Source organism: Phaethon aethereus (assembly GCF_964289735.1).
Source record: "Phaethon aethereus genome assembly, chromosome: Z".
Classification (NCBI taxonomy): Eukaryota; Metazoa; Chordata; class Aves; order Phaethontiformes; family Phaethontidae; genus Phaethon; species Phaethon aethereus.
Window position 1 is genome coordinate 17,077,865 of NC_138577.1, and position 72,089 is coordinate 17,149,953.

The window sequence follows — 72,089 nt, forward strand, 5'->3', positions numbered from 1 at the left end:
TCAGTCTTTGCTTTTCTTCTGAATTCTTCAGTACAAGGGATACCATGCTTTTACCTAAATGCTAAATAATCCAACCTAAAACTTTCTTTAACTGTTATGCTGTGATATTTCAGGAAATAACATCAGCAGACTCATATAAATAATTAAATACTTACTGTAGATTTTAAAAATGTATATTCAAGAAGTAGACCATGTAAGTCTGAAACACAATTACAGCAACCATTTTCCACCAGAGGGAACATACATTCAATTCAGTCTTCATCCTCAAGTTCCCTGTAATGGTATGTCAACTATTCCACCTGTTTAATAAAAGCCTCCCACTGTGAATTTAGCCTCTAATCTATGTGAAAGCTTTTTTTTTTTTAAGAGTAAGATGTGCCTGAAAGTGATGTACCCTGACAGCACCATACTACCATAATTCCCCAAACTGTACAGAGTGTGCTAAAGTAAAAAACCTTTATGCTGCTACTTATACATGGGTTAAACTTTTGTATTGTTTTCTAACTGACAGATAAAGGAAAACTCAATCTCTAAAATCAACTTAAAATACTAAAAGCACCAAAAATAACCTGCTGCTCAAAATAAATATGCAGCAGTTCTTATCTCCCTTCCCTAAACCACATATACAACAGGTTATTTGCTGCTGTTCAAGAAATTTATGGCACTTTACATAATACACAAAAACAATCAATCAAAAAAGAACACCAAAATCCACAGAGAAAAGATATAAAACATCCAAAACAAAATACAAGGCAGGCAAAGGTGGTAAAAAGGAAGACAGAAATAAAAATCAATCTCTTCAGTATACATAAGTACAGTAAATATTAGTGATTACCAATATAGAATGAAAACATTTAGAAATATTTGTTTTCTCAAGCTTACAAACACAATCTCTACATCCTGAAAAGGACAGAATAGACTTAACTTTCTGTAGATCACAGTATGATTTATTTCCAGTGTTAAAAACAATTATGTTAATAGACTTTCAGTTCGAGTATTCTGTGTTTTCAGCTATTAGTATTGAGGTAACTGATTTATGCAGCTACTGCATGAAAGGTATTGATTAATACAATGGTAGCATGCTTAAAACTCTTTTAGCTCAATTTGGTTTAAATCTGAAGTCAATTTTAAAAGGCTTCAAAATTTTATTGAGTAATTACAGAGCTCAGGAACATGAAAGGGTGTACGTAAGTGAATCACTGCCCCCCAAGCAGTCTCAACATCGAACAAGTGAACAGTAAAAAGAGGAAACTGTATTTAAATATTTGAATAGAAGCCTTTTCTCAAAGACATTTTATTTATTATTTTTTACATCAGACCAGACCACACAGCGTGTTTATTCTCTTATATAAATTTGGCTGCTTTAAACTTCTAAGATGTTGTCTCTTCCATATTACCGAGAGAACCCCTTTCTAGGATGAAGCTTCTTAACACAAAAAGTTTAACAGCACAGGAGCACATCCTGACTTATTATGGCATTGTTTCTACCAGGAAAATAATGTTATCTCTGATCTGGGACAATGAATAAAGTGGAGATGCTCATACAAGTAAAGCCAGGATACAAATTCAGATGTCAAGCACTCTGAAGATTTAAGGGGACTATTCTTGGAACTGTTTTTTACCCCCCGCTAAAGACGATCTAGCCAAACTATGCAGTTAATATGTAATTTATAGTTCCTCTTTCCCTCTTCTAACCCTCCCCTACTCCACAGGTACTTTCTGCTTGAAGCATACTTGGACAATGGAATCATCTCTGCAATATCCTGCTGCCAAAGTCTCAAGAGTCAGTACTGCTATCAGAAGATGTTCAGAGCAGCTACCTGAACCTGACCTTCCAAAAGCATTACACAGATTAACTGTTCATTAGCTGCTTTGCAGTATTTGCCTAGGCATTATGCACATGCAAATAAGCTTACTCTTAATAACACAAGAGACACTTTTACAAGAGAAGAGAAAGCTACCAGAGTAGCTGCAGTATTACTTACAGTGTGGCTTATCTTATTTACCCTTTAAACTTTCAGATCCAACCAGTTTCTCACCTCCCTCCTTCTATCATTTCTTTGTTACGTGAACACACAAAAATGAGATGGAATACAGACTTCATTTCACAGTTGCAAACACCATCGAAGGAAACAACTTGTTTAGTGCCAGAGAGTAAAGGTAGCATGAAAGAAGTTATCACCTTTTCAAGTGCGAACGCAGCTGCTAGCAAGTTACCTAGTATATAGAGAAGTGATTAAAATATCATTCAGCACTTACTGAGTAAGAATGAAAAAGAGTAAGATAACATTAGTACCTCCTATTTTCAGCCAAATTTGCACCTTCATCCTTCAGCTGCTTACTTTTCTTTACACAGTCTTCTAAGAGAATTTCCTTTCTTCTCTTAGTTGCATGCAACCAGTTAGCATCATCATCATCAGCCAGATCCTTGTCATCCGCAGCTTCTGCTTCAAATTGCTGAGAAGTAGCTTTTGAAACTTTCTCACCAATCTTTCTTTTCCACCCAAAAGAAGCCATTTGGAACTAGAGAAAAACATCTTTTCAGTAGTTAGGTAACTTAACTTTTAAGTACATAGGAGAAACAATACACTTCACCCATCTCGATTCTAAACCAGAAACATGTAACATACTGCCGCTCCTCCCCACAAATTCTGCCCATCAACTTCACCCGAAATTTCAGTCATGCAACGACAACTTTGAGCCCAGATGAAAGATGTTCTCTGGCAGCATAAAAAAAAAAGGGGGGGGGGGCCCCCGAGAAAAAAAAAAAAAAAAGAAAAAAAACCCAAACCAACCATCAGCCAGAACTCTGACATACCCAAAAGCCTTAAAACGTTTAAGACAACACACTAGAACCCAGACAAAAGCAGAAAGGAAACGACCTGGTCCAAGGTGAGCGGCGCATCACAGGCACGGCCACTACCGCGGACCGCTATGAGCTGCGCCGGCCATGCAGGCGCCCGCTGCACAGCCCTACCGGCCGTCGGCCCGGCCGCCTGTGGGGAAGCTTCCCGGCACGGCCGGTCCTCAGCCTGCGAGGCAGCCCCTGGACGGGCGCCTCCGGCGGGACACGGCCCACCGCTCAGCGCGGCCGGGAGCGCGGCCCAGCACAACCTACTGGCAGGCGGCAGGATCCGAGCAGCCCAGCGGAACACCGGGGTCTGCGTCGGCTCCGACCCGCCCCAGCCCCTCCGCGGAGGAGGCCCCACCACCGCCACGCATCCACCCGTGGTTCGAGCCCCGGGCGGGGCCCCGCGACAGGACACCGTTACCTGCCGCTCTCCTCCGCGCACTTCTCTTCCGTCTGGCAGCCCCGCGCAGCCCTTGACCCCCCAGCCGACAGGAAGCGGAAGAACAGGGCGGCAACAGCGGGAAGAGCGCTGGCAAGTGAGCGGCGTCTCTCGCGGCACCAGGGACAGGAAGGGCCGTCGGCCTCGCGGGGCATGCCGGGAGCTGTAGTCCCGGAGCCCTGCTGGGCACGGCGGGAGCTGTAGTTCCCACAGGAACGGCTGCCGGCCCGGAGGCCGCGGCGCGGGCCTGCAGGGCGGTGGTGTGCCTGGGAGCGCCGGTGCCCTGTTCCCCGCTGCAGGGTGGGAGGTGCAGGGCGGGCAATGCGGCTTTCAGGTTTTTAGTACGGTCAGCGCTGAGTGCGTCAAGTAGTTAAGTGCAGAAGTACTGCTTGTGTGAGTGCGAAGGGTGACAATGTGCAGCTCCCTGGCTAGCAGCTGCTAGTGATGATGAGTACTAGAGAAGGACAGGTGAAGGAAGGCGGGAATGGCACCAGTGTCACCCACAGCTCGACAGTACCAGCTGCCCCTTGCCAGAGCAGTCGCCTTTCCACGGGGCAGGCAGTTCCGAGCAGGGAACACTACAAGCTAAAATCAGAATCATAGAAGAGTTTAGTTTGGAAAGGACCTGTAAAAGTCACCTAGTCCAAACCCTTGCAATCAGCAGGGACATCCCCAGATAGATCAGGTTGCTCAGAGCCTCGTCCAGCCTGTCCTCCAATGTTGCCAGGGATGGGGCATCTACCACCCCTCAGGGCAACCTGAGCCAGTGCTTCACCACCCTCACTGTGAAAAACTTCTTAGACCTAGTCTAAATCTGCCCTCTTTTAGTTTAAAACCATTACCTCTTATCCTACCACAACAGGCCCTGCTAAAAAGTCTGTCCCCATCTCCCTTACAAGCACCCTTTAAGTACTGGAAGGCTGCAAGAAGGTCTCCCCAGAGCCTTCTCTTCTCCAGGCTTAACCACCCCAACTCTTTCAGCCTGTCCTCACAGCAGAGGTGTTCCATCCCTCTGATCATTTTGGTGGTCTCCTCTGGACGTGATCAAAAAGGTCCATGTCTTTCCTGTGCTGAGGGCTCCAGAGCTGGACACCGGACTCCAGGTGGAGTCTCACCACACTGGAATAGAGGGGCAGAATCACCTCCCTCGCCCTGCTGGCCACGCTGCTTTGGATGCAGCCCAGAATATGGTTGGCCTTCTGGGCTGTGAGCGCACATTGCTGGCTCATGTCCAGCTTTTCATGTACCAGCACCCCAAGTCCTTCTGGGCAGGGCTGCTCTTGATCCCTTCATTCCCCAGGCTGTATTGATAGCAGGGTTTGCCCCAACCCAGGTGCAGGACCCTGCCCAAGACTGAAAATGAGGGAACTTTTTCCTGATAGGAAGAAAATACAACACACGCTACAGGGTTTCAAATTCCTCCATAGTTGCAGGGGCAAATACCAAGAAAATAGAGCCACCCACAGTGCATAAAAAGAGCAGAGTAGAAGATGCAAGATAAGGCAAGTCACAGAATCACAGAATCACTAAGGTTGGAAAGGACCTTCAAGATCATCAAGTCCAACCATTAATCCAGCACCACCATGTCCCCTAAACCATGTCCTGAAGCGCCACATCCACACGTTTTTTGAACACTTCCAGAGATGGTGACTCCGCCACCTCCCTGGGCAGCCTGTTCCAATGCTTGACCACCCTCTCGGTGAAGAAATTTTTCCTAATATCCAATCTAAACGTCCCCTGGCATAACTTTAAGCCATTTCCTCTCGTCCTATCACTTGTTACTTGGGAGAAGAGGCCAACACCCACCTCACCACAACCCTCTTTCAAGTAGTTGTAGAGAGCGATAAGGTTTCCCCTCAGCCTCCTCCAGACTAAACAACCCCAGTTCCCTCAGCTGCTCCTCATAAGACTTGTGCTCCAGCCCCCTCACCAGCTTCGTTGCCCTTCTCTGGACACGCTCCAGCACCTCAACATCCTTCTTGTAATGAGGGGCCCAAAAGTGAACACAGGATTCAAGGTGCAGCCTCACCAGTGCCGAGTACAGGGGCACAATCACTTCCCTACTCCTGCTGGCCACACTATTCCTGATACAGGCCAGGATGCTGTTGGCCTTCTTGGCCACCTGGGCACACTGCCAGCTCATGTTCAGCCAGCTGTCAACCAGCACCCCCAGATCCTTTTCTGCCAGGCAGCTCTCCAGCCACTCAAGCCTGTAGCGTTGCATGGGGTTGTTGTGGCCGAAGTGCAGGACCTGGTACATGGCCTTATTAAACCTCATACAGTTGACCTCTGCCCATCGATCAGCCTGTGCAGATCCCTCTGCAGAGCCCTCCTACCCTCCAGCAGATCAACACTCCCACCCAACTTGCTGTCATCTGCAAACTTACTGAGGGAGCACTCAATTCCCTCATCCAGATCATCAATAAAGATATTGAACAAGACCAGCCCCAGAACTGAGCCCTGGGGAACACCGCTTGTGACCGGCTGCCAGCCAGATTTAACACCATTCACCACAACTCTCTGGGCTCGGCCATCCAGCCAGTTCCTCACCCAGCGAAGAGTAAACCCGTCCAAGCCACGAGCCACCAGTTTCTCCAGGAAAATGCTGTGGGAGACGCTGTCAAAGGCTTTACTAAAGTCCAGGTAGACAACATCCACAGCTTTTCCCTCATCCACTAGGTGGGTCACCTGGTCATAGAAGGAGATCAGGTTGGTCAAGCAGGACCTGCCTTTCATGAACCCATGCTGGTTGGGCCTGATCCATTGGTTGTCCTGCACATGCTCTATGAGCACTCTCAAGACAAAGCGCTCCATGATCTTCCCCGGCATGGAGGTCAGGCTGACAGGCCTGTAGTTCCCAGGATCCTCCTTCCAGCCTTTCTTGTAGATGTGTGTCACATTGGCAAGCCTCCAGTCTTCTGGGACCTTCCCTGTTAACCAGGACTGCTGATAAATGATGGAGAGTGGCTTGGCAAGCTCCTCCGCCAGCTCTCTCAGTACTCTCGGGTGGATCCCATCAGGTTCCATAGACTCATGGGTGTCCAGGTGGTTTAACATGTCCTTAACTGCTTCCTCCTGGATTATGGGTGGGTTATTGTGCTCCCCATCCCCATCTTCCAGCTCAGGGGGCTGAATACCCTGCGGATACCTGGACTGGCTATTAAAGACTGAGGCAAAGAAGGCATTAAGTACCTCAGCCTTGTCCTCGTCCTTGGTGACAATGTTCCCCACCATATCCAGTAAGGGATGGAGATTCTCCTTGCCTCTCTTTTTGTTGTTAATATATTTGTAGAAGCATTTTTTATTATCCTTTACAACTGTGGCCAGACTGAGCTCTAGCTGGGCTTTTGCCTTTCTAATTTTGCCCCTGCTTGACCTAACGAGATCCTTGTACTCTTCTTGAGTTGCCTGCCCCTTCTTCCAGGGATGATAAACTCTCCTCTTTTCCTTGAGTCCCAGCAAAATATCCCTGTTCAGCCAGGCCGGCCGCCTTCCCTGCCAGCTCTTCTTACAGCACATGGGGACCATCTGCTCCTGTGCCTTTAAGATTTCCTACTTGAAGACTGTCCAGCCTTCCTGGACCCCTTTGTCCTTCAGGACTGTCTCCCAAGGGACTCTCTCAACCAGTGACCTGAACAGGCTGAAGTCTGCACTCCGCAAGTCCATGGTAGCAGTTTTGCTGATCCCTCTCCTTACTTTTCTCACAACTGAGAATTCTATCATGTCGTGGTCACTAAAGCCAAGACAGCCTCCAACTACCACATCTCTCACCAGTCCTTCTCTGTTTGTAAACAGCAGGTCCAGCAAGGCACCTCCCCTGGTGGGCTCACTCACCAGCTGTGTCAGGAAGTTATCCTCCACACACTCCAGGAAACCTCCCAGATTGTTTCCTCTCTGCTGTGTTACACTTCCAGCAGATGCCCGGTAGACTGAAGTCCCCCACAAGAATAAGAGCCAGCAAATGCAAGACTTCTGCCAGTCGCTTATAGAATGTCTCATCTGCCTGGTTGGGTGGTCTGTAACAGACTCCCAGCAAGGTATCTGCCTCATTGCCCTTCCCCCTCATCCTTACCCAGAAGCACTCGATCTTCACAATCATTGATTTCTATGGAATCAAAACACTCCCTAACATACAGAGCCACCCCACCACCTCTCCTTCCTTGCCTATCCCTTTGGAAGAGCGTGTAGCCATCCATTGCAGCACTGCAGTCATAAGAAGTATCCCACCATGTTTCTGTGATGGCAACTACGTCATAGCTGTCCTGCTGCACAATGGCTTCCAGCTCCTCCTGTTTGCTGCCCATGCTGCGTGCATTGGTGTAGATGCACTTGAGCTGGGCTATCAATTTCAACTCTGGCACACCACACCTCTGCTCAACTCTAGTGAGCCTGGTTTTATCCCCTCCCCCCTTCAAATCTAGTTTAAAGCCCTCTTGATGAGGCCTGCCAGCTCATAAGCAAGTCACTACAGGGCAAGACAAAAGGGGACTTTTACACAAGTATTCAGTGTTCCTTCTACTTCACATTCCATTTTGCAGCAAGAGGGTTTACATGAGCTAGGGGAAAATGGTCAGTCAGTGCCCAGGCTGGTACAGTTGGTGGCCCAGCCTTCTAGCTGGGAATTACGCAGTAATTTGTTTAGTGGCCATATTGCTGTTTATTCTAAAGACATACGTGCTGTTGTTTTTAAAACAAGTTTAACACTTGTTGTCTGTTCTTTTATAGTATACAAAAAACTAGAAGACAGGATGCAGAGTTTCAAACAAGATATTTCAGTACTTCATGTTTACTTAAAGTTTAAAATTTAAAAAGTTACACAGTTATAAACAAGCATTTTTGCCATTCAGCTTTGTCAAAAGAAATGAACATAGGAAGTAGGCACATCTTTGTTAAACAACAGGACTTTGTATCTTACAATGATAATCAGCTGGTAAAATACATTTTTTTTCTGAAGTTTGTATTAAACATATCAAGACAAACATTAAAGTTTTTTTTTTTTAGTATTGCACCACCAAGATGTATTTTTATCCATTAGCAAGTGAATTATATTGCACATGGACAATCAGGCTCATCCATGTTTTTGAAAAAATTACAATACAAAGGCAAGATAATTACACGTACTCCAACAGGAATAAGCATGGGAATAGAGTGTAACATACTTGACCAATTTGTGTATTTGCGTAAGCTGCCTCCTTAAACCCTGGCAGCCTTCTTGGTGAAGTTTTGTTTCACAGCCTATTGGCAGATACTAGTGCGATGCTAAAAAAGGGTCTGCAAGATCAGTAGGAACACGTGAAGAAAGCTGTTTAAACAGCAAGATCTACAAAGCATAGGAAAGTCACACAACAGACAACTGTTTTGGGTTCAGCTAGGTTGCCAGTCCCCCTTTCTCCCTCTCCCACCCCATATAAAAATCTCTGTTCAATCAGAAAACTTTTAGCCATCAAAACTGATTTATCATACCAATAAAATTTACTTTATTTAAAACTACACATACAGTACACTTCTGCCAGAACTTTAACCTCCAGATACCAAGACAAAGGAAAAAACCCATGGTTGTCTTAATGCACAAGAGGGCCAAAATTGTATACAAAAATTAAAAGCTATTTGCACCTCGACACCTTGTACTTGTGGTCAGCATTACAAGTTTGCAAACCAGGAGATGCAATTTATAAATATTTAGTTTAACATGTGCAAGACTGATCCCAAACCAATTCCAGATGAGAAAATACTACAATTAAAAAACCTGTGCGTTTTGTCATATTTGTACAAGTGCAATATTTAACAAATTCAAAATAAAAAGGTAGCAAAAATGAATACACTGACTTATTCAGTATATCAGAACCAATTCTTACAAGACTAAAAATGGGGCTTAAAAGCAGGATTTGCAGCTGGTCCCTTGTGTTGAAATCTCAACCTCATGAGTTTAAACCCAAAGCTTTATCTAACGAAAATCTTCCACTCCGAGATACAGTGATATAACCTTGCATTACAAGGACCATGTGTGACACTTGAGGACTAAAGTTGTAACTTGTACCTACGTACTGGATAGACCAGGCAATTGCCCAGTTCAGAATGCAGTTACAACAGTTCCACAGCTTAAAGCAGCTGTATGTCTCTTCAAATTCTGCGCATATGAATTGCTGTACTGAAGCCAGTCAGCCTAGATTAAACTGTTCTATCTCTAGTTAGCAGTTTTCCATGGATGAAATCTCAGACTCACTGGTCATTGGCAAGAATCCCCATCTGTTTTAACAGTCCATGTTTCACTGTTCATAGTAATGCCTTGATTTCCAGTCTCTCCCTGGGAGAGCAACCTTTGAAACAGAGTACATCATGAAGCTTACTTTGAAGAGAACACTAATTCTTGAATGCAAAACTTGACATAGAGTTTACTATTTATGTCTTAGTGCTAGAGGAAAATGGAACTGTGGCTAATTACATCCAATTTACAAGAGACTAAAATGTTTTTGTGCAAATACTAGCTGTGATTTTAACATGTAAGGTCCAATTTTCTTCCTGAAACATTGCAAAAACTATAAATGCAGAAGGATTTATGTTACTGGAAATTGCAATCTACTGTTGACAGCTTTTTCTGTATTAGCACTCAAGTTGTCATGATCAATTTTCAATACTCAGCTGAAAAGCTGGACTATTTAACATGAATCTTATTTTCATCTCACAATTAATAGTGAAGTTTGGCCTGGGAAAACCTAACCTATGTATGTAGTTTCAACTGCAAAGTGAATTCTATATAGTATATGCTAAGCTAACATGTGATAAACAGCTGTATGAAAGTATTAACATATTTTTTAAAAAATGACAATTTCAGATTCTGGAATAGCATGCAACAGCCCTTTGGCTGTGCTCTTAACTAACTGCACATTTTTTTAAGGAAAAGGATTATCAGCCTGCAGCAGCAGTGGGGAGCTGCTCTGGTACTACCACATCAACATATATGCACAGATCAGGAGCTTGCTGACAGTTCTCCTTCACAGAGCAACGTTTTGTTTTAGCCCACACAGTGCCAAGTCTTCTCAGCATTCTGTCTCTCACCACTGTTGTGAACTCAATTGTTCTACCCAGACCCCACAGAATTTCAAACTTAGTCCATTACAGAACACCTACATCCATTTCCAGCTGGTTGGATTTGCATGCCTTTAACCAAATTTATCAGTTATTAAAAGAAGGATATAGTAATGCATTAAACTATTCCTTACCATTTATTGTCAAATAAGGGGGAAGAAACAGCAGTTTTAATACCTTACTGTTAGAAGATGTTGATAGTTCTGACCAACTGAGGCACAATTGTAGATGGTGACCAGTAAGTCACACTTAGGTCACTGAACTAGTAAGTGTACGTTTAGTTACAGTGCATCAGATGTATGTATTACCAGTCAAAAAAACAAGAAAGTCCATCTAACATAAATGTTATATGCAGCATGTGCACTCAATCTAAAATGTTATGAACACTGCCCCAAGGGCATGTGAATTCCTGTACCTGTTTATGCTATCGGACAGCAGACAATCAGAATTCACTCCAGCTTCAAAATAGTATACACTAACTGCCCATAATCATTTCAATCCCTGTGCAAATTGCATTCTGTGGCTAGCTTTTTCAGCGCCTTAGTTAATTCAACTTGATTATAACTGGAAGCATCTGACTATGATTTAGGCATGCTTATTGCTATAAAAGAAATAAGCCCATCTTCAAAATTATTGTGCAAGTATTTTAATAAGATTTGCACACATCTCAAAAAATTCTATTGTATGACTCCCTGGTCTCGGAGTTAAATCAGTCGTAGAAGAGTCAAGTGAAGAGTTCACTGATGAGGTAAGGGATGCATCTGCAGATTTACCTTGCACATCAGCATCTGAATCTTTCTGACAGGATCTATAGTTGCTCACAGATCCTGACCTCTGTGGAGTTGCAGTCCCAGACTTTGCTTCAGTAATTTCATCTGGGGGACAAAGGGAGAGAGGAGGAAAGTTAGGTATCAGTATCAAATCAGTTACAGGAACAGCAAATATCTTCCCTTTCTCACACTTCTGAAACTTTCTTTTTAAGTCTTGATTAATACATAAACAGCTTCTGCAAATTGTATACATTTGATACAAATTAAAAGTTTATACAGAAGCAAGTGTCATTATGCAAATTATTCCTGTACTCTGAACTGTGCTCCAGAACCATTTACATCTAGTTTAGACTCGCCATATTTTTCATGAACTAACTTCAGCAGCTAGTAGTTCAATTTAGGTTATTTAAAATAAAAACAGGATAGCATCACAAGTTTAAGTCCAATAACGGTTCAAACAATTTGTAGATTATTTTTGCTAAGACCTACTTTGTTATTCTATATTTGTTTATTTTATATTTGGTTATTTATACTTTGTAATTTGTATTTATTATAATTCATTGGTACATTAATTGCAGTTTAAGGTTACCTTCAGTAGGAGGAGGAAATACTTTCTTCTTAGAAGTAATATTCTGCTGAAGGATTAAACTGTCTTGAGACACAGCCTTAGCCACTGTATACTGTAATCCAGCCACACTAGTAAATCCTTCTTCCATACCACATGGTCTTCCTAGGCATGTCATCTACACCACTGGCTGCAGGTAATTCTGCTTTAGTCTACTATGCCCATGAACAAGCATTTTTGGCCAGTCTCTATTAGCCCCTCCATTCACTTTCAGGAAGGTATCCAGCCAGCATTTGTATGCTGTGTTACTGACACTCTATAAGATTGATCTTTCTACAGGTTAGACCAACTGCTTTCAAGACTTCAGTTATTTCAAGCATACAACCCCTACCTGAAATCTACTACTAGCACTGGTGGGTTGAGTCTGCCTGGCAGGCAATACCTCAGTGCAATGGGAAAGAAAATTGGAAGGGCGGAAGTGAGAAAATTCATGATTAAAAATAAACATAGTCCAGTAAGAAAAAAGAAAAATGGAAAAAAAAGTGATGCAAAGGCAACCGCTCATCACTTCTCCAAAGCAGACTGATGCCCAGCTACCTTCCCCAAGCCCTCATCCCCTCAGGTTCTTTGCCAAGCTTAACATTATGTGGCATGGAATATCCCTTTGATCTATCTGGCTCAGCTCTCCAGGCTGTGACCCGTCCCAACTTCTTGCTCATCCCTGGCCTACTCACTGGGTGCAGAGTGGGGAAAAAGACTAGATACAATGCAAGTACTGCTTGGCAGCAGCCAGAACACTGGTATGATATCAACACCGTTCTAGTCACAGATCCAAAACACAGCACCATGTCCGCTGCTGTGAAGAAAACAAACTCGTCTCAGCCAGACCCAGTACAGCAATGTACAGTCCAAGTCAAATTTAAATGCCAAGCTTTAGTTTCACTAGGAAGCGTTATTCACATGCTTACTTCAGATCTAGATTAACATTTACATTTGGGGGTGAAGTTCCAAAGGCAGCTTAGGTACATCCAAGTGTCACCTCTCAGCCCTGTCCCCTTTTGCACTAGTGGTATTAGCACTGGTGCAGACACAAAATGGAGCAGTCCAGGAATTGATACAGCTGAAAAACTATTATTTAAGGCATGAAGCAGCTAACCATCTAATCACAGGAACACTAGAACAGGAAGGAATAAAAAAACAGCAATACAGATGTAGATTGGCTTAAACTAGTAAAGAACAACACTTACTTCACTTGTAAACGAGTAAATTAAGACATGTTTGCATTTAGAATGATTTACCATACAAGTCCATTAACTTATGTAAGTCTTCACATACCATCAATGCTACGGAAGTCCAGTAAGTATGTCCTGCTGTCCACCTGATATAACTGTAGACTCATTTTGGAATATGCACTTGTTACTGGATTCTTCCTTCGAACACGTAAATAGTAAGGATTCACAACCTAATACAAGAGATTTGAGTTATCAGAACTGCTTGAAAAGTAGTGAATATTGTTTTTGTGATTTCAACTCACTGGTATTATCAAGTGATTTCAGGCTTACCTGTTGAAGTTGTGGGTTTGTTTTTTTTTTTTAGCCAACAAAAAAAAAATTTCTACAGCCCCGGTAGAAGAGTTAGACATGTTAGCAAGATTTTTTTCCTGTCAGCATGAACAACCTTCCCCATACCCTTCCTGCACAGCAAGTACCAGCAGTCAGCACAGGCACATGAGATTACTTTCCAGCACAGGAGTACATAATTTCAGACTTCTAGGCTATGTAAGTACAGGGCTCAAACAGAAATTCACTGTTCTCTGCTGTAAAGATCCTTGATTCTCTTACCTTCCATTCATAATCCAGTTGCTTAATTGCTCGACAAACTTCAGCCATGATATCATTTGGTCGACTCTGACTCCGTATTCCCAAGTGCCACTTGGCTCTTCTTACACCTTGGTGTTTTGACTTCTGTGGATTCAGCTCATCCAGAGTATGGCGAGGACGTGGTGCTTCAGCTACTAAAAATGGCACTCTTTCAGGATGAGGACGAGACAGGTGGTGATCATCAAGAAAAGAATCCGGTGGGCTTGTAGCCAAGTAGAAGTCTTTGGCCTCATTCATTATTCTTCTATTATCTATAATGAGGTGATAAGCAACTGCTAAAGGGTCCTGATGATTTCGGCTGTATAGACAACTTAGCACTTCCTCTTCGGTGCATTCAAACTTCTCACACACTTCTTTTAAGGCTTCATCATCAATCATGGTAGAGCTATATGAAGGGTCTTCAGGAAACAAGTATTTTGGAAGGTCCTGCCTAAACCATTCATGTTCTCTAGATTTAAAAATAAAAGAAGTGTGAGTATATGTATGTAAAGCAAACACGTTTGATACTAAATTCTTGAAAAAATAAAATTATTTTGTCTGTTCAGAAAGAATCACAGTTTTCAATCCAAGTCCCCTTCGGTGCAGCAGACAATAAAACAGTACATAAAGGAATCGCCACCATCACAATATTTTGCAAGAAATTTTGCAGGAGACTGAAAAAGTCCCCTCTCTAAGTTTTTCAACCACCTGAGCTCCAAAAATATCTTTGTATAACTCAACCAGCTTTTTATGTAAATGGTGTATTTTTTTACTGCCACTATCTTAGTTTTGAAACAAAGATCTAAAACAACTATAAGGTTTTAGCATGTGTAACTAATCAACTGTAAGTTTTGCAAATTCTTAATATATGTACCTTCTGGAAGGTTATTGATTACATGATTAGTTTAACTTCAGTATAGAATTCTTTAGCCTTAGTTTAACTTCAGTATAGAATTCTTTAGCCTAATAACTGTGTGATTATGTTTAACAGTGTACTCCCATAGTCCTTAGGCTATATTGGCCTCAATGCTAACATTTTAACTATGTGTGAACAGTTAATCTCAGGGAAAGCAAGCCTCATGAAAATTAAAACAAGAGTTAAGAGCAAGACCTGAGAGATTAATGAGTACAGAGAAGATATCTTAACCTTGAGCATAGAGACGGACTGGCAGGAATGCTCAAACAAGGATGATAAAAAGGAACCGCCTGGCTGTACAACAGAAGGGGCAAACATCCAAGGAGAAGAAATTATCCTCAAGAGACCCATGACCATAAAATGGAAAAAGGAATAGGGGACTAACTTCCCAGACGACCACCGACGACCACCCAAGACCCCCGAGCATGCATAGTGTAGTTTTGTAACACCAGCATTATGAAAATGTAATAGATAAGCAAGGAGGCGGAGGTTTCTTGGAAAATGTGTGAATATTCATGTCTTTAAGGTATATAAAGGATGAACTTCTGTTTCAATGCACACGTTAGGAGATATTCCCCATGCGTCCAGTGCTGCAATAAAGATGTCTGCTTAATAACACTTTGATGTTATTGAGTTTAAATTTCTTTAACTTTTTTGAATCACTACCCACTTAGTCATCCCTATCCAAGTACACATATAACAAAACATAAAATGAAAAAATGTTGATGATGCACAACTTTTTGGTAGATGTTTGGACATGGATTTTTGAACATTGAAGTAACATGGTCTCAACCCCAAAGAAGCTGCCTATCTTTTTTTCCACTCAGAACACCCCCAGCTGCCTATTCAAAACGTAAAAGGGTTGAGAGAAGCTATGGAAGGGTAAATCTGTACCTCTTTACTACAGTACCTATGGGTATTCATAAGAGGGAAAAGGAAAGATGCAGAAAGAACCAAATACTTATATTGCCCAATCATACATAAAAAATAAGATTGTTTTGTGCCTAGAGTAAGCTGCTTAACTAGCCAAAGGGTATGGCATTACACTAATTTTGAATGTATTCTAGCCTATAGCATAAAGACTTGCTACAGGTTTAAGAGCAGTTATACGGATGCCATGGTTTAAGCCCGGCTGGCTACTAAGCACCACACAGCCACTTGCTCACTCCCCCATGGTGGGATGGCGGGGAGAATCAGAAGGGTGAAAGTGAGAAAGAAACTTCTGGGTTTCTCCACAGCTAAGACATAGACCTGTATGGAAGAAACGAGATTGCCTTTGAATTCTGAAAGTTGCCTTGCCAATCTGTCCACAGTTGGTGCCTCCATGTCTGTCCAGTTCATTATCACCAAGGTTTTGACATATGACATCGATGCACTTTGTACAAAGTTTTGCCACATGGACTGTGCACACCAGATTTCATCCAGGTCTTTAGCAACCTGGTGAACAAGCAGGTATCTGTAGATCATCTCCACCACAGCTAAATCCCTCAGATACCAGGATACTTCCCTCAGTGGTGGTCCACTTGCAAAGTGAATTTGCAAGCTCTTCCTTGAAGGGATACCCATCCTTCACACTTGACAGGAGTCACCTCCAAAGACTTCGGCCCCTTTTACAATCCCTTTGTCAACGGCCTTATCCCTAGCAAGGGATCCCAGCTGCCAGCCTTCCTTACCCTGTAATTCCTGACTATTGGCCCCAATATCCCAGCATTGGCATGAGCAGCTGAGAATTTCCTCACCTGGTTGACAGCTGAAATCTTATTGCATATCTTGCAGCTCACTTAGGGATAGGGATTGAGCGGTTTCTATATTATTTACGATTTCAGTCCCTTCTTCCTCCTGTTCTTGTGACTGCTCTGCTGCAGAACAGGCTGCTGCTTCTGATTCTCTCTCCTGCTCCCTCTTAGGAGAAGCTTCTTCATCCCTTAAACAAGTTGACTTCTGCTTCGATTGCTTATTTTTGATTATAGGAGCAACTGATACAGTTGAATACAGTTGAAGGCTGGGTCTCTGGCTTAGCCACAGTGTCTGTTCATATGTTTTAAGATCCAGAGACCCTCTCTTCTCACTGAGGGTGCTGAATAGTATTGAGCAGTGTTCAGTGGGTGTAGGACAGACCCTAGCACGGTGCAGTAAGTTGTGCCACTTTGTTTAGAGAAAAAAAAAAAGATGCCCTGGCTATTCCATTCTATCACTTCAGGAGGATCCCACACTTGTTTGGAAGTGAAGTCCCAGACCAGAGGTGACAAGCTTTCTAGATACCAGGCCATATTCTCTTACATGCCTTGCCACCCATAACCACACTGCTGTGGGGCCTGTGTGACATTCCTAAATAGCTTGTTAACCTTAGAAAAAGCTGAAACAATATTCCTAAGAAATACCAGTATAAGTATTTTGATTACCCAAGGATGCTCAAGATACTGACAAGTTATTGTAACAAGGGAGAAAACATAGGTGGCTGTGAAGGTGCCATTCTGTATTTCCTCCACAAAAAAAACCCACCTCTCAGATGAGGAACTGTAATTATTAATTGTCTCCACAAGATGGTACCCAAAGTACAGTAAGAGCTTCAGTACAGAGCCTAAATACCAGATTAAGCTCAAGGCCGACGTTTTAATAATAAATCTGCCAGGGAAAACATTGCTAAGCACTACAGAACACAGCAAACTGCAAAAGCCAAAACCAGCCTCTAACATGTACAGCAAAAAAGCAAACATGGCACAGATCAAATAAATGATTATTGATACAGATAAATCAGTATCATGACCAGCAACTGTTAACAGATATAATAATTACAGATTCTGCCTAATAGGCTCTCGTCAAATCTGTTACCTCAGACCCCTCGAACACCAAGTTGGGTGCCAAAAAGGACTGTTGCATTTTAACCCCAGCTGGCAACTAAGCACCACATAGCCACTCGTTCACTCCCTGCCAGTGGGATGAGGGATTGAATCGAAAGAGTAAAAGGAAGAAAGAAACTTGTGGTTAAAAAAAACGTTTAATAATTAGAAAGAATTTTTTTTTTAATTGTAAGGAAAATAAACAACAAAACAGGGAGAGAGGAAAATAAAACCTAAGAGAGACAAGCAATGTAAATGAAAACAATTGCTCATCACCAAGTGACTGATGCCACCTAGTCCCCTAGTCCCCACCCACCAACCTCCCTCACAGTTCTATTACCAAGCATGACATCATATGGTATGGAATACCCCCTTGGTGAGTTGGGGTCAGCTGTCCCAGCTGTGTCCACTCACAGCTTTTTGTGTGCCTCCAACCTACTCACTGGCAGGGCAGCATGAGGAGCAGGAAAGGCCTTGACACCATGTAAGCACTATTCAGCACTAAAACACCTGTGTGTTATCAACACTATTTTCAGTGCAAATCCAAAACACACCCCCTATACAAGGCAACTATGAAGAAATTTAACTCTACCCCAGCCAAAGCCAAGTACAATGGACCAAGCTCTAACCACTGTGATCCCTAGAACATGCCTCAGCACAAATGTGTTGAGCAAAATATGCTTTCATCAAAAGCAACCAGTTAATTTGGAAGCAGAAAAAGCTTTTCCTATACCACTACAAAACACAGCCCTAGCTGGATGACTGAACCCAGAGGAGTATTTGTTACTCTTCATTGCAGTGGGCCTCTCCCCTTCCCATGCCACCCCCCTAACCCCAAAGAATGAAGGTATTTGGTTAAAGTCAAGTTTGTTCTTTAAACTGTGAGATGGTATGTCTTATATCTAACAGGACAGAACTGTTTAGGATTCAAAATCCATCCGTATCCCATAACCAACATTGTTCAACATCTTTTTCACACCACTTTTCTTGCAGACTTATTTAACATGACTGAGATAAGCTAAGTTCTCATCTACTCAAGTTTTACAGGGCTTAGCTGTCACAGTGCTTTGACTTCTGCAAGAAAGTACCTCCTATTGTAATAAAGTACCAAGGGATAAGCACACCACATTTTTTGTTCTACTGAAAGAACATGAATATTGCCAATTTCCTGACTTCCAACACTAAAAGAAGCAGCATTTTCACTAAGATAGTATATCAGGGCACTCTCCTTAGGTTTTTCTGTTTCATTTGTAAGAAGCTCTAAGTTGCTGCATGAAGTACAGCACGAAGTCTCAGCTATCAGTCTGGTGGCTTTGGGTTTTTTTTGTTTGGTTGGGTTTTTTTGTTGCGTGTTTTTTTTATTTAGTTGACTCATTGCACACTTGTCAAAGCAGTCACCTCCTCCAGAATTTCTTTTTAGAATCAGGAGCCCATGACAGCTACCTGTACCTACAAGCTTTAACTTATCAGTATTCAATGCAGTAGTTATCACCCATACACAAATTCATGCCAGGGTTTTGAAGCTAGAAAGTGATATCTTGCATTGTGGAATATGCACTGTCTTAACAGATTATTTTTCAGAGTCTGAAGAAATATGAATAAAAGCAGTAGTTATCAGGTTAAAGAGCCATAACTTCCTCTCAGACATTTACAGGACAGAATAGTACAAAGACTTTTTTTGCCCAGAGAAGATAATGCAGTGTAGTTTATGCAAACCATTCTGCAGGTAAACAGCTTTGGTGTAGTAATCTTAAACAGAGTTTCTCAGAATCTCTATATGTAATGTATATAATTTGTTTTACTATGACCTCCAATAAATACTTCATTGGCCACTGGATCTCAGAACCATCAGCACTAAAGCCAAACTATCAGAAGTTGAATTTTTCATCTCAGTCTAGAAGACAAGGACAAGCTGTATGAATGATTTCTTTGTTCTGTGTATTTGCACTGAGATTATCATTCCAGCATCCTTGTGATCAAACATCAGTTAGTGTTTTACCTGATGTCTCTGATTGTTGCTCTCTTCATTGGATCCACTTGCAGCATGTGCTTCAAAAGACTAATTACAGATGGATTCAGGTACTGAGGGGTATAAAAGATACCATCACATATCTTCTTAAAAAGGGTTGGCACATGGTCATCATCAAATGGAAGCGTTCCACACAGCAAAGCATAGAGAATAACCCCACTGCTCCAAATATCTACTTCTGGACCTGCGTATAATCTGGGAAAAAGTTATCTATTAGTGACTTGTGTTTTATACATTTAAATAGACTTTTTTTCTCTACTTACTTACATTGTATCACAGTAATTAAAAGTGTATGAACCTGGGAGAACTAATCTGCAAGTACTATACCATTTCAGTTCTGTGCCACGCCTCCCTTGAACTATAGTGTCCTTCCCCTTCAAATATATAGCAGGGCACAAGTACAGTTTTCCTCTCTACTGTACAACAATAATCTACAAATGCAATTTAAGATAATGCTAAACTGAAATTTGCACCTACTGCTAAGAAAGCCCATGTTATAAACTGTTATCACTGTTTCACCAGAATCTGTGTGAAGTCATCTATCCCCCATAGCTGTGAGGCTGAAAAGTTTAAGACAAATCCATACAGCAGAACCTATCACATATTCTGTGCTACTGCCTGAATAAAACAGACTTTGGTCTCCAATCAGCAAGAGGCAATATTAGGGTGGGTAGCTGAAAGCAGCAGAGTTGACAGCCATCTAGCCCAAAAAAAACAGGGAAGTTACCTTCAGACTATCTACTCCATTTCACAGCAGACTTTGCCTGTAACTCTATCCATACCTCTACTTCCAAGATCTGAGCTGTGAGATTTTTAAACCGAGGCACACTGTACACAATGCATTTGCAGCATTAATCATCACCTCCACATTACTAGTGAAAGCTAGTTCACAGAGGCCTTATACTCATGAAAAATTATCTAGACAATTAGAAGTTCTGCCCACAGTTCCTCAGCACCAAGCCTGCCAATTGAACTAGTTTTGTAGCATTTAGAATGAAGCAGCAAAATGACTGAAATATATGCACACATGTATCCAATACAAAAAAAAACTACCTTCCTGAAATTACTTCTGGTGCAGCATAGTTAGGGGAACCACAGCTTGTTCTTAAAAATTCTCCATCTGACATCATATTTGATAGACCTGAAAGTGTATAAGAGTAACTACTAAAAATTAAGAGAGCAAAATGATTTCATACTGCATATACAAGCTAGAACAAATCAGCAGTCATTCAAATTAGAAAATTAACAAATTTATCTCAGCAAAGTAGTAACATTGATTGGAATTACTGAAATTTTTATATGAATATGGCACATAGTCCTCCATTTAGTTTACCGGAAATTTGAGTAACATCAATCCATTATTGCACACAATCGAGAAATATTTGAGAATAGGCACGATAGACAACAGAAGTTGCTTTAAGGGAGATAGAGCAACATAGAAAGATAGAATTTCAGTCATTAACAAGAGTCTTAAAAACCACATTTGCTTGTAAATGCCAAAGTGGAAGATGGTACCACAGGATTGCCTGAAATTCTGTAAGAGGTTCTATAGAATAAGAGAACTGAGGAGTATATATGCCTTTAGACAATTTAGACACCTACACTGCTCAGCTGGTTCCTGAATCACTGCAGTTCAGTAGTTTGGTTTTAGATACTCTGTTAGTAATTAAAGTGTACTTAAGAACTAGGCCATTTTCGTTCACCAGCCCTCAGTATAATATCAGTAAATAACTACCACTTCTAGAATAGCTTTGGAAAATTTCTAATCTCCTCAGTGGAAGCTGCATGTTCAAGACTACCATAAACCAGAGAACTCAGCCTCCAAGAAGGAATTACGCCCTCTTATGAGGGGGCAGGTGGGGACACAGGTGGCAAAGATGAAAAAGCACATCTTCTCTAGCTTTCATATTCTAATACACAAAAGCTTTTATTAAACTCATTGAATACACCCAACATGATTAACAGTGCTACAGCTTTGCTGTTACTTAAGTTACAGGATGACATTTTCATAAGTTACTGTACTTCATTTCTTCACCACATAAGCTATTTCACCCAAAGCATTTTGTCCATGCAGGTAATCAATACGATTCCCAGTGCCCACATACTTGAACACCATACTTCAAAAATACACTTAGAATAGTCAGCATTACCTAGCACCTTTCATCAGAGACCTCAAAGTGCTTTACAAGGACAGGTATTATCCACTATGTCTACAAGAAATGTATCATGATGATATAGCAGTATGGATACCTTACTATGCTTATATGGTGAGGTTTCGTGATTCAAACAGTTCCAAGAACTAGCTGCCAGTCTTCTCAGCAGCTGTGTCACAAACAGCTAGTATAAACAACCAAGCTTTCTGATTAGTTAGGCAGGTATATAGAAAAAAGCACAGGAGCTTACAAGATTTACTGATCTTTTTATGCTTTAATTACATTTTTTCAATCATATCTTTAGAGTTTTTAAAGTGAATTGAAAGTAGTTTAATAGGAAGATTAGTGTATTTTACCACAGCAATGTGGTTCTTAAAAATGTTGAACTGCCCTTGCACTGTACGTCCAAGAAAGCTAGGCATCTACAATTTACAGCCAGGCATCTACAATTTACAGCCAGTGAAACAGGCAATAGGAGTGAATTTTGAAGTGGAAAGGTCAGGAGCCAAGTCTATTTAGCATTTCAGAGAAAATATGGTTAAGCAAAACAAACCAGTTCACAATTTCACCCAGTCACAGAAAACATGTTAAAAGAAAGCTTGAGAGGAAATCAAGTTCTACACATATGTGAGAACATCATTCTACCTTACATTCATACTCTTCAGGTTCTTGTATTGTGTCCCACCACCAGAATATTCAACTATACACATTTTATTAAATACTTGCCATAGTAATTAACTGGATCTAAATAATACCAGAAATATGATCAGATATAAAATAGCAATGCTTACCGAAGTCTGCTATCTTGGCATTCATGTGTGCATCAAGCAGCACATTTTCAGGCTTCAGATCTCTGTGTACTACCATATGCCTGTGACAGTAATCCACACCAGAAAGTATTTGCTGGAACAGACGTCTACTTTCCTTCTCATCAAGCTAAGACAGACAAAGGTTTTAAACAATTATGAGACATTGAAAGATGTCTTATTTTCCATTTATATGAATTAAAGGAAATTCTTCCATGACTTAAAAGTTCTCATTTATAGTTTTGATATTTTATACAGCAGATTATCAGAACTTGCAGGAGAAAGCTTCATCACTTTCAACATTTTGTTTGTACCACACCTCTAAATGACTAACACATACCCACTGGCTTAGAAAGTCACTGAAATTTCTCAATCATGCTTTTGAAATTGGTTAGGCAGATGTTACATACTCAGTAACTATTATAAACAGTAGCACCCAACCATTAACTGTCTAACTGAAATATCAATGAACTTTTACATTCAAGCACAGCATAAGATTTAAGTTGATAAAAGCTGCTGACATGCAGCACAGAAATAAGTAAGTTTTAGGTGCTATTGACGGTATTAGCAGCTAGCCTCAAACAGCAGACTTAGCTGGGCATTCCCTATTAACATGCCCTAATCCATGTCAAAGTTTGTTCTAACAACTAGAAATACCCTGACTATCTAGATTGTCAAAAGTGACTTCAGAGCTTTCACAGAAACTCTTCCACTAGTAGTAGAGGGTAATAAGGGCACAATGGTAGCTTTCCAATAATGGGTTATACTGGAGAAATATTTTTCAGCTACTCCAGCTGGATACATATCCATTCAGTTTGTAGCCAGTAATGTAAATTAGCTTATCAGTGGAGAGGAAAAATGCTATGACAAAGTCATACATAAAGATCTGAAGCATGTTAACATATAACCATTTTTACTTTCAGAACAAGATGCTGAAGTATATTTTAATCACTAACAGCAAAAATAACACTGAATACAAAAAAACAAACCTTAATTGAACTGGGTGTGACCAGTACCCCCTGCTCCTGGTAATGTGGTTAGCATAATTAGCACCACTTTATGAGGCAAGCAGCCATTCTGTGACCAAGTCACCTATTTCTGCCCTTTCCCTCGTTATCAGGCCCTGAAGGTCCTGTGAACTAAGCAGATGAATCAAACAGATTTCTTCTTCCCCTCTTTACCAGCCTCAAGATTCCTGGGCACCCTTACCAGCCTTGGAGGTCCCAGGGAGCCAGCCAGCCAGGTGGTGGCGATGACTCCATCACAGAACAGGGAAGCATAAACAGTGCTCTGTGCACTGTTAATAAAATCAAGCAGTTACAAGTCCTCAGTGGGGAGCCTGGATCAGAACTGCTGCTGGACAGTGAGAGGCATGATGCCCCAGTGGCCAGGGACACCTCCACCACCCTCTGATTCCTCCAAGGAGGGAGTGACTGACTTGTATTCTTCAATATGATTTTCGAGTCTAGACTGTGATTGTTATATCAATACAGCAAACCATGTATTAAGATTTGACCTGATCTGCAAAGGGTCTCAGTGATTAGAAATCATGAGTTAAGTTGTCTTATAAATTCTGTATTACACTACTTCTAGATCATACTACATTGATTCTGCTTGTAGAAATCCTGTCCCATTCTTATAATAAATGCTATGCTATACTAATAATAATATCCTGTTAAGAAAATAAAGCGTTATTTATATCATTCTGCCAAGGATCCCCCAGAAGTCTGTCCCCTCAGTGTCAGGTGGCACAGGAAAGTTGCAAAAGCAAAAACAGAATGCAAGTCATTGATTTGTAGAGTTGGACTACTTCTTACCCTTCCATTTTTACAGATATAATCAAACAGTTCTCCCCCTGAAACATATTCCATCACCATGAAAATGTCAGTTGGTGTACTGATGACCTGGTACCTGATAAGAGAAGGTATCTGTTAGTCTACACACAGTATAAAATACTAGTTACATTTAGTTAAAACCAAATTGTGCAGAGTCAGATAAAAGCATACTTTTAAAAACTTATCAGACAATTTACAGCTATTAGAATGACAGTATCTTTCAGAAGCTATTTCCTCTCCTTTCACTATGTGATGTCATCATTGCTAAGACTGGCAGAAAATTTGTATTCCTTACTAGGAGTATCAGTCTTTTTACTTTCAGAAGACTAAGCTTAGTCCAAATGATTTCTATGACATTTTTTACAGTGCTGCCTCGCAGACAGCTTGGTGCGGTGAGGAAGGAATTCAAAAGGACTTTGCTAGCATCTCAAAAATATACCTTAACATGCAAAAAAACTGCCTTGCCATAACCACGAAGTGTACTTCAAGACTAGAAAAAAAATTGCTCTTAATCATGAATATCATCTTTTAGAAAGACCTAAATTTATCATTAGTATTTAAGAGTACCAACACTCCGGTTATTATATTTTTATCATTCTAATTTGATGAAGTTTCAAAAAACCCAAAACTTTGAAGTTTTGAAATAACTAGCTTATAGCCAAACTCCCCATTTAAAAAGATACTGATTTTGTTCTACACATCCTTACCTAAAAGTTGTTTAATTTTTTCCCTGTACAACAGTCAGAAGTGATCAATTTTTAATGGAACAAGAAAATGAACACTGGTAACATCTCACCCAAAACTCAGATATTATAGAAAAAGACATGAGGTAGCAATTAGAGGAAAATTAATATTTCAAGGTACTTGAATTCAAATACCCAAATTGCAATAAAAACTTGAATTCACACATACACTACAGAACTGCAATGTTCTTCAAAACAATTCCAAGACAAAGGTGAAAACAGACATGCTTCAGCTTACTGAGGCAAGTTATTCTTGAACTACATAAACAGCAATGAGGTCAGACTATCCAGGTGAATGCATGTGTTCAAATATATGTGTGCATATATTTAACAGCTTAGTATTATACCTGAACATTTTAATAACCGCAATACCTTTCTGAGTCAGTTATCAACATGACATCTTCAAAGTTAGTTTTACCTAAAATCTTATAGTCCATGATGTTTTACCTTTCCTCATTTTCTCTCTCATACCTTGGTCGGAAGTACCTCATGTACTTAAATAACAACATTCTGAAGCCAGGGGCAAGACACTACTACAGAAATAGTATTTTAATCCTTTTAATCCAAAATTTGCAGCCATGCTTCTCTATAGTCAGCTCATTTTTCTGGTTAAGGAAAAGGAACCTGTGGCATAGTTACACACCTATAATATAAATAAGGTTATCAAACCACATAGCATAGATGACCAGAATGCAAAGAGAGTCAATTTTATGTAGGAAAACAAGATGCATTCTACTGCTAGAGGCCAAAAAACACAAGAGGAGATGCTCCAAAGGTTTTTGTTTAAAGCATAGTATAGAAAGCAAGCCATATTGCAACAGGCTTGCAATTGTATATACTGCTAAAGCTATGAAGTTTTTCAGAAAGCACAGCAATGTTCCAAATTAGACATTGTCTAATTTGTAATATTCAACTGAAGAAATCTGTCTACCTTTATCCCAAATATCTTAAGCTGCTCTCTAGCAGTTCCCCAATCCAGTTCCTAATAGCACAAGCAGCATGATCCTAAGTTACCAGAAAGTCTACCTGCACAACAGTATCAATGATATCTCAAATGCTATTTATACATAGGCTAATAATCCTTCTGCTTTAGCAATGCAGGCCGACGAACTGAAAAGTTGGGCATCCATCAGCTTTTCCATCACCTCCTACATCTTCTCTCTTCTCTCCACACACAGGAGAAAAAATTCTCCCCATAGTTCCCTGAGAAAGAAACTGTCATCTGAAATCTGTTAAGCTGACTTAACACCTTAGCAACACCTTAGAACACATTCCTGTTCCATCCCCATATCCCAGTGGGTACACTGACACCTCCTATTTTGTTTTGGCTTACAGGTATGTCCTTTGGACTCATTCATGAACTCTAACTGGCAGCACTAGCAATTTTGCAGCCAAGTCAGCTCAATAGTCTTCTGAAAACTAATCCACTGAAGAAGTTAGCGAGCTGATCTTACACAATCCAATTTACCTTCAGTCTAAGAGCTGTTGCCAAATTAAAGGGAGTGTGTAGGTATGGCAGCTGTCAGTGGCAGCAGGGTCTTAAGACAAGACACTGCCAATCAAAATAACATGATTAAGACAGTGAAAGTCACCCACACTCTGGAGGTACAGGTTAACTTTACAGGAAGTGAAAGTCAAAAAATCCATGGCATTCATAATTTATGCTCTCAGACCAGACATGAGGGGTCTACTCTGGTACATTGTACTCTGAACTCCACTGATAAAACTATTGATCAACTAACAGATGTAAACAGCGACACAGTAAATACCACATTTACAGAACTGGTAGCAGCTATATTGAAGAATTCTGAAATATCAATCACATATAACAAACTGCACACTCTTAATTCAGAAGAGTCTCAGAGTGCCATCTACATTGGAAAACCATAGCTCACTGATCAGCACATCACTAAAAACATACTTCAAGTAAGAAAACACAATAAAGGAGTTATAAGAACAAGATCATAAAGGGCATATTTATATTTTCTAAGCAGAAAAAAGATAAATATAATCAGAAAAAGAAAACTAAAACAGCAGCTAAAAAACAGAGATAGATATTACTAGAAGTATCTATCATGCCATTACCTTTTATATACCTGTCCAAAAAATTTGTAAGCAAAGATCTAGTGGAAGCTCTCTGGCCTGCAGAGATCAGTTTTGCAAAAATGCATTACAGAGGACTCTGAAAACGGTTGCATACTTGGATAGTTGTTACTTTCCTGAAAAGATACTGCTAGTAGTATTGCCCTTTAAACATGTTTCAGATCAGTGAGAGCAAAAAGAGGTTACTCCTTAAATACGTTTTATTATAGCAAGCAAAACTTACAGCTTGATTATATGGGGATGTCTGAAGAGTTTGAGGTTCTGAATTTCCCTGCGGATCTTTCCTACAACATCAAGGCTGCGAATCTTCTGTCGATTCAGGATCTTCACTGCAACTTTATGCCCAGTTAACTCATGTTTGCCAACTGCAAGGAACAAGGAAATATTTAGTCAGGGTTTTCAATTGCTCCATAAAGACGCTAATTTGTCCATTTCAACTGTAGCCAAGAAATACACGTGAAGATGTTAACATTACACATGTCCCCATTATCTCTGGGGAGACTGAAAACCAGATGGTTCATTATTTATTCTGCCCTACTGCGATTTCTTCCACAATTCTATCATTAGAAGATGAATGGGACACGTAAGAGAAACCCTAAGCCTAACCCTCGGAAGTCTTGTAGCATGACATTTTTGCACTACTGCAAACAAACAAAGCATATCTCAAAACAATGCTATCTTTGCTAATTAGGGAGACCATTTTCTCTCCCTGTGTAAGTCACTCTGAGCTTTTGGTTCACTTGGTAACCCACTCAAACATGTTCTTCTGCAGCTCTTTTACTTTATCTTATCTACTTACTAAAGAAAACAAGGCTATCTTTCCCTCAAGAAGCCTGTTTCAGCAATTACTCTGAATTACCACTAAGAGTAGCTGATCAGTTTACTTGAAAAATAATTATTTTTCTGTCCTTGGAGCAGTCTGACCCTGTAAAAGCCACACAGTCTGTACAGGAAACACCAGAGCTTTATTAAATAAAGCAAGTGGCAAAAGGTACAGGAAATGCACAAAATAAAATCCAGTCGTAACTACCAGAAGCAAAATGCAAACATGCAACCTCACACACTCCTCAGTTTCTTTCCTACTTCTGGAAAAGCTGAATTTTTCTTCCAACATAGGAGCTCAAAAGCGTGAAATATTTCCTAGACAGTTACCCCTCTCAAAGACTTTAATTAAGCCCCTGGCTTCAAGCTTTATTTAAATATATCCATGTGAAGCTGTGATCCACAAAAATCTTTCTGCATTCAACAAATAATTTAGATAGAATCAGCAAACACTTATCAGTCTGTAAATCTCATTCCCAACACAAGACTTTCCTGCTGCCTTTTGCATTGATACTGACCTAAAAACCAACGCAAGTGAGAAGAAATTCTTAGCAGAGAGACAGAGATAATAATAAGCATCTGGGTGATTATTCTTACAACAAAAAGATAGCCAGTGTGTAAAATAAAGCAGTTTGTCTAAATTCCCTAAGTAATTAAGTAGTGGATTACCCAAGACCCTGAACCATCACAACGCAGTTGCTAGATGCCTTTTGTACCTAAGTACAGAAAAGCTCCAACTGCAAGATGAAAACACACATCCCCTCATTCAAAGGCGCTATTACCTAAAGATGGCCACAATAACCAAAACACCAGAGAGGCACATTTGCACTGCTAAGGAATACAGGACAAAGCCCACATCCATCACAAGTTCTAGACAGGCCACAAAGCATTGGCACTGCAAAAAATCACATCACCTATGAGAATTACTTGCTTTCAATCGTATCTACAGTTAAAGCAATCACAGCTCCTTTGTTTTCTTCAGTTCAAATGTGATTGAAGTTTTAAAGTACCCAACAAGTTATATCACCTATGTTCAAACCCTAAGGAGTAATGGATCATTAACACAAAACATTAGAAAAGCAACTATTCCATGTGAATTACAAAGTCTTTGCCTATCAATAATGTGAACTCAAGTAATTCTTCTGAATTTGGGGGAAAAAATTTTTAATCAGCATGTTAAAACTTAACATTAATTTTGATTAGTAAGAAGCAGCTTCTTAGACTAACCAAAAATCAGTTAGACACATGAATTTGCATCTTCTTTTGCTTTAAAAAGTACATTTAAGAAGGTGTTTAATTTAGTAAGTAGCATATATATTTGAGTAATTCTACAGCTTAGCATATAAATATTCCATTCTGACATGCATTGTGTTATAAAGCCTCATTTATCAGCCAATCTGTTTCATTTCTGATTTGTCAGACTACCTTAGATGAAAACTGGAATCTCATTAGAACTCAGAAAAACATTAGAAAGTAATTTATAGCTACAACAATTCGTGTTCAATATGCAAAGCACATAAAAGCTTTTCAAAACACATTTTTCATTCGAAGTAATTAAAGTGTAACATTTGCAGTTGACTGAACCCAATTCTAGCTGTCATAGCCTTCACGATTGTGTGCCTCATGCCTTGATTGTATTCACTGACTGGGAGAAACCAAGATTTTCTACTTCTTCAACTCTGTTTGCCAACTTTGAATAAATCATTCTAATGAAAACATACCGTGGTTTTGTGCAGGTGCAAAAAGATCCCAAAAAGCTTGTGTACTTGCTTAAGACATTTCAAATTGAATCATTGGTGGAGTCGCCATCTCTGGAAGTGTTCAAAAAACATGTGGATGTGGTGCTTCAGGACATGGTTTAGGGGACATGGTGGTGTTGGATTAACGGTTGGACTTGATGATCTTGAAGGTCCTTTCCAACCTTAGTGATTCTGTGATTATTTTCTTCAGCAATTTTTGCCTCCCTTTTTAAGGGATTATAATTTAATAAATTTAATATAATTTATAATTTAAGATTATAACAAATCTAACTTTTTAAGATAGGAGTTTCAAATAACCAGCTACTTAATGTTTTCTTCGATATAGTTCGAGGTTTTCTTGGATATAGGTCAAGGTATTAGTTATCAGTAAAACAGCAAACACTAACTGTTAACAAGACTGCTGACTACTTTTGAATTCAGCATAAAGACAGAACTGAAAGCAAGACCTCAGATGCCAACATCAGGTGGAAAACTAAGCAGCCAGCGTTATCTTTCTGAAAGCTACTTCATATTACCTCTTGACAGAACCTTTACCTATAAAAGGGAAGGCTCACAAAATAGAAGTAATCAAAATATATTTACATTAGTCACCCTAATCCTCCACCATCTATCAGTCCTTCAAATGAATCACTGCAAAAAGAAGTTTACCTTACTGACCTAACATTTCCCTCTATCTCTTTATTCTCTGATAATACCAATTGCCTTCAAGCTTCACTATGGCTATGCATAGCACCAAGACTTCCAGAACAGTGACAGTCTCAAAGCAGCTGCAATTTCACAGAATCATTAAGGTTGGAAAAGACCTTCAAGATCATCAAGTCCAACCATCAACCCAACACCACCATGCCCACTAAACAATGTCCCGAAGTGCCACGTCCACCCATTTTTTGAACACTTCCAGTGATGGTGACTCTACCACCTCCCTGGGCAGCCTGTTCCAATGCTTAACCACTCTCTCTGTAAAGAAATTTTCCCCAATATCTAGCCTAAATCTCCCCTGGTGCAACTTGAGACCATTTCGTCTTGTTCTGTCAGTAGTTACTTGGGAGAAGAGACCAACACCCACCTCACCACAACCCCCTTTCAGGTAATTGTAGAGAGCGATAAGGTCTCCCCTCAGCCTCCTCTTCTCCAGACTGAGATTTCTCTTAACTGTTAAAGTGCTGGAACAACATTCTCTAAACTCAGTTCAGCAGGTCTTCAGTTGGAAAATAAAACTGATTACAAAGCCATCCACAGTGAATACAACACTCTTATGTAATACAGGTACCACTCAAGAAGTTTGTAGAAAAAAAGCTGAAGAAGCATATGTTGTATTTAATTGAAACATTTCTGCAATAGGCCAAAAAGCCAACCCAGGGGTCAGAGGAAAGCAGTCTCTAAAAGTACAAGCTAAACCTATGTTTTCACTAACATAAAAAAAAATCCCATGAGTTAATGCTGTGCAAAGTCACACAGCTGCACAACATCAGGTAGCAGACTGATCTTCGCTGTCCATTTCCAGATCTCTTATCATTGCCTTGACCAAGGAATCCTATTTACATCAGTTTTGCAGTCTATACAGACTCGTCTATACTTTTAACCTAGTTCTATAGACTGGAACAATTATTGTATACAACCGTTAAGTAGTATCCCTCATTTTCTCAGTACAAATCACTGTAAGCCTGACTACTCTTTCTTTTATGAAAGGAATTATTTTTGCTTCCAAAACTACCTAGAAATAAAAGTTTGCATTTCGTTTCAGCAGTGGGGTTTAAAAAAAACCACAAAAACAATATAAAAATATTGACAAAAATAGGGAGAGATGTTTTACATTGAATTCTGGTAAAGTTTAAATAAGAATGTGTCTCTCATAATCGATTTAGGTTCAGTACTCTCTTCCACCCTAGAGATTTTCACTTCCTTGACCTAATAGCTTTGCCTAGATGTTGTCTAGAAAGACCTGCCGCCTCCATTCTGAGGCAGACTCAAGTGAACCGAGTCAGTCAGTAGTCAATTCAGGCCAATACAACCAGATGAAAAGTTAAACTGGAAAAACATCACATCAGTACCAGTTACCTGTGAAGATAAAAGGGTAAGCAGCAGGGTGAATTCCTCTGACTGCTACCTTGACAGCGGGAGACCTTTAACAATTAAAAAGTAAAGTACTAGTTTTCCAGCTCAATCTTTTCTGGCTGCTACTGCTGTTAAAATTAAAGGTCCTCATTCAAGAAGCCATATGCCTGGCCCTCTACATCACTCAAGGAAAATCCTAACTAAATTTTAGAAAATTAACACATTTGTTACAGTTTGTCACTTTACGTGATGGTTGATGAAACCATATCAGAGTCAACAGAGAAGGAAAATTATGAGGATTACACAAAAACAAGTCACAGCTCTGGTATTAAATGAAGAAAATGTCTGCTCAGGAGGAAAACCAGTGCACCATAAAATACGTTCTTTATTAAGTACAGCTAAAACAAGACAAAGCTAACAGAGTACATCATCTAGGGACAAGAACAAACAAAACTTAAAACAATTTGTATACAGAAACAGCATTAGTCCATTAACACTAACACTTGCTTCCAGATCCTATATAAATTCCCAAGCCACTTAAGGAATTCAGTATGCAGAATGATGCTGCATCTCCCCACAAGGTGATTTCTCCCTCATACTTAACAATGTATGCGTGTACTCTTCACATAATCAAGAGTTACAAAGCAGCCTGAAGAACACCTAACACCAATCAAATAAGGCAGATAGAGGGATATAAGGAAATACGAGCAATAATAAAACTGGCAACTCTAATTTTTTTCAATTAAGTGTCGTAAGCCAACTTTATTTCACAAAATATTAATTGGAGTGATGTTCAATAATATACTAAAATAATAAAAGTAGCTCTGCAAATTGACCATCTTTGAAGGTTTCAACTGCAGACATGTTTTCAGCAATACAGCTAGAACAGCAGCAGTTGTGCAACACTGGGCTCTGAAATTTAAAAGCATATTACAGTATTTTTCGGTGTGCCAACCTTAGTTTTGTGCAATGCACTGGGGCAAAAAAAGCATACACATTTTTGATTCCTCTTCTCCCCTCAACCACGTAGCTCATCCATGATCAAAGAGAATCTGATGCCTGTCGTCTGCCTTATCTCACCTCCTCTTTATTTAAGGAGGTGCCAAGCTCCCAAACAAAGGAATTGTACCACAGCTGCCAGTTGCGGGTCACAGCTTCCAAGAGGCTGGGGGTGGGGGTGTCACTTTATAAGCTTTTCTTGACAAAAGGAGACTCAAGGGGCTCTACTCTCAAAATATTTTCTGCTGCTTTTCTAGATATCCTTACAGCCAAATATACTCCCATTTTCTGTATCTCAGCAATTTCTTCAGAAGATGCCAATAGTTGAAAGACCTTGTGCAGAGAACATAACGTTGGAACATCTATACTGAAAAAAGGTCTTATGTTAAAAGCCAGCTAGCACATTATATAGGACAGGATAAACTGTGTTTTCGTACTGGTTATGGCTATGAGAAATCAATTACATTAACCATAGAAAAAAACTTATTAAGAATATAACATGAGTCTAGTCTAGCTCATTTCTGAAAGAATGTTTTCAATTTGCATACCCCAATATTGAACAATTCTTGTAAACAACACAGCAGGAACAGTGTATATTAATGCATCATTTTGCCACCTGTGGTGTACGGCATCAGTGAAGAGTTTAATTTCTTTCCAGGTGTGTTGCCAGTTAATCCAATAATCCAAATTTTATCTTTTTATGTTTATGTCTCCCTTTGTAGAGGGAAAAATCTTGCCTTCCTTACACGGACATCAAGCGTTAGTACTTGCGCAGCAAAACGCAAGGTACAGGCAACTCAGTAATTAAGACAGCCAACTTTCATTACATATCCAGTGCTATTTTAAATAAACGCAGCATCATTAGCTTCCAGCCATTATTTCCGCAAGTACAGAAGAGAACGCCGCTCCTCCCCCAGTCGCTGCTTCCCGCCGCGGCACTGCCCGGCCCGCCCCAAAAAGCCAGGGCGGACAGCCCCTTTCTGAGAAGCGCTCGCAGCCGTCCTGCCCACCCCATCGCGCCCGGCCGACCGCCCCCGCCCCGCAGCCCCCGCTGCTGGGGCCCAGGCTCCCGCGAATGGCCGAGGAAACGCCTGCTGGCGGCTGCCCCGGCCGGCGGGCCTGCCGCCGCTCCCCCTAGCCCCGCTCCCCCCGTCCCTGCGGAGCCGCGCTGCCAGCGCCGCCGCAGCCGCTGACTCACTCGGCCCGGCGGGAACGGCCGGGCAGCGCCCAGCAGCTCAGGTTTCCCGGCATCGCCCCCGGCAACGCTCAGCCCGCCGCAGCGCTCCGAGCGGCAAGGCGGTGCGGGGGACAAGCCCGCACCCCCCGCCCCCTGGCCAGGCCTCGGCGGCCGCCCAGCCCCAGCGACCCGGCCACCATGCAGTGACCACAGGCGGGGGCAGGAGAGACCCCGCGGCTCAGCCCGACACGCCCGCCCGGCGTGATGCCCCCCCAGCCCGGCTGGGCCGTGCCGCTCCGCGGGGAAGGCAGCGGCCCCGCTCCCCGCCGCTCACCTTTGACTTTGCCGAAGGTGCCGACGCCGAGCGTGTCGCCCAAGATGTAGTGCCCGATCTTCACCCGCCCGTGCTCGTGCTTCTGTTTATCCGCGGCCGCCATCTTGAGCCAAGGGCCGAGTCTGCGCATAGTGGCCGCCCGCGCCAGCCCGCAGCACCGGCAGGGGAGGAGCAACCACACAGTGCCCGCCCGCAACAAAACCCGGAAGCGAACTCCGCATTTACCGCCTTCCGGCCCTCTCCCAGGACAAACCATTGCGGTTCAGTGGGGGAGGGCCGGGTCGGCCCAGCGGCGCCCCGGGGGGGCGCGCCTTCTGCCGGCGGGGCGAGGAGGCGGATGAGAGAAAGAGCCCCCAAAGGCTGCGGAGCAGAATGAGGGGCCGGGAGCGGGCCTCGTTTTTACACGCACAGGGGATTCACCCGTGTTTCAACCTGCAATATTTGACCAGCACAAAGCTTTAATATAAATGTAATAAATCCCTGTTTAAAGATAATGTATAAGGCAGGAAAAGCAGGTACTGGTGTTCCTCAGTAAGCCTGCATTAATGTATATCAGTGCCGTATTTTTCACTTCCTGACTTCTGAATTCAGATATGTTAATTATGCCCTTTCTGACATCACCTAAAGAGAAGTATTGCCACAGGAATTGTAATTGGAATCACAATTCATGCTCAGCATCAGTAGCCTTGCGAATCATGTTGTGCAAATTTTTTTGTTCTTCTAATTGGAGAAGAACAGAGTACAGAAATCTGGCGATTTCTCTGTAGCAGAGCTTCCTGTCTTCTGCTGCCAGACCCATCAGTTGCTAACAGAGTCTCAGCATATGTAGAGAAAGAGCATGGAGAGGAGATGAGGAAGCATCAGGCTCTCTACCCGTCTGTATCCATGTGGTTTCCTACAGTTCTGCTTAAATGGAAATGGCATTCCCTATTTTTAAGGAAAAACAGAACAAGTTCAGAGCTATTAGCTTCCACAAACGTGACTTTTAAATGACTTGAATTTCCGTTCTAAAAGAAAATTAGGCCTTAGGTTTAAAAATGCTGACATTAAAAGCTATTTGGCCTTCACTAACATATACTCATCAGCTTTTTACTTTGTGGCATATTTTATCCACCAACACTCTGCCTCTCATATCACACAGCAGAATAATAATCAGCATCAGGGCCAGACATTGTTTTATTGAAAATGTTTTCCATAGGTCAACTAGTAGACTTACATCTGAGAAGCCTTCAGTGGTACCATAGAAGGAACCACAAGAGAGAGAACCAAGAAGTCACAGAAACGCAAAACCAAATAAAAACAAATGTTCAGTTCCAAGAGTTTAATGCTGCTCAGTAGGATGTTTGAACCGCATGATCGCTGGGACCATCTGCAGCTACCTGAGCCAACAAAAAGCCTGAAATAATCTACCAGTATTTCTAGGATTGATCGGGAGTATATAGTAAGAGTGCTCCTATTCAATGGAATAGCTGAAAGCAGTACCTGTAAGTGTACCTGAGCAGATGAGAGGACTCCAGTGATCAATTACATTTCGAATTCCAAAGAGAGGTCAGACCTTTATAGGCCCTAGTGCTTAACAAATGTGACAAGGCATGCAGAAGGCTGCATGGGCTTTACCCCATGGTAGTGCTTATTGTTAGTAAAAACAAGATACAAGCTGAGACCACTTTTTTTCTTTAGATACTGATCTTTTGGGAAAGTACATTATTGCAGTCAAGTGGGAACCTAGGTTTGAATTTTGCTTTTTTTTTTCCTCCCCATTTTCTTTTTCTCCCTTCATCCTCCTGGAAAATGCTTGTGTTTACCAAACAAGGTGAGCTAACATTCAGGTGAGATCTGGCCCCACCAACTGGTCAGTGATTTCCTCCAGGCTATTATAGACTAGTTAAATCCAGTACAGAAGAAGAGTGAAGCTGAAGTATCTCTGTAAGAGTACTTAGCAAGGGGTACTGGCTCGAAGTTAGAGATTGTGTATAACGTTTTAAGAATTTCAGCACTTATCTGAAGTGTCTAAACACCTAAATTTTGTGTAAGATCCTATCTATGGTTTTGTGGAAAGGCCATATTTGTATGTAACATTGCAGGAAAAGCAATGTATGCAGGGCCATTGTGCAAGTAGTAGTATGAATGTAGAGCAAAACTCTGAATCATTCTCTGAATGGTATACAATCTGCACAGACATACTATTTCATACCCAGAATGCCAATCACTAATTAAGGTAGCGTGAGAGTGAAACAACGCACAGGGTGCCACTTGCTGTGCATGCTGTCCCATGCATGTCTTGCTTATCTCTAACTACATGGATTCAGACAATAAAGTTCATAATAAGTTGAGATTGTACATACATAGTTTTAGATTGGCTTTATTGTTTTGATCACTATGAAAAATAGAGAAGTGTAAATAGAAATACCTACAGGCTATCATATAGTACTGGTAAGCAAAAGTTTGAAATAAAATCTGTCCTTACCACCATTAAAAGCTACCATATTTTTCTATTTCATGTCCCAAATCAAGTGCAAAAATTATATCTAAGGAATATCTAAAAAAACTTCTACCAAAAAAAGAAGTTGGAAAGAATAGGGTTTTTTACCTGATGTTATGACTTCAGATCATTTTTATGACTTCAGATAATTTTGTCTTCCTCAATTTTCATCAGTGGTATTGTATTTCTGATTGTTTTCCTATATTCTTCTATGCATATTTGAACTATTTTTCCACTGCTTTAACTGAATGATACACATTGCTCCCCCTGTTTCAGAAATCCCAAATAATGTTGCACTTGTGGTGGTAACCAATAAACAGCTGTTAACAAGGAATTTGTGCTTTTAAGAAGTAGCTAAATATCTGACAGCTATTCCCTTGAGAAGTACTAGAACAGAGTAGTTCGCAATTGTACTGCTCGACTCAAATGGGGCCAGATTTGTCACCAAGTACAAGAGAATCACAAGAAATAGTTTGGCCCATTGTCTTTAATGTCGCTTAAATGTTTGACTCAGGTTTTCCTATTTGAATACCTACATGAGCACTTTAGTTAAATATCTCAATTCATGTTTGTATTGCCTAATTGGCTTTTCTGGATAAAGCAAACGAATCACAACATCTATGTTCATGAATGCTAACAACTGTAAAATTACACAAGTTTTTGAAGTCCAATGATACAAATTATTCAGCCTAATGTTAGATTTTTGTCTCTAAAAATCCTGTACAAGGCATAAAGAATCAGATTTTCATTTTAGATTGCCTTTACTATACTTTACACAAGCCTTAACATGGTTGATTTCACTTAGTTGCAATTTAAATTAGGTCCATTGGGTCTTTCCCTTCAGATCATGAAATGAGTACAGAGATTTAAATCGGCCTGACCTATTTCTCCCAGTGGTCAAGGTGACTATATCCAGCTTCCTGGGACTGGATGGTGACTAAACACTAACCTTAAGCTCTAGATTTCTCTAGAGATCTTACAGTTGGCACTTTCCACTTCCAGTAGGATGCTGTCATCCAGCTGCTCTGGATCTTGATATTAGTGACTCATTTTTCTGAGCTCATAAACATTTCTGTCAAGTTCCACTCACTCTGGGCTCCGGTGGCTATGAAAACATGTCAAGCAAACAAAGACTACCATCTTAGAAAAGGAATGTGCATCAACCATTGAGACATCTTCTCAACAGTATTGAGAGCCATAGATGACTAAAAGGAAGAAACGGTTCTGAACTTGCCTCTGCCCCTGTTCCCATTCAGGAATCTATTGTTTCTCTGGATGGGCTCATCACAGAAACCACTAAAGGAAGAAGTGTTAGATTGTGCTGCTTTTTCATAAAAGGCATCATCCCAGAACAAATGTTTTAATCTAAAATAAAATAATCCAAAATCCTCAGTACAAGCTTGATATGGAGCTATTTGGGACAGTTCAGCAAAGGACCACTAAGATGATTAAGGGACTGGAGCATCTCTCATACCAGAAGAGGCTGAGAGTGCTACAACTGTTTAGCCTGGAGAAAAGAAGTCTCAGGGGGAATTTTATTAATGTAATAAAACAGACACCCCTGAAGGGTGGGTGGAAAGAAGAGGAAGCCAGGCTCTTTTTCAGTGGTGCCCAGTGACAGCACAAACAGGAGGTGCCATCTGAACATCAGGAAACACTTTTTTACTGTGAGGGTAACCAAGCACTGGAACAGGTTGCCCAGAGAGGTGGCAGAATCTCCCACCTTGAATTGAGATATTCAAAAACCAGCTGCACATCATCCTGGGAAACTGGCTCTAGGTGGCCCTGCTTGAGCAGGAAGGTTGGACCAGAAGACCTCAAAAGGTCCTTGCCAACCTCAACCCTTCTGTGATTCTGTAATAAAACTCAAGGTAATGCTCTCAAATGGAGGTTACAACACAAACTGAAATAAAATGGAATTAAAAAAACCCAGAAGTTCGTACTTCACATATAGATATATCCTGTGATATGGCACAGATTTCCTGAAGCTAGTGTCATACACAGTCCCTTTTTCAGTGTAATTGTGTAAGAAGAGTGGATGAATTGGATATTTTTAATATAATTATTTTACTCATTGTTCATAAGATAAAATCTAGTTTATGTTTGGTGAGACACAGATATGTCTCCCCACCCAAAGAGATGGTATGCTATTATGTTATCAGTGGAATTATCACTGACAATAGGAACCGGAACTACAGAAAAACATCTCACCTTGAATTCCAAGACATGAATGGAAATTCATGGTTGAAAATTTCCATATCTATAGAAAAAATATAACCAATGGCTGTGACATAAAGTAGTCATGATGTGAGGCCATTTTTCCTTGGGTGGGTAGTCCTTTTATTCAAGACAGGTAGTTGATTAAAAAACAATGCTATTTCATTATATATGGAGGTACTTAAGATTTTAAGTACTCTCAAGATACTGACTTATACATGCAGTCCTTTTAACAAAGTATTTTGCATTTTGGCTGGATGCCTTGGCTGGTAGGGAAGGAATGAAAGAAACTTCTCTGTTACATTGAACACTTCAAATGACAATACCAAAGGAAACACGGTTAGCGAAATATCCAAGGGACACCCATCCACTTTACTGCATGTTGAAGGATTTGTTGTCTTGTTTGCTTCAATGAGGTATTTTTAGCAGATGCAGGTGCTTTGTGGAGTTATGAGTTTATACTAAGATGACAGGTGGAGGTTCATGTCTTTTGTCTGAAGCAAAACCTATGGAGTTCCCCAAGAGAAAATCTGAATCACAAATTTCATCACCCTTGGAGTGACTGCCATGATGAATGCCATAGCATTGCCACACTATGGCAAATAAAGCAATAGCCTGAGTTTGAGTGACATCTTAGAGAAGCCAACCTGTGACCAGAATGTTTTCTAAAGAAAAATGAATGGGCTACAAAGGGCATGCTGAACTAATATTTAAAAAAATACTGAATGTGTACAAATTTTGTTGAGAAAACTTACTAGCTGCTTTATCACAGCTGATGTTTTCTAGCAATTGGGCAGTTACAAAATTATGTTTTGCAGAATGAGTCAGAAATACTGAGGCAAAAGCTGGCACTCTTCTGGGGCTGGAGCAAAGCACAGAACTGCTATGATATGTGCACAAGGATTTTACCAGTCAGAAATCTTACAGTTTAACTATGGGGCTGCAAACAAATCAGTAGCAGAACATATACACATTCTCTAAGAAAAAGCTGCAAATACTATCAAGATTTATACAAGATTCTTTTAATGTCCTACATGCTTATACTTAGTACATCAATCAAAAGGAATGAATTCCTGATAAATTAATTTGTAATGACACCAATGCTTTTACTACAGTGTTAAATCCTTAATTTCTTTTCTTTGAATCTGAATATAATCTGTTTACATAGTTGCAGCTAGAAATTAGAAAATGATCCTTCAGTATAAGTCCTGTAGAAAAAGCTTTTTTACTTTCATCTTTAAACAGTTAAGAGTAGGAAACAGAGAGACAGATATATCAAATCTGAATATACAAACTAGTATACTTTATGATCTGAGATTTTGAGGAAAAAATATTTATTGTCAGGCCATCAAATTTTTGGGCTGGAACTGGATAGTAATCTAACATCAGGAAAAGAGAAATTGGCGAAGTCTCTTTTGTGTTGCAAAAAGCATGGCTTTAGCCTTTGTAAATGTTCTTTGTAGTATGAGGAGAAAGTTATATATTGGACATCATATTGCTTATAGGAAACACAGAGAGGATTAAGCCACACCTGGCTGAAGATGGAAAAATTGTAGTTTAAATGTCTGCAGAGCTTATTACTACCTTGTTATCAAGCAATTTAAAGCTATCTGGCTTTAACTTAAGCTGTTGTCTTAAGCATGGCAACACAATGACAATTCAAAAAGCTCTACAGCTGTATACTAGAAAATTATAGTGTTTCATTAATTACGTAAGTAAAAACTTGCCAAATAGGCTCGTAGAGCATTTTGGAAAATAAAAAAGAAACAGACTGTTAAAACCAGATAGGAAGTAGACTATAGCAGCCATTCATTTGCAGCCAAGAGTGAGTATTACCAGAATAGTTTGTTCATTTGTGTGTGGACTTCTATGATTATATCACTGCATTTAGTTTTACTCTAAGTTCTTTGTAATACCTTGAGCATTAAGCTGATCTAAAACAAAAAAAAAAAAGGCATAAAACTTACAATAGGTAAAGGCTCCCAAGCTGAGTCAAATCAAGCATAACAGGGCCAAGGCTTTGGTCAGCCTTGTAGTCAGGTAACATGGATTGGTACTTGATGCATATGTATAATACATACGAATCTACACAGATACTTGAACTTCTACTCACTGTAAAAGGTAATGATAGAAGGTTTACAATACTTGTCAGTAGCCCTGCTTCCTACCTTGTCTTTTGCTTGTAAGAATTGTATTCAAAGACTGAGCTTTTTTGGCCCAACTCAGAGTAATGTAATGTGTGTGTTCACATGCTGTGTTCAGCCCAAAGTTCTTTTTTTTTCTTAAATATTACGTGAAATAAAGGCGCCATATGTAGAATTATTATATCTTCAGGATAATTGTAGGCTTTTGGAATAGAGACAATAATATTAATATTAAATAATGAAAAAAGTTCCCTCTCTACAAGTTAGCAGCTAAAACACCTGAAATAAAATATTGCATGCAAAGCAGGTCATTAGTGGATAAAAGGAGTGTGATATTTTATTGCAAGTATTAACGATCAGCTTGTAAATTCCTTTTTGCAACGACTATATCAGGGCTAGTTGGATGCCCTAGCTTTCAATCGGTAATGTTAGAAACTCTTTTCATCCCCCCCCATCCCTTGCCCTTAAAGGTAATATTACTCTAGGCATGATCCGACATAACGTTAAGACATCTAAAGAACTGGGAGCTCAGGCTTTTTGCTGAGTTCTATTATTTTTAAAAAATAATAAAAAGGAAGTGCTGTATACCAAAGCCTCATTGTTGAGATTGTTGAAGTGACCTGTACTTTAAGAATAAGCTCCTGATAAAAGGGACGCTTTTTGCTTAACAAGTCAAGTATGACCATTGTTTATCAGTGTCTGCTGTCAAAACGATTGAAAAAAGCTGCAGGAGAAATAAGTTAAGGGCATATTGCTATGCAATTGCACGAATAATGCGCAAGATGAATAGTACAAAGGAAGAAGACACATGACTGCCACAGACCTGGAAATTGAAAATTTTACAACCCAGACTTTCCTTTATACCACAAAAATCTATGGCTGACATAAAGGCTGTCTTTGGGCTCTTGGCATAGCTGCAGGAACAAGACAGACCAGAGGAATTACTCCCTGAGTCTTTCAAGCTGACTTACTTTCTGATAAACTCTTCTTTACATTCTCTACCTTGAAAACCCCATAGACTACTTTAAAACCACTTTTTCCGATTTGTTTATTCACAGTGAGGGTGCCTCTATTTTTAACAGAGAGAATGTAAAAACAAAAATGAACTCAAAGTTGACTAAATGTTTTTTGTAAATTATCTCTAGAATCATGTTTTGAGACAGAAAATTTCTGTTAAGTTCCCCTTGTACCATTAATTTCCTTTAAATGTAAATTATTTCTAAATTTTCATTAATTTATTCCTATTTTGGGAAGTAGAATAGACCTTGAACATACTTAAGTCTACTGTGTGCAAAAGGTAGGCTACACAACGTATTGGTGAGAAGAAAACTAGCATGTCTCCAAGCCCATTCTCCTGTATCTCTGAGGTCTTCCATATACACTTTTAGCCCAGTTGTCTTCCCAGATTCATACTCTTCCTCCAGGAAAGATTTTTCTACAGTCAGAAAATACTGCCATGAACTTCAATTAATTCATTCCAATCATCTGATTAATACCTGAAGAGATAACACCTAATGTCAGTCTAGCAACATCTGGTAAAGCTAGGAAGAATGTGTAGGGTATTTGTCCCAAGTCATTTATTTGAGACACTGAAGAGGGTCTTGACTTGTTCTTCTAGATATATCAATATTCTTAAAACTGTCATTAATATATCACACTCAGTTTCTGCTCTTTGAATCTGTGTTCCAGTTTTGGGAGTGATGGGGTATAACATAAAGAAAATACTGCCGTTTCCCTCAATATGGGACCAAAAACCAACAACTCTATCCATAGGTTTTCTTCTTTCTGGAAAAGAGAGTTTAATGGGAAAATGCAAACGTACATATTTCTTTGGTCCAATATATGCAATTGCAGAATTTTTGTCTTTTCCCTAGGAAAAATTAGTTAAACCATACTAAGACGTTTCATCCAGATGTACTCCTGGGAAGCCACATGTTTAACAAAGATAGTAAGCTGGCCAATCTAAGATCTTGTGTAATGCAAAACAGACTTAATTAACTAATTTCTGCCAAAACAAATTTTGAATGTTTTCTTCTCCACGTCATTGTGGTTTAGCCTTGTAGACTCTGGTAATTCTCATGGATTTAGCCAGAACTACCATACTGGCCCAAATATAAAGTGACTTCAAATATAAGGCCACCCTCAGTTTTTCAAAGGGTACCTAGAAAAATCAGCAAAATCTATCTAAAAAACTAAAAATTCCCCCCGGCACTCCTCAGACCATCTGCTCCAGCTACAGCCTCCAAAGCCCTTCCTATTCATGGTCAGCTCATAACTTTATCGCTTCTTACTTTCAGTATCTGATAAAATATCAAATAATAATCAAGAAGGAGCCATTAAAAACAACCAAAAAGCAGTGGAACAAGGAATCAAAAAATAACAGAGTTACTCTGGAAATCGCTAGAAATTACTGGAAGTTCTTTTAATAAAATTAGAAATTAAAAAGATCAAGCAGAAGCTGATATACTGTAAAACACTGTAAGATAACCTTAACCAAAAAAATACTTCCATATATATAAACAAAATAATTATGAGAAGTTTACCATACATTTTAAATATTTTTCTGTTTATTACATTTTTCGAATACAGACAAAACATTTACAAATATATGTAAGTACGATGAAGAGTTCAGTCCTTACGAGCATTTCTGAAACAACTGAAAAATTCTGTGTTAAGTAAAAGCTTCCCCTCCTTCCCAGATCTGATTTCAGTAGGTAGCAAAACAAGAGCAACCTCAATCATTAGTTTCCATCATTATTATCATAAAATGATATAGGTGAGAAGGAACTTTTGGAGGTCATGTGGTCCAATCTCCTGCTCACACCAGGGCCAAGTTGTTGCATGATGGGCACTGTATCATCTCTCAATGGTACTGAGAGGTATAATGTGAACAAACATACCATTGAATAAAGAGGAAAATAACAAAGCACTGTCAGCAGCTTTGATTAGTACTGCATACAGTTTTGATGTACATTTTAAAACATACACAAAAATTCCTGCACACCATGTACCCTGTTGCAACCAGCGGGTATCTACATCAGCAAGACGGATGTATCATCCAGGCATGTGCAGCTCATACCAACATCATTTTCTTTTTGTAAAGTATAAAACATTCATAGAATAGTTTGGGTTGGAGGGACCTTTAAAAGCCATCTAGTCCAACCCTCCTGCAATCAGCAGGGACATCTTCAATTAGATCAGGTTGCTCAGAGCCCTGTCCAACCTGACCTGGAACGTTTCCAGGGATGGGGTATCCACCACCTCTTGGGGCAACCTGGGCCAGTGTTCCACCACCCTCAGTGTGAAAAACTTCTTCCTCATATCTAGTCTAATCTGCCCTCTTTTAGTTTAAAACCATTACCACTTGTCTTATGGCAACGGGCCCTGCTAAAAATTCTGTCCCCATCTTTCTTATTGGCCCCCTTTAAGTACTGGAAGGCTGCAAGAAGGTCTCCCTGGAGCCTTCTCTTCTCCAGCCTGAACAACCCCAACTCTCTCAGCCTGTCGTCACAGCAGAGGTGTTCCATCCCTCTGATCCTTGTTGTGGCCCTACTCCAGACCCACTCCAACAGGTCTATGTCTTTCCTGTGATGAGGGCTCCAGAGCTGATTGCAGGACTCCAGGTGAGGTCTCAGCAGAGTGCAGTAGAGGGGCAGAATCACCTCCCTCAACCTGCTGGCCACGCTGCTTTGGATGCAACCCAAAATATGGTTGGCCTTCTGGGCTGTGAACTGGCTCATGTCATAGCTTTTCATCTATCAGTACCCCCAAGTCCTTCTGGGCAGGGCTGCTCTCAATCCCTTCATTCCCCAGCCTGTATTGATACCAGGGGTTGCCGCGACCCAGCTGCAAGACCCTGCACTTGGCCTGGTTGAACCTCATGGGCTTAACATGGGCCCACATTTTGAACTTGTCCAGGTCCCTCTGGATGGCATCCTGTCCCTCAGGCACATCTGCTGCAGCCTGAAGTGACACACAGCTTGTTGTTGTCTGCAAACATGCTAAGGGTTTATGTTAGCTGTCAATGTCTATGTCATTGATGAAGATATTAAAGAGTACTGGTCCCAGCATGGACCCCTGAGGGAGCCCGCTTGTCACCGATCTCCACGTGGACATTGAACCATTGACCACTACCCTCTGGAAGTCACCATTCAGCCAAATCCTCATCAGCCCAACAGTCCACGCATGAATTCCATATCTTTCCAATGTAGACAGAAGGATGTTGTGGGGGACCATGGCAAAGGCCTTACAGAAGTCCAGAGAGACGACATCTGTAGCTCTTCCCTTGTCCACTGATGTAGTCACTCCATCAGAGAAGGTCACTGGGTTGAGCAAGGCAGGACTTGCCCTTGGTGAAGCCATGCTGGCTGTCTCTAGTCACCTCCCTGCCCTCCATGTGCCTTAGCATAGCTTCTAGGAGGATCTTTTCCGTGAGCTTCCCAAGCACAGAGGGGAGGCTGACAGGTCAGTAGTTCCCAGGGTCCTCCTTGCTATCCTTTTTAAAAATGGGTGCAATATTTCCCTTTTTCCAGGCTCCAGGGACATCACCTGACTGTCAGGACTTTTCAAGTATCATGGAGAGTGGCTTGGCAACTACATCAGCCAATTCCCGCAGGACTCTGGGATGAATTTCTTCAGGTCCATTGCACCAATGGTGCTTAAATGTTCAACGGCAACTTCAAGTTCTCATTACTCATGGTATATGGTACACCTTTCATGATGAAAACATCTTTGTCTTTACAACTTTGATAAGATTTCTCTTTAATGTGTCTAGAGAAAATGCTGCATCTTCAGGCTTACTTTATTCTTTAATTCCCAGAACCAAAAAGCAGACCTCCTGGATTAGATTACTTTGATATTTGGCTGATATTAACTTCTCTGTGTGATTTTGTGCATGTCATTCAATCACTCTGGTAGTAATATTACCCAGTGCCAAGGCCTTCCTTCCAACAGTGGTTTCACTATTTATGTTTGTCTATCTCAAATTACCTACCACAACTTTTACTTGCAGTCTCAGGGATATTATAAACTTCAATTAATCCATGTTTTCAAAGAACATGAAGATCCTTTGTAAGTAATGAAAACCAAATATAATGTAGTAGTAAGTATAACCATGTCATATAAAACGGTCACTGCCAGAATGGCAGAATACGGAAACTGTCAATAATGGCATTACTGTAATTATTATTGTTGTCATTAATTGTACTAACTAATTTGCATTCATTTATGTCAAAATGGTATTCTTAGGTTCAAAGATCTATGAAACTAAAAGCAATTTTTTTAAAACTCCTACCTGAGGTGACAAGAGATTACTGTCAACGTGCAGTCCTTTCATTGTCTTACACCTCTGAAGTAAACCAGCCATACTGTATACAACCCAGGAGCAAGATCTGTCGTGGCTAGTCCTGGTCTAACTGGCTTGCCATTCAAACCAAATCAACCAGACAAACAAACAAAAAATAAAACAAAAAAAAAGAAGAAGAAAAGAAGAGGCAAAATATTACTTTTTGTTATGGTACATTCTACACAAGACTCATCTGAAAAAGCGTTTACATGTTTCTGCATTGCAAACTCCAAGAAATGAGTAACTTGGAGTGAACTGAAGCATAAAAACTGCCACTGAAAAACAGATATTCTTGCAATATCCACTCAATTCTGTAACTTTGTGATGCTGCAAACTGCAAATTCTTAAAGATTTATTATGCTACTTTTTGTGTTAATAGCATAATGCTTCAACTCATCAATGCAAAAAGGAAAGAGATACTGTTAGAGACAAGAGAATCCAGTGAAAACTTAACTAGATTTTGCCTGGAAGACAAAGGTCTAAAGGATTTCCACAAGTATGCAGAGCTGGGTGCATGCCTGTTTGAAAGGCAGAACCATGTTGCTTTGCTCTTCACAGAATCACAGAATCACAGAATGGTAGGGGTTGGAAGGGACCTCTGAAGATCATCTGGTCCAGCCCCACTGCCAAGGCAGGATTACCGAGGGCAGGTTGCACAGGAACATGTGCAGTCGGGTTTTGAAGGTCTCCAGAGAAGGAGACTCCACAAGCTCCCTGGGCAGCCTGTTCCAGTGCTCCATCACCCTCACAGTAAAGAAGTTTTTCCTCATGTTCAGGTGGAACTTTCTGTGCTGCAGTTTATGCCCATTGCCCCTTGTCCTATCACTGGGCACTACTGAAAAGAGACTGGCTCCATCCTCCTGACAGCCACTCTTCAGATATTGATAGACATTGATAAGGTCCCCTCTCAGCCTTCTCTTCTCCAGACTAAACAGCCCCAGGTCTCTCAGCCTTTCCTCACACCAGAGATGTTCCAGTCCCTTAATCATCCTCATAGCCCTCTGTTGGACTCTCTTCAAGAGTTTCCTGTTTCTCTTGAACTGGGGAGCCCAGAACTGGACACAATACTCTAGATGAGGCCTCACTAGCACACAACAGAGGGGAGGATAACTTCTCTTGACCCGCTGGTCACAGTTTTCTTAATGCACCCCAGGATACCATTGGCCCTCTTGGCCATCAGGGCACATTGCTGTCCCATCGATAACTTACTGTCTAGCAGGACTCTGAGGTCCTTCTCCATGGAGCTGCTTTCCAGCAGGTCAATCCCTAACCTGTACTGGGGTTGTTCCTCCCCAGGTGCAGAACTCTGCACTTGTCCTTGTTAAATTTCATGAGGTTCCCCTCCGCCCAACTCTCCATCTGTCTAGATCCCCTTGAACGGCAGCACAGCCTCCTGGTGTATCAGCCACTCCTCCCAGTTTTGTATCATCAGCAAACTTGCTGAGGGTACATTCTAAGCCTTCATCTAGGTCATTGATGAAGATGTTGAACAAAACTGGACCCAGTACTGATCCTTGGGGAACACCACTAGCTACAGGCCTCCAGCTGGACTCTGCACTGCTGACCACAACCCTTTGAGCTCTGTTGCTTAGCCAGTTCTCAATCTATCTCACAGTCCACTCATCCAACCCATACTTCCTGAGCTTCACTATGAGGATGTTATGGGGAGACAGTGTCAAAAGCCTTACTGAAGTCAAGGTAAACCACATCCACTGCTCTCCCTTCACCCACCCAGCTAGTCACTCCATCATAGAAGGCTATCAGACTGGTCAAGCATGATCTCCCATTGGTGAATCCATGCTGACTACTGCTGATAACTCTCTTTTCATCCATGTGCCTAGAGATGACCTCCAGAAGGAGCTGTTCTATTACCTTCCCAGGGATGGAGGTGAGGCTGACCGGTCTATAATTTCCCAGGTCTTTCTTCTTGCCCTTTTTGAAGACTGGGGTGACGTTGGCTTTCCTCCAGTCCTCAGGAACCTTTCCCATTCTCCACAATTTTTCAAAAATGAAGGAGAGAGGTGTTGCAACAACATCAGGCAACTCTCTCAGCACTCACGGGTGCATCCCATCAGGGCCCGTAGATTTGTGAGTGTTCAGTTCAGCCAAATGATCTCTAACCCAAACCTTATCGACCAGTGGAGAGTCTTCCTCCCTCCAGGCTTTTTCACTTACCTCCAGGGTCTGGGATTCCTGAGGAGTGGTCTTAGCAGTAAAGACTGAAGTGAAAAAGGCATTCAGTAACTCTGCCTTCCCTGCCTCCTCTGTCACCAGGGCTCCCACTTCATTCACCAAAGGTCCCACATTTCCCCTAGTCTTCCTTTTACCACTGATCTACTTGAAGAAGCCCTTCTTGTTCTCTTTTACTTCCTTCACCAGATTTAGTTCCAAGAGGGCCTTGGCCTTCCTTGTTGCATCCCTGCATATCCTGACAACATTGCTCTAGTCCTTGCAAGTGACCAGTCCCTTTTTCCACCTACTGTAAACTGCTTTCTTCCATACAAGTTTTTTGAACAGTTCCTTGCTCATCCATGGGAGTCTCCTGCCTCCCCTACTTGATTTTGTACTTAAAGGAATGCACTGATCTTGAGCTTTGAGGAAGTGGTGCTTGAATATTAACCAACTCTTTGGGGGTCCACTACCTTCTAGAGTCCTAGCCCACGGGACACCTCCAAGTAGGTCTTTGAAGAGGGCAAAGTTGGCCCTCCTGAAGTCCAGGGTCGCAATCTTACTTATTGCCCTGCTTCTTCCTCGTATGATACTGAACTCCACCGTGTTGTGATCACTACAGCCAAGGCTACCCCCAACCTTTAAGTCCCCAACCAGTCCTTCCTTGTTTGTTAATACAAGGTCCAGCAGCACTCCTCTCCTTGTTGGCTTCTCCACCCCCTGCATCAGAAAGTTGTCATCAATGCACTGCAGGAACCTTCTGGATTGTGTGTTCTTAGCTGTGTGGCCTTTCCAACAAATATCTGGGTGATTGAAGTCACCCATAAGCACCAGGGCATGTGATTTTGAGGCTACTTCTAGTTGTTTGTAGAAGGCTTCATCTACTTCTTCGTCCTGGTCTGGTGGCCTATAGTGAACACCCACAACAGTATCGGCCATCTTAGCCTGCCTCTTGATTCTTACCCATAAACTTTCAACACATACTTCATCCCCTCCTTAGGCAGAGCTCAGTACATTCCAGTTGTTTACGTACATAAAGAGCAACACCACCACCTCACCTTCCTGGCCTATCCTTCCTAAACAGGACGTAGCCATCCATGACAACGTTCCAGTCATGTGAGCTATCCCACCATGTCTCCATGACTGCAATGATATCATGGCCCTGTGACCGCACCCAGATCTCTAGTTTTTCCTGTTCCCATGCTGCTTGCGTTTGTGTACAGGCATTTCAGGAAGGGAGTTGATCGATTGTCACAGACAATCTTGATATTATCACCCTTCCACTTCACATCTAGTTTAAAGCCCTGTCAATCAGCCCCTCTATCTCTTGGGCAAAGACGTTCTTCCCACTTTGAGAGAGGTGTCTGCCATCTGATGCCAGCATTCCTGGTGCCGTGTATGCCATCCCATTATAATACATTATAATATGTTATATAATAATATATTATTGTAATATTTTATGATATAATATATAATATAATATCCCATTATTATATATTATATCCCATCTCTTCTCACTCTTTTATTCTCCCGCCTCTCCTGGCCCACACCCAGCCACATCTGAGGTTTGTATTTCCTAGTCCATGTGTTCCAGGCTTCTAGTGGGAAAACAAAAAAAGCTTTGTTTTGTTTACACATGTACATATTACACCTGTAAATATGTGCAAATTCCTGACCTTCTGACCAAAGATCACTGGGAGGTTGTTGGTTCAAATATCCTTTTTCAATATGTCATCCCATTTTCTGGCATCAGGGGAAGAATCTTAATTTTACATCATGTGTTTTAGAACGTCCCTAATTGTTGGCACAAAATACGTCCACTCTGCAATCAATGGCAAGATGACCTTCTAATTTCAGTGAAGACAGGCTTTTACCATAGAAGCTTAAAAGTGCTTCTCCTGAGATGTTGTCCCACTTCCTATGCTGAAATTTTGAGGTCGGATGCTCAATTCTGACAGCCATTGCTTGCCTTGAAGTACAGTCCACAAATAGCAGCACTAAAGCTAATGGGACAGTTTCAGAGCTTCAGCACGTAAGCCTATCGTAAGCCAACTTAACAGTCTGTTTATGTAAAGAAAAACTGAATGTGGCCTGAAGCACCTACTTTCATTCAAAATGGATTTATGGTACAGGTTTACATAAAACAGATCACAGAATCGTAGAATATTGGTATTGCCTGAAGAAAGCATGCAGCATCTGTGAACAGGGAATCAGCTTCATTCCTTTCGCCTTATTCTTTTGCTCCCAGTCATAAATGCACAACAATTTCTAGACTACATTGCAAATTGATTGAGTTCTTCATGAATAATGGGTGTCACCAAATGATGACTGCATTACATGAAAGCATCTCAAAATTGTACAGTTTTGAGCCCAGTCAACTAGTACAGGCATTTTTGAATAAAACCATTTTACCTTTAATGCTTCCCAGCCACTTGCACATGGAAATAGGAATGGCAGCTGTCCACAATCTCTTTGTTCCCTTCTCCCTACCTTCCTTCCCCAAGCAGAAAAGCATTCTTTTTAATACAAGTGCTAGCAGTCAGAACAAGATCTTGCTGCTGGGAAGTTTAAAAAGAAGTCATTCTCAGCTTTCCATCTGTTGGGATTTCTTATGCCATGGAAATTTTGTATCCTAGATACTTACGAAAAGAGACCCCAGCATCCCAATTCCAATCTTACACATAATGAGACAAATCCTTGCATTTATCATTTAAGACCCCACCTTTTTTGTGAATTACTTCCGTGAAGGAAATTAAGGGAAACCAGCAGAGATCATTCAGGAAGTCCCTGAGGTACTCCTTCCCATCCCATGCTTGCCTGCAGGAGCAGGTACAGCTCAAGACTGATCTTCTGCCTGGCGTAGTGGATAAAGTCAGTAGTTTTACGTCTTAGCGTTAAAAATGCATCACTCAAGAGTGGTGGGAATCACGGTCCGTGTGCATTGATGCCAGGCTGGCACTTCCTCAGGAGCCTGCAGGACTGTAGTGGTCTGATGAACGCATTCGTGGACATCTCCATCTGAAATATCCCAATGATCAGTGTAAATTTAGAGTCACAGAGAGTGCCGTAACAGATTTGTCTCTACCTTCTTCAGTCTGAAGTGCAAAACTAGTTGACAATGCAGCTGTCCGTCATGTGATTGCAGCTTCAAGGTTTCATTCCATTTTATATACAGCAACTAGAAGGCTGCTCTGAGTATTGGTGGTATCAGCATTCCTGGTGCAACATTTCAGATGGGAAGAAATCGGCAGTAAAACTTGAACATATACTCCTGAAAGGAGTGAAAATCTGTCTTCCAAGTCTTGTTTCTCCAGTTTTCCTCTGGAGACTTCTCTTTAATTTTGTTTACTTGTACCAGAATCGTGTCAAGCAAATAACAGGTAAAGCTTCAGTGACATAGAACCTCTCCTTCTAAGTAAAGACTGAACAAATCATTTACCTATTGCAGCCGAGTCACCGTTTTTTTTGGCCTTGACAATATAACCAAGTGGTAGGAGCACTGGGGGTATTGAATTTCCTTTTAAATTTTCTTCTTCATTTTCTTCAAACAGCTCTGATTGTTGCAGTGGAAAAAAAGAATCACTCTTGGTTTTTGAACCTTGCTATATCTTGCAGTGGGCCATCTCCCAGGAAAAGGGCAATGGGAGGTTTGAGTCTGAATGCCTTGAAAGTCTTGAGGAACCAAGTACAAGGGAAGGATTTTCTACTCTTAAGTATTAATTACTGTTTTCTTCTGGGAAATCAACAAACACTCTTTGGTAAGGAGCAAAATTAAGACTTTAAGAGTCTTTTCACATTAGTCTGCTCAGTTTTCATTACAGAAATGCTGGATTCTGCTTTCTTCCATCCACTGTTAGGCACTCCATTTCTCTCCAGGGTCTTCCTTAGTGTTTTTAGTACCATTAGTTCTGGGTTTAAGAAAGAATCCAATAAAATGGCATGGGAGGCAGATAGAGAAAGCCTACAGCTGCTGAAATGTTTTGTAGCAAGGCTTGAAACCCCTCTCTTCTTTGCATTTTGGAACATGATAGTCTCAGAACTGCAGACACGCTGCAATGTCCTCAGAAGGAAAATGTCTTTCAGACTCAGCTTCTCTGCATACTATTGCCTTTGCCTCCAAGTTGAAGATGAAAAGTAAATCGATTGTCCTGTCTTTTGGTACAAAGCTACATGAATGAAGGACAGTAAGTGTGCTTGAGACCTTGGCCTTAGTTACCCAAGGACTGCTGAGAAGCACCTGCACAGAAAGAAAAACTAGCAGCTGTACCAAGACCAAAGCCATGTGTAAGCCAGTGTCCTGTCTGATAGCAGGACATGGGGAAAGACCAGATGAACACAGCAAGCAGTTGGCAGTCTTTCTTCTATTTGAGTCTTAGCTTCTGGGTGTCATGGGCTCAGACCTCCTCAGAGAAGATGTCTTCCTAGCTGATGGTCCTTGGACTTTTCATCCCTGAATGTCTGGAAGTTCTTAAAGATGAGCTTTTAAACTGGTTCAAAGTACCCTATGCCAGTCATTATAACTCAATGAAACAACATTTCCTTACGGCTGGAACCTGTCCCTGTTGTCTTGAGCCGTGTGCACCATGCTGAGCAGATTCAGAGCCCTATTGCTCTCTCAGAGTAAGTGCTTTCCTTTGAATTCAACATTGAAATCATGTTTTGTTCTCTTTGAGCCTGGCGCTGCATTGAGATCTGCAAACATCTCAGTAGTTTTGACCCCCACAATTGCTATGAATCTGCTTTTGGCAATCCGTGGTGCATCAGCTGCAGTTAATAGAGTGACATTTTGCTGCATTAGAGACAGATGTTTTCCAGCCCCTTGGTGAAGATTGGATTCATGTCTACCCACAAAAAACTCAGAAAAGAGAGGGATAAGATGCATACTGCCAGAGAACTGACGATTTAGCTTAAGTATTCTGAGCTCACCAAGAGTCCACTGTAATCACCATCAAAAGCAAAAGAGTTGAGCCAATGCTGAAAGCTTAGGCAGAGCTGAGGCAAAGTGTATTCACAAATAGCAAATCCCAGTAATGAGTAGTTATAAGATGAAAAGTACTACCAGGTCCACTTCTCAGGTAATACTGAAACAAAATAGGAAGAAGCAATTTTGCATATTTGTCTGTCTGATATGGATAGAGATGCCACAAGCTTGGGAACAGCAAGTCCTAAGTGTCTCACAGAAAACAAGTGAGCTGGACACAAGGCAGAGTAGGCACAGAATGTTTCTCAGCTGTTTTATTAGAACACCACTCCTAATGGTATTCATGTCTCACCAAGTGCCAGCTCCTGTAGTCTAGACACATCACAAGGGGAAAAGCACTAATTGCAGTCTCCATTTCATTGTGTTTTACCCTGCTAGACAGAAAGGCTTGTCGGTGGCACAGTCGCTCCTCACTGTTCTGCCACGTGTAAGGAGGCAAGCTTTATATTAACAACAATAAATTCAAATTCTTATCCCCTGGTGTGTCCTTAATAGTGTTTTAGAAACTGATCTGTTTTTTAATTGGCTTATCAGGAATTTAAAATTGCATTACTGTCAGTGCAGCCAAGCAGCTGTCTCTTTCAAGGAAGAAAAATAAATCAAAGAAAACGGTCCTAGCTTTGTCACAGAAATAACAAGCACCACGGTTCTGCAGATGCTTTCTCTGAGAAGCAGCAATACAGTACAGGAACATGGCTGCTCTCCTACTCCTGCTGGCCACACTATTTCTGATACAGGCCAGAATGCTGTTGTCTGCCTTGGCCACCTGGGCACACCACTGGCTCATATTCAGCCGGCTGTCAACCAGCACCCCCAGGTCCTTTTCCACCAGGCAGCTCTCCAGCTACTCCTCCCCAAGCCTGTAGCGTTGCAAGGGGTTGTTGTGACCAAAGTGCAAGACCCGGCACTTGACCCTGTTAAATCTCATACAATCGACCGCAGCCCATCAATCCAGCCTGTCCAAATCCCTCTGCAGAGCCTTCCTACCCTTGAGCAGATCAAGGACTCCCGCCCAATTTGGTGTCATCTGCAAACTTACTGAGGGAGAACTCAATCCCCTCATCCAGAACATCGATAAAGACATTGAACAAGACTGGCCCCAGAACGAGACCTGGGGAACACCGCTTGTGGCTGGCCATTTAATAATGGACTTTCACCACTTCCTCTTCTCTCTTTCCTGATCTGAGTGCCTGCCATACATAAGCACTCTTGTTAGAAGAGCTGTTTTCAAGCCCGTGGAAGACAGTGAGAGTCACATCTGCCACTACTTTCCAGTAGGAGAGGAAAAATCAAGAAATTTTGTTAGTTAAATAGGACCTCCTCTCTAATTCTTCCCTCTCCACAGTGTTATAATCTGATTATTTGGATCAGCAATTACCTCTTCCCTGACCCTGCCCAGGTTAGAGGAATCTGCCCTGGCTCGGGAGAAATTTGGAGCTATGAGCAGGACTCATGCTGTGGCAGTAGTGGATCCCCACTGAGACATCTCGGCTGCAGTCTCCACACATGAGCCTGAGGAAATAGAAATAGGTCCCTGGATGCTGCAGTGAAGACAGAGGCCTGTGCAAGGTGTCTCCAGCCCAGAGCAGCACAGGGAGTCCATATCCAGCATTTAGCATTTAAACTGAACAAAAGCAATGGTTGAAGGAGGAGAAATAATCTTTTAAAGGGAAATAGGTGGAAGAACCTGCCGTTGAGTCTATTGGTGGAGGTAAGTCTCAGTCCTACTGGCATGTAAGGTTATGCCAGCTTCTTTCATAGCTTCAGCTTTGAAAATATTAAAGTCCACAGGTGCTAGAAATCAGTTCTGCCAAGGTGTCACACCTTGTCAGTCATAAAAGAACAGAGAGGCCCTAGAGAGAGGCAAAGAACAAGAAACATGATCTAGGAAGACTAGAAGTCTATTTTTCTAATGCTCAGCTAAGTCCTGGTCCCTCAGGACAGGGGGGTGCAGCTTACTGGCAATGCCTGTCCCTCACTTACTGCTTTCCTCAGGAAGCAGTGTTGGCCTCAAGGCAGATATTAGAAACAAATCTCTTTTTTAAAAAAGCTAATGTTAAGCTGTGGTACAGTTTCTGTGCAGCAGTCTAAGACCTCTAGACTTTTCAGGCTGTTGAATTGCTAGCAGTTTGCACTAATTAAGCCCTTTGGAAAGACAGATTTTTTATTTTAGATGTGTAGGTGTGAATGTTAGTCATTAAACAAATCTTCCTTGTAACATGTTATTGATGTATTAACCTCTGAAGCAGAGAACAACATTTTCAGCCCAAGGAACAAAATACCTCAGTGTTTTATTTCTTCTGAAGGATTACTTTTTGTACATGCATTGCATTGGCTGTTGTCCTGAGTCCACCGCAGCCTCTAATCGTCATGCTTAGCCTACAGCTGTGTTTTTCTGCAACATTCCCATCTTTTACAGGGAAGTTGGAGTCCTCATACTTCATGATACTCACTGCCAGGTGATGCTCCTGTGATGCAGCTGCTCTGTGGACACACTCTTGCTGTGATGCAGAAGTGATGCAGATGTCCACGCAGAGTTGCATATCAAGAGCTCTCTACTGCAGAGTTTACTGATCCTACTGTCAGCTGCATGAGGTTTAATAAGGCCAAGTACCAAGTCTTGCACTTGGGTCACAACAACCTCATGCAATGCTACAGGCTTGAGGAGGAGTGGCTGGAGAGCTGCCCGGTGGAAAAAGACCTGGGGGTGCTGGTTGACAGCCGGCTGAACATGAGCCAGCAGTGTGCCCAGGTGGCCAAGGCAACCAACAGCGTCCTGGCCTGTATCAGAAATAGTGTGGCCAGCAGGAGTAGGGAACTGATCATGCCCCTGTACTCAGCACTGGGGAGGCCACACGTCGAATCCTGTGTTCAGTTCTGGGCCCCTCACTACAAGAAGGATGTTGAGGTGCTGGAGTGTGTCCAGAGAAGGGCAACGAAGCTGGTGAGGGGGCTGGAGCACAAGTCTTATGAGGAGCGGCTGAGGGGACTGGGGTTGTTCAGTGTGGAGAAGAGGAGGCTGAGGGGAGACCTTATCGCTCTCTACAATTACCTGAAAGGGGGTTGTGGTGAGGTGGGTGTTGGTCTCTTCTCCCAAGTAACTAGTGATAGGACGAGAGGAAATGGCCTCAAGTTGCGCCAGGGGAGGTTTAGATTAGATATTAGGAAAAAATTCTTCACCAAGAGGGTGGTCAAGCATTGGAACAGGCTGCCCAGGGAGGTGGAGTCACCATCACTGGATGCGTTCAAAAAACGTGTAGACGTGGCGCTTTGGGCCATGCTTTAGTGGGCATGGTGGTGTTGGGTTTATGGTTGGACTTGATGATCTTGAAGGTCTTTTCCAACCTTAATGATTCTGAGATTCTGTGCTACTGAGCCACACAACGAGACCAACATCCCATTTTATCTTACTGAGATTTTGTAGACTTGTTTTGACGTGTACAGTTTTATACCTGACTTTGCTGCTCAAGTTTCCTGCAGAAAAATGAACGATTTTCACACAGGAGACTTAATAGTCACTCTGTCAGCTACAGTGACCACTTAGTGAATTCGTTCATTCATTCATTCATGGAGTTAATGACTAATTATCTTTGCCAGATATTTAACACCAGCGCCACACCAGTCATTACACAAATAGCAATGCAGGGACCTAAAAATACATAACAGAACAGCTCAGGGAGACTGCCCTTAGAATAAAACAGTAAATGAGAACTCACAGTACACTCAGTGCTGCCTTGGCATGAAAGCAAGGGTGCCGTGTTCTCTAGAGCTTCTCACAACAACCTGCCAAAGAGTCATTTGCAGCCTTCTTTTCCTGAGGAGTGGGAGCAAAACAGCCTGCAGAAGGGCAAGACGGAGATGTTACTAAAGCCCTGTCTGATTCCAGCTGAGTTGTGCTAGTCACCCAACTTTTCTGTAATACGATGGTGTACATGTGTGTGTGACACATTATTGCTCATTTGTCTGTTCTTCATTTAGTTTAATGCAGATCAGTTCCTGCAATGGGCATCCTTTTTCTTAGACTACCATGACTGAGAACCACAAGATGTTAGGGCCTACCATCAAGTAATAAAAGTAAAAATCATCTCCTGACTAGGTCCAAATTAAAGTTATGTATTAATTAACCAGACTGAAGTAATTGTTAACAGGCTTTGCTACAATGCCTACTGCTATTAAGCATCTGGAGTCTGGCAATCTCTCTTCAGTGATAATGAAGTGCAGGGTTTCTTTTGTTAATTAAGCAGTTAGAGCACAGTGCAGCTCCTGCAGATGAAGGGCAGGATAGGAAAGATTATAACATTTTTACCTGGGGCCATTAAACCCAGCAGCTCTTAGCCACTTTTGATTGGAGTTACGATGTAAAACACTTCATTTTAAAATTTAAAAGCTTATTTTTTTTCTTACACAGGAATGCACAAAAGCAAACAAAGTCAAAAGCAGCAAAAGGCAACATCAAAAGGGATAAGGAGGGGTGGAAGAAGGTTATGGCATGGAGTGGTAAGAGAAACCCCTGCTGACCCTCCCTACCCTCTATATTACCCTTTAAGATACCCTTACAGAACAGGTGCGAGGCCCTGGGTATGACAGATGAAGTGCGTAATGAGATAGAGGAGGAGCCTGCACAAGCAGTCTTGCCAAGGTCAGAGAGAACAACCCCTTGCAACAAAACCAGTGCCAAGAATAAACAACAGCAAGTTATGGTCGTTGCTGATTCCACCCCGTGTGGAAGGGGAGCACCCATTTTCAGACTGGACCATCTTTTCACGGAACTTTGCTACCTCCCTGGGGCCAGAATTAGGGACATCACCACAAGACTAATAAGCCTAGTTCAGCCTTCAGTCTACTATCCATTCCTGCTCTTTCACGTGGGGACTAATTATGTTGCAACAAGAAGTCTGAGGTCAATCAAAACAGATTTCAGAGCCCTGGGAAGAATGCTAAAAAAATGGGGAGCACACGTAGTGTTTTCCTCAATCCTCTCAGTAACAGGGGGGAACACTGGAAGAAACAGACGAACACAGGGTATCAATGGCTGGCTCCAGGATTGGATCCTGTCAAAAAATTTGGGTGGTTAAACCATGGAAGAGCCTTTGAGGAACAACGTATGCTGGGGCCCGACAAGATACATCTGTCCTGATGGGGAAAATACATCTTTGGGCATAAGTTCATGGGAATGGTCAAGAGAGCTTTAAAGTAGAATCGATGGGGAAGAGGACCAACAGGATTACAAGAGGTAAGCCAAGGGTTGATGTGGCATCACCTGATGGTAGCAATCCTAGTGGGACTACATACACTGATCCTGGGCACATGGAGGGTTCAGGAGTATATCTGAAATGTTCGTACAAAGACACAAGGAGTATGAGAAAAATTATGATCTCAAAGCATTGGTCGGCTGCCAGACCTAAAATATACCACATTGGGAGGTGCTTTTGGCTCTCTTGAGGGACAAAGTGCCGCACAGAAGGAGCTGGGTAGAGTGGAGCATTGGGCAATGATTGATGGAGTGAAATTTAGCAAGTCGGAATGCCAGATTCTGCACCCAGAACGGAGTAATGCCAATCACAAGTATAATTGGGGAGAGGAGTGGCCGGAGAGCAGCCCTGCAGAAAGGCATCTGGGGGTGCGGGTCGACAGCAGCCTCAACAGAAGTCCGCAGTGTGCCCTGGCAGCCAAGAGGGCAAAAAGCATTCCAGGGTGCATCAAACACGGCATAAGCAGCCGGTCCAAAGAGGTGATTACCCGGCAGTGGTCAGCGTTGGTGCAGCCTCACCTTGAGAGCTGTGTGCAGTCCTGGGCCCCCAGTTTCAGAAGGATGTGAAGGGCCTTGAGTGCATCCAGAGGAGGGCAACACAGCTGGAGAAAGAGCTGGAAGGCATGTCCTATGAGGAGCGGCTAATGGCATTGGGCTGGTCTAGTTTGGAGAAAAGGAGGCTGAGGGGTGACCCCATTGCTCTCTGCAGCTTCCTGAGGAGGGGATATGGGGAGAGAGGGTGCTGCTCCCTATTCCCTGGTACCTGGTGACAGGACATGTGGGGATGGGTCAAAGCTGCACCAGGGGAGGTTTAGACTGGATGAGGGTGGTCAAACACGATAACAGGCTTCTGAGAGAGGTGGTCGATGCCCCAAGCCTGTCAGTGTGCCAAGAGGCATTTGGACAATGCCTTAAGAACATGCTTTAACTTTTGGTCAGCCCTGAATTGGTCAGACAGGTGTACAAGATGATCGTTGGAGGTCCCTTCCACATGAAATATTCTATTCTTTTTGATTCGATTCAATTTGATTCTATTTGATTCCGTTCTAAACTGCCTTTTGAATTTCAAAGCTTCTCACTTGCACACACCCATTTTACCCGCTAGATACTCTTCAGAGCATCAGAGTGGTCCAGAGATTTCCCTGACTTCTCCGGGTCCCCGGTGACTGACTTAGGCTACGTGCCAGCTCTATGGCCGATTGCACGGGTAGTGCTTAAAGAGGGATGCTAAGACAGCGTGCCTTCTGTTGTCACCTCCCTGCAGATCATGCTGGCCGATGCTCCTCAGGGCTTGCAATGCACCATCTCCAGGCACTGCTGCATGCCCTTGTCCAGCCTGCCTCGCACACAGCTCCAGGAGAGAAGAGCCCCAGTGCTGGCTGATGACTATCAACCTCCTCCTTTGCCTGCAAAGCACCCATCACACATTTAGGGAGATGACAGCAGGCTGCACAGGCCCAGAAGCTCCTCCACAGTGACTGACTGTCTCCCTGCTCAGGGCTTTGACCTTGGTTTGTTTTTTTCCCAGAGCTACAGGCACCATCCTCCAAGGCTGTCTGCCTTCCCCCAGCCTCCCAGAATGAAAAGACCTCCAACCCTGGGCAGAGCCCTGGAGAGCAGGGCAGGGAGGCAGGCACCAAAAAGAGCACTGCCAGGTCCGTTGCCAGCCTCCAAGAGTCTCCAGAGCTCAGTCTTCACCACGTAAACGACTCTCCAGGTGCACTCACAGGTGCCATAGGCAGTTCAGATCCCGCCCGTGTCTTTTGGATGCTCCACCTGTGGGCAACCTCAAGACCAGGAGGCACGTGGGGGACAGAGCACCCAGAGAGAGGCAGAAGGACCTGGCTTTCTCTCGGAGACAGCAGCAGCTTGTGGCTCTTAGTTACTGCTGCAGGGGAGAGGCCAGAGACAACGGAGCCAGGCCGTCCGTGGCTGCCCACCTTCCCTCACTCTGTGAGGAAGAGACCTCCATCATAGACCGGCTCTGGGCAGAGCAGCGCCTGCACTGCAGCAGAGCGAGTACGCAAGGTTGGAGTATTGGGCGAGGCTGGTGCTGGTGCTGCGGTTGTGCACAGGGAGTTCTTCACTGCAATTCTCAGTGCCCAACCCCAGAGCCGCTGAAGGATTTTGGCCGGCCCCGCTTGGTTCAGGCAGCCGGGGCAGGCAGGAGGGGCGCTCGCGGCAGCAGAGGTGAGCTGTGCAGGGAAACCTCCGCGCGGGGAGCCACGAGGGTTGCCTTCTTGAGGGGCCTGGACAACTCTTCCATCGCCTCCCACACCAGCGAATGACTGTGGCCTCTCTTCCTTCTCCAGTGTGACACCCGCTGCTGCAGCACCAGGGAGAGGGAGCGCCTTGACATCCCCAGCTCCCCCCAGCCCACCGCCGTGAGTGGAGAGCATGGCCACAGAGCTGGAGGACCGCTGTCCAATATGCCTGGACAGCTGGGAGGAGGCCAGCTATGTACTGCCGTGCCTCCACCAGTTCTGCTACCTGTGCATCATGCAGTGGGCTGAGAGTGCCCATGCAGCAAGCTGAGTGCCCCCTCATTGAGGATGCCCAGGAAGCAGCAGCAGTGCAGAGCCTCGTCATCTCCAGCCTGTGCTACTTTGGCCTGGATGAGGAGGCTCTCCTCCAGCTGCTGCAGGACGCCCTGGGCAGGCGCACGAGGAGCTTTGTGCAGCAGCTTGTCGAGACCATCGTGCACCGCTGCAGGGGGGAGGCCCGACAGCGCATGGGCCTCGAGGAGGCCCGTGCTGCCGAGGAGCGGGAGGGCAGCCCCGAGGCTGCTGCCGGCCCCGCTGCCTCGCGAGAGGGGTCTCTCCTGCCCCCAGCCCAGCCCTTCGTGGGGATCCCGGCAGCCCCCCCAGCGCCCCCGTGCCCACCCATGCGGAGCGAGAAGATCTGCAGCAGGAGCCGGAGGAGGCTGGGCCCGGGCCCTCCAATCCCGGCCGGCGCAGCCAGCGCTCCCCTGGGCAGCCCCGGCGAGCCCCAAAGAGGGGGGCCAGCAGCCCTGAGGAGCCCTCCCAGCCCCGCAAGAAGCCACCCCGCCGTCAGTGACACCAGGACGGTGCGTCAGGGGCCGGACGAACCATGGCTGGGCCAGCAGCTGGGGCTCGGGCTGGTCAGAGATCCCGGCCCCCTAGATCACATTGTTAGGCAATTAAAGCAAGCCATGAAAACTGCCAAAAGTGTCAGTATGACTAACAAGGCAGGTGGCGTTGCTTTCCCGACCTGTGCTGCTTTCTCCCCCTTATCCTGGTGCTACGCCACTGTTTCCTCACATGGGCCCTACCACCTCCTCCACCCAGAAGCCTTTCACACTCGGCACAGAGCCTGCTGCCTGGTACAATCAAGGGCAGTGCCATGTTCCTGGGCTATGGGACTCAAGGGACGGGCTGCACCCACTGTGGGTCCTGTTACTCCGCGGGGTGGAGGAACGCAGGCAGGAGAAGGGGTGAGGCTCAGGTCCATGGAGGCACAGAGGCACACGCCTCTCTGCTTCGCTTCCCCTGGTGAAAGATGCCAGTGCCTTGCACCAGCCATTTCCTCAGGGGTGCTCTGGTTTAAGCGGAGCTCTTGCTCTTTGGCAACACTCCCAGCCCACTGTGACCCGGAGGTGTTACAAGTGCTTCAGGGAGGTCTGTGTGGAGCCCCGGTGTGGATGCCCTTTGCAGCACACAGGAAGCCAGCATCGTGGGCCAGGGACAGAGCAGGAGTTTCCTAACACACATCAGCCCATAGAAATCGCAATGCCATCAGGCTGGTTGGTTTTCTTACCTTTAGTCTTTCCCCAGCTTTCCTATATGGCCCTTTTAACTACCGAAAGGCTGCAGCATGAAAGGCTTTCCAATGTGATGCCCATCTACAAGATGGGCTGGAATGAGGATCCGAGGCACTACAGGTCTGTCAGCCTGACCTCAGTACTGGGGAAGATTATGGAGAGATTAATCTTGAAGGGCTCTCACAGGGCATGTGCAGGGAACAGGCCCAGCCAGCACAGGTTCATGAAAGGCAGGTCCTGCTTGACCAATCTGATCTGCTTCTATGACCAGGTGACCCACCTAGTGGGTGAGGGAAAGGCTGTGGATGTTGTCTACTTGGACTTTAGTAAAGCCTTTGACACTTTGACATTCTCCTGGAGAAACTGGTGGCTCGTGGCTTAGAGAGGTGTACTCTTTGCTGGGTAAAGAACTGGCTGGACGGCTGAGCCCAGACAGCTGTGGTGAATGCCGTTAAATCCATTTGGCAGCTCATCACAAGTGGTGTTCCCCAGGGCTCAGTTTTGGGGCTGGTCTTGTTTAATATCTTTATCGGTGATCTGGATGAGGGGATGGAGTGCTCCCTCACTAAGTTTGCAGATGACACCAAGTTGGGTGGGAGTGTTGATCTGCTGGAGGGCAGGAAGTCTCTGCAGAAGGGTCTGGACAGGCTGGATAAATGGGCTGAGGTCAATTGTATGAGGTTTAACAAGGCCAAGTGCTAGGTCCTGCAGTTCAGTCACAACAACCCCATACAACACGGGGAAGAGTGGCTGGAAACCTACCTGGCAGAAAAGGACCTGGGGGTGCTGGGTGCTGGTTGACAGGTAGCTGAACATGAGCCAGCAGTGTGCCCAGGATGCCCAACAGCATCCTGGCCTGTATCAGAAATAGTGTGGCCAGCAGGAGTAGGGAACTGATCGTCCCCCTGTACTCAGCACTGGTGAGGCCACACCTCGAATCTTGTGTTCAGTTTTGGGCCCCTCACTACAGGAAAGACATTGAGTTGCTGGAGCATGTCCAGAGAAGAAGCTGGTGAGGGGTCTGGAGCACAAGTCTTATGAGGAGTGGCTGAGGGGACTGGGATTGTTCAGTGTGGAGAAGAAGAGGCTGAGGGGAGACCTTATCGCTCTCTACAACTACTTGAAAGGGGGTTGTGGTGAGGTGGGTGTTGGTCTCTTCTCCCAACTAACGAGTGATAGGATGAGAGGAAATGGCCTCAAGTTGCACCAGGGGAGGTTTAGATTGGATATTAGGAAAAATTTCTTCACTGAGAGAGTAGTCAAGCATTGGAACAGGCTGCCCAGGGAGGTAGTGAAGTGACCATCTCTGGAAGTGTTCAAAAAACGTGTGGACGTGGCACTTCATGGTTTAGTGGGCATGGTGGTGTTGGGTTGATGGTTGGACTTGATGATCTTGAAGGTCTTTTCCAACCTTAATGATTCTGTGATTCTGTGATTTTGTGATTTGGTTTGCTTTCATGCCTAAAAAGCAGCTTCCTGAAAAATTAAGGAAAATCCTGACAGCCTCTTACCAGCCAAATCAGGAGATAAAAAAGGTAAGAAAACTAAACCTTCCAAATCAATTTCCCAGCATGTTCCCCTCTCCCTGCTCCCCGTGGTTTTTGCAGAGCTGGAATTAATCAGCATCTGCCTGCTCTATACTATAGCATCCCTGCAGTGTCTCACCACCTTCAGACAGGTTTTTCACTGCCATCTGCTCTCCTTAGATGGTGTTCTGGCTTCTACGGCTACGCCTCAAGGCTTGCACTAGACATCGTGAAACAGTTTTGAACCATCGTCAGTCACCACCACATCTGAGTTGCCCCATGTTCCACATCCCCACAGGTACCAAGAGAAGCACTGGGAGGGGATCTGCTCCATCTCCCCTCTCCCCTGGCCTCTCTGAGCCTTCACGCACACTTCCAAGTGATTTAATCCATGATACCAGCCATGGAGGCCTGTGTGGGCTGAAAGCATAAACAAGAACAAGTTTGAGGTTATTAAGTTTCACAAGTGAGGTAGGAGGGTTGCAATGCCATCCTGGCATCTGGAAGTTAAGGTAGTGTTGAGATGGCTTTGCTCACTGGAGGAGTTGAAAGAAGGATTTGCCTTCCTCTAGTTCACTGTCTGTAAAATGGGAAAAATAACCTTTCTTGCTTCAAGACCACTCAAGTGGAGCTAATGTTTGCCATGTGGAAATTAAATATCTGTTCAAATGCACCCGTTTCCTTTTCCCATCTGATACCACCATCTGGGTGTCCAAGTCTGGTTGTTTAATATCATTGAATCAATCTGCATACTTGCTACATTATGTGAAAATGATCCTTCATGTCGTAAGCTGCCTGTAAATCTTCTTAGTGCATCTGGAGACTCAGGGCTTGCCTCTACTATTGGGGGAGTTTCAGATAAGGAACAGCACCTGCTATAGGATTTCCTTGGTTTCACTACAAAACAATTGTAAGGACAGCCCCAAAACTCCCCTCAAAGCAAGAAGGGAGGAGCAAATCTGTGTACAGAGCTGTGTAGGGTCTAGTATTTCCAACAGAGTGCCAAACAGTTACCCGAGTGCATGAGATTTGGAGGCTTGATGGCTCTGAGTCTTTCAGAATTCCATTGTTTCTACTTTGTTTTCTATTACTGACCTTTGTTTCAGATCTACCAAGGTTTTCCTTATTGGCCACTGCCTGGGGGACATTAATTGAGGCTTGAAAGCTTGTATTTTATAACAGGCCATTGATTTGCGATTGAGTGCTGAAGGCACCCTCTGCAGTGGTTGGAAGATGTTCTTTGAGCCTTTCTGGAATAAATGCTCATTTCACAGTTGGTTCATCTGCCAGATATGAGATTTAGTGATCCAGGCAATCCTTGTTTTTATCTTGCCACATTCCTAGGAGTGAATGGCTCTGTGTCCCATGAAAAGTGTAGATTCTCTTGAAGGATCAGGACCTGGAGAGGAGGCACATCCATATGACCCAAGTACCAGGCTAGCCTCAATCTTCTGGGGTTTTTGTTATGACTTCAGAACTACTTTTAGTCTAAGCTTATTGGGAATTTGAGCTATATCAATATGCACCATAGGTATCACAAGGGTGGAGGTCTTTATCATTATCACTATTTTACTATGGCAAAAGCTTTTCTGACCTTTTTCTATATAAACATCTGGAGTCAGTGAGAGCGTCAAGTGACAGTTTGTAGTCACCAAGCAAGAATCTCCTTACTACAACTGAGTGTTTGGTTTGTCATTAAATGGAAATTACAGGAAGAAATATAGTTCCTGCTGCACTTTCAGGCAGTTGAAATTCTCACATTATAAACAGAATCTTGATTTCAGCATTTCTGAGTACCTTCTAAGGCAGGCAGAACCTGGCTCCTGCCACACACAGGCACTGTTTTTCATTATGCAGTAGTAAACAAGGGGTGTTACCAATGCATTTATTGGATGAACAGAGATGAACCTACCTTCAGGTAGGCAGTACTGTCTCTGTCATGAATATCTTGACATTCATGAATTGTATTGATTACTTGCAGACATGTGCCATTCATCCTATTTCTTTAGCTCTGTGCATTCAATGTAATTCTTCCTTCACACTCTTGTCTAAGCAAATGCATCAGTAAGATCAATGCCTACAGCCAAGTGCTCATAAGCATTCCTACTTTATAGCAGTCCTATATACTCATAAGGTCATGAAAAAATGTTATGGAAAAGAAATAGCTATCCCAGGCCCAACCCTACAGAGTGCTATGGACTTCTAGGAGACCAACAAGTGTTCTCCTTTTCTGTTGACTGCAGTGGCTGTAGGATTTTTTGGCTGCATACAGACTCAAATTTCAACTATTGGGGTTTTACTGTATTACTAAGGGCAGGTTTCTTTTTTTGATTATTTTTATGTGTAAGTATAGTATTCTGTAGGAAGGTGTTTTAATAAAGGAAATTGTGGCAATATAAAACTTTATTTCAATATATTTTTTCAGATCTCTTGCCATGTGTTCTGTTACGTGTATTGTAAAAAATAATCTATAACGGAAACTAAATTGCAATATTTTACTGACACATACATGCTTTTACTAAAACTATTATTTGCCAGTTCTTTCCAAATATCATGATTGTATTTTTAAATGCAAGCAGATTTCTTTTTAAGGTGGCGTTTGCAAGAGGGGGGGAAGTTCCCTTTGCTGTACGACTCCACTTGAGTTGAGGTGTAACCCACCAAGGGCTTGGCCCAGGGATTTGGAAAAGTGAGAAAATACAGCCTCATTTTCTGCCTTGTGAATTTTCAGACCTTTTGGGCTTTTGTTCTAGAGAAAAGCAAGAGTGGTGTGGTACTAAGTGAGGTCTTCAATGTCTTGCGCATCTTTGTAACTGAAAGGGACATGCAGAATTGGTGGGCAGCTTACATCAATTTAAGACAAGCAATGACACCAAGAGCTGCAGAGTCATTCTGGATTTGTATCAGTAGGATTAAAGGCCGGTTTTATGTGAGGCAGTGTATTTCAGTGTCACAGCACCGCCTGATTGTTACCATACTCTATTTTTCACATTCCCTTTCCTTAACAGCCTACAGTTCTTCCAGCCTCCATCCACCCTTTGAAAAATGTTTCTTCTTGCCATCGGGCAATTTTAGTTGAATTCCTAATTACTGGTGTGCCAATATGCATTAGAGAGACTGGATTCTGGTGTGAAATACAGCTGCTATTTGGAGATTGCACTGCAGATCGTGCTGGGGGCACCAGCCACCAAAGGCCACCTATACCAGGAGAGGGAGCACCTCTTGTCCACAGGTACAACAGGTACGAGGCTCTGCAAGCTGGACCAAACAATGATGAAGACAATGGTCCATGTAGGTTGGAGGTGTCACCAATGTTAAGTCAGCCTATGCCCCGCATCAAAACCACTTCCATAAAGAAAAAAAGACAGGTCATTGTCATAGGAGACTCTCCTCTGAGGTGAACAGAAGGCCAAATATGCTGACCAGACCCACTTCTTAGGGTAAGTCTGCTGCTTCCCTGGGGTCTGGGCTAAAAATGTGATGAGAAAACTTCCTACCCTGGTATGGCCCTTGGATTATTATCCACTATTGCTTTTTCATGTAGGCAGCAATGAAGTTGCAATAAGAAGTCCAAGGGCAATCAAAAGAGACTTCAGGGCCTTGGGACAAGTGGTTAAGGGTGTCACGGTCCAAAAGGAGTCATTTAGGACGACCTCCTTCCCCGTGAGACCAATGACCAAGTTCGTGATCCCCCTGGACTGAATTAAGGTGAAACGACACCAGCCAACCATTTAACAATTTAATAATACACAATGCAAGGCATGAGGTTACATAAATGACTCACTGGCAACTACTCTAACTAAATAATTCAACTAAACAAACAAGTCCCCTACAGCACATCTTTTACACTTCGACAAAGAGAGGAGAGAGAGAAAGAGATAGAGAGAGAGAAAAGGGAGAGAGAGAAAGAGATAGAGAGAGAGAAAAGAGAGAGAGAGAAAGACAGCAAAGAAGATATCACCACCCGTGGATCCAGTGGTGTCCCGTTGGTCCTTTTGATGATCCTTGGTGGTGGGGGTCCCCCTTTTTGCTTCTGATGGTGTCCTTTTTATACAATCCGAGTCCCACAATCTCCGTCTGCATGCATATACAACAGGCTGCATGCATATGCAACAGGCTGGTTCAATCAGGCAATGGCTTCTCTTGGTGTCTCCTCCCGGTATTCAATCAGGCAATGGCACCTCTTGGTGTCTTCTCCCTGTCATTGTGCAGGCTGATTCAATCAGGCAATGGCATCTCTTGGTGTCTCCTCCCGGTATTCAATCAGGCAATGGCACCTTATCTCAGTCTTTTCTGGGGTCCACCCCCTATCGAGGCATGTTCAAGTTTTTGTACCAAAAAAAAAGTGTGAGTTCCTCGGAACTGTGAAATGTTTAAGACAGAAACCGCATATTGGTCCGCCACAAAGGGATCAGGACCACATGTGGTTTTTCCCTCTGTCCTTCCATATTGGAAGAAACAGGAAGACCCAGATGATCAATACCTGGCTCCAAGACTGGTTGTCACTGGCAGAATTTTGGGGTTTTTGATCATGAGTCAGTCTACACAACAGGCCTCCTGGAAATAGATGGGCTACACCTTTGCCAAAGGGGGAAGAGGATCTTTGCGGAAGAGTTAGCAGGGCTCATTGAAAGAGCTTTAAACTAGATTTGAAGGGGGAAAGGGATAAAACCAGGCTCACTAGAGATAAGCCTGGGGGCAGCATGCCAATATTTGAGGGACAGTGTGCTAGCGAGGCCCTTTGAAGTCCTCCACAATGTGCTGAGTACACTGGAGCACATTTGAAATATCCCTGCACTAATGCACACAGCACTTCAGCCATTGCAGTGAGGGTAGGGAATGGAGATTCATGTGGCAGCAACGACATAAAGGTTGTTGATGTGTTAGAAACCATGGAAGCATCTGAGAAGAGTCACATACAAATTAGGGCTTCTCAGAAAAAGAAAGGTGACGGGATAAATAGCCCAATTGAAGTGCATCTACACCAATGCATGCAGCACGGGCAACAAACAGGAGGAGCTGGAAGCCACTGTGCAGCTGTAAAACTATGATATAGTTGCAATCATGGAAACATGGTCGAATGACTCACATAACTGGAGTGCTGCAATGGATAGCTATAAATTCTTCAGAAGAGATAGGCAAGGAAAGAGAGAGAGTGAGTGCCTAGAGCTTGACGATGGTGATGAAATGTGTTTATGGGTAAGAATCAGGGGAAAAGCCAACACGGCAGATACCATGGTGGGAGTCTGTTATAGACTACCCAATTAGGATGACGAGGCAGATGAAATATTATATAAGCATCTGGGAAAAGTCTTAGGATCACGAGCCCTTGTTTTCATGGGAGACTTCAATTTACCAGGTGTCCACTGGAAATACAATCCAGTAGAGAAGAAGCAGTCTAGGAGGTTCCTGGAGTGTGTGGAAGATAACTTCCTGACGCAGCTGATGAGGAAGCCAACGAGAAAAGGTGCTGCAATGGACCTGTTGTTCGTGAACAGAGAAGGTTGTGGGTGATGGGATGGTTGGAGAATGTCTTGGGCACAGCAATCATGAAATTATTGGTAGAGTTTTTGATTGTCAGAGAAGTAAGGGGGGGGGGTAACAGAACTGCTACCTTGGACTTCTGGAGAACAGACTTTAGGTTGTTCAAGAGACTGGCTGAGAGAGTTCCTTGGGAGACAGTCCTGAAGGGCAAAGTCCAGGAAGGCTGGACATTCTTCAAAAAGGAAAACTTAAACATGCAGGAGCAGCCAGTCCCAGCATGTGCCGAAAGACAAGCCAGAAGGCATGAAGACCAGCCTGGCTGAATAGAGAGCTTTGGCTGAAACTCAGGGAAAAAAAAGGAGTTTATGACCTTTGGAAGAAGGTCTTCTTTGGAAGAAGGGGCAGGCAACTCAGGAGGACTACAAGGATGTCATGAAGTTATGCAGGGAGAAAATGAGAACGGCCAAAGCTCAACTAGAACTTAATTGGGCTACTGCAGTAAAAGACAACTAAAAAAATGTTTCTATAAATACATTAACAATAAAAGGAGAGCTAAGGAGAATCTCCATGCTTTATTGGATGCAGGGGAAGACACAGCGACAAAGGATGAAGAAAAGGCTGAGGTACTTAATGCCTTCTTTGCCTCAATCTTTAAAAGTAAGAGCAATTGTTCGCAGGGTAACCAGCCCCTTGACCTGGAAGACAGGGATGGGGAGGATAATGAAGCCCCCATGGCCCAAGGAGAAAGGGCTACACACCCAAGTCTATGGGGCTGAATGGGATCCACTCAAGAGTACTAAAGCCACTTACCATGATTTATCATTAGTTCCGGCTAACCAGGGAGGTCCCAGTTGACTGGAAGTGCTCCCTCAGTAAGTTTCCAAGTTGGGCAAGAGCGCTGACCTGCTCAACAGTAGAAAGGCTGTACAGAGGTGTCTGCACCATCTGGATCAATGGGCTGAGGCCAACAGTATGAGGTTCCACAAGGCCAAGTTCTGGGCCGTGCACTTGGACCCCATGCAACGCTACAGGCTTGGGGAGGAGTGGCCGGAGAGCTGCCCATCAGAAAAGGACCTGGGTTGTTGGTCAACAGCCAGCTGAATATGAGCCAGCAGTGTGCCCAGTTAGAGCCAGGTGAGCCAGCCAACAGCATCCTGGCCTGTATCACAAATAGTGTGGCCAGCAGGAGTAGGGAAGAGATCATCCCCCTGTACTCGGCGCTGGCGAGGCCACACTTCAAACACTGTGTTCAGTTTGGGGCCCCTCACTACAAGAAAGACATTGAGTTGCTAGAGAGTGTCCAGATAAGGGCAACAAAGCTGGTGAAGGGTCTAGAGCACAAGTTTTATTAGGAGCATCTGAGGGAGTTGGAGTTGTTTAGCCTGGAGAAGAGGAGGCTGAGGGGAGACCTTATCACGCTCTACAACTACCTGAAAGGAGGTTGTAGTGAGGTGTGTATTAGTCTCTTTTCCCAAGTAACAAGCAATAGGACAAGACGAAATGGCCTCAAGCTGTGTCGTGGGAGTTTTAGATTGGATGTGAGGAAAAATTTCTTCACCAAAAGGACTGTCAAGCATTGGAACAGGCTGCACAGGGAAGTGGTCAAGTCACCATCCCTGGAAGTATTTAAAAGACATGTAGATGTGGTGTTTAGGGACATGGTTTAGTGGTTGACTTGGTAGTGCTAGGTTAATGGTTGGATTTCATGATCTTAAAAGATCTTTTCCAGTCTAACTGATTCTACAATTCTATTTATTCACCATTTTCTCCTTGGAGCATCACTGGTAAGGCAACATGCTTCCTGTTTTAACAGGTCCATTCCCTCTTATTTCATAAGGATTCTCCTCTTCATGCTTTCTAGAAGGTGTTTTCTAGAAGGTGTTACTTTTTTCACAAGTTTTGATTCACTGTTCTATCGCAAAGTGTATGAGCTTTCATGTGCTGATCTGTTCTTGCTGTGTTTCTTCTATGGTCTTTCCTCAGTATAGGTGGAAGAGTGTTACTCTAGGGATTCCAGAAGATGTGCTTTCTGTTCTTGTTCTTGAAGCGGTGGCATCCCAAAAATCTTAGCCTCAATTTCTCTTTCCTAACTTCTATCTGGTAATGTTTTGCTGCAACAACTGCCACAGTGATCGCTTGGAACACTTACAGTGGTATTTACTGGTACAGCAGGCAACGTACTGTACCTTGCGCCATGACTACAGCACACCAGCCCCTTTACGTACCACAGTTTTACATGAGCCCCTTTACACACCACAGTTTAACAGTAGCAGTAAAACAGGCAAAGATCTGTACTAAGTTCAGCTAATAATTTTGCATATACACCATTAGAGGATCATTAGGTAAGTTTACTATAAGAAAAAAACCCAGAATTAAATGCATTATTTATCTCAGCTTTACTGCAGTTAGAAAACTCTGTCCTTCGTCCTCTAGCATCTTTCCGTGTACATAAATATGAGATCTCTATTACCTGTATATGAAATACCTTATCAGAAAGCATAGTCCCAACTTGCTGGCACCCTAGAGATAACAACACTAAGAAAGTAGTGCTCTCTGGAAAGCACTGGA

The 72,089-nt window shown here is 42.8% G+C and overlaps 2 protein-coding genes across 3 annotated transcripts in view; both read right to left on the reverse strand.

The window, feature by feature from the left end:
• The window catches only part of TTC33 (tetratricopeptide repeat domain 33), a gene marked incomplete at its 3' end in the record, with an annotated part of 47,197 nt that extends 43,974 nt beyond the window's left edge, over positions 1-3,223 (reverse strand). The window contains exon 1 of the mRNA XM_082013389.1: positions 2,297-3,223. Coding sequence (XP_081869515.1) covers positions 2,297-2,517 — 221 coding nt within the window. The 5' untranslated portion in view covers positions 2,518-3,223. The remainder of the gene's footprint in view (positions 1-2,296) is intronic.
• A 7,783-nt stretch (positions 3,224-11,006) lies between these two features.
• PRKAA1 (protein kinase AMP-activated catalytic subunit alpha 1) lies at positions 11,007-34,359 on the reverse strand (the record flags this gene model as incomplete). Of its 2 annotated transcripts, none has more annotated exons than XM_082012876.1 (9): positions 11,007-11,251; positions 13,047-13,173; positions 13,553-14,039; positions 19,326-19,550; positions 20,409-20,496; positions 22,300-22,444; positions 24,132-24,225; positions 27,219-27,360; positions 34,143-34,359. In XM_082012876.1, the coding sequence occupies 9 exons, from the start codon at positions 34,270-34,272 to the stop codon at positions 11,007-11,009; spliced, it is 1,683 nt and encodes a 560-aa protein (XP_081869002.1). The 2 variants fall into 2 exon arrangements, with proteins under 2 accessions (XP_081869002.1, XP_081869001.1); XM_082012875.1 differs by having other exon boundaries at positions 24,090-24,225; positions 34,143-34,272.
• Between the last annotated feature and the right edge of the window lie 37,730 nt (positions 34,360-72,089).